Raw genomic sequence first — 72,089 nt, 5'->3', positions numbered from 1 at the left:
GCTTTGGGGAGAATACAGAAGAGGCTCACCAGGGTGCTGTCTGGACAAGAGGGTATGCGTCACAAAGAGAAGTTCAATAACTTGGGTTGTTTTCTCTGGAGTGATAAAGGCTGAGCGGAGACCTAATAGAAACTTATAAGAGTATGAGAGGCAGAGAGTAGGCAGGGGTAACCTTTTTCCCCTTGGGCGGAAGTGTTAATAGAAGATATTTCTTCATTTCAAGTGAGAGGGGCAAGTTTGCAGATGTGCATAGCAAGTTTCCTACATGTAGAATAGTGTGTATCTGGAATGCACAGGCAAGGGTGGTGATGGAGCCAGGTATGATAAAGGTGATTAACAGACACCTAGATATGCACATGAATGTGCAGAATATGGAGGGATATGGACACTGTTTAGGGAAGAAAGGATTAGTTTAGTTTGCCATATAGTTGCCAGTCTAATGAGTTCAGCACAGCATCGTCAGCTGATGGGTCTATTCCCGTTCGATGTCCTTCAAGAAGACACTGTAATTGAATTATCCAAAGATTCAACACACCCTGAGATAGGAAATTCTGCCCCACTCTTGTACAACCAGTGGGAAGTAACTCAGTAAATTCAGCCTGCTTTGTTGCACCGTTGCTGCATTCTGCATTTATATATTTGTAAATTTTTTCCATAATCTTGCCTTCTGAGATGAAATAATGGCAACTCTCTGACCAATGCTAAACCACCTAATCTAAAAATACCATGTACAGTTCCGGTTCCCATATCCCTGGGTCAAACCGCAAGGAGCACAGTCATAATCACTATAATGACTTGAGAACTCTGTGGCCTCTTCGCACAGGCTTCCCAATACTGCTGTGGAACATCTTCGATTCCCGAGGATGAGCAGCAAGGAGCTGAAACTTGTCATAACTCAATGCCAGAAACCTCCCAGATTCCACCTCCCAGCACGGATAATGGAAGGAATGCAAATGCCCACGGAATACCAGCTACAGGTACTGAGGGTCGGGCAGTGGAATTGTGGGTTAAATCTGGAAAAAGCTGGATCAGACTAACACCAGGAGTACCATGCACAGTTCCCAGCTCTAAACCTTCGGTCACACCAACACTGAGAGTGCACGGTTGCAGCCTCTTTATATCTGGTTTAGACACACCACAGGAGCACCATGCATGGTTCCCAACTTGGTATCCCTAAATCAGAACCACACTGAGAGCACCGTGCACAGATCCTGTCTCCGTGTCCCCTGGGTCAAAACCACACTGGGGCCACCATTCACACATGAGACTTCTGGAATAATTTCTTTATGTTTGGACTTTCTAACCTCTTTTTCTCCTCTCCCAGGATATGACCTGCGATCTGCTAACAACGCTCTAACAGTTGCTGTCAAACTTGGCCAGTCCTCAATATGCTACCCGGCAATGGGCTCCTCTTCAACTGTGTTTGATGTTCCATTTTGGCTGTTGTCGACTGGCCATTTTATCTCAAGAGTGCATCCAAATCCTGCTTTTGGATAGTATTGTGGTGCTGTTGGGGTCCCATGTCCTGCTGGTGAGGAAGACAGCTCTCCACACCACCTTCCATGTTCTGGTGGTGAGGACAACACTGGCCATGGTAGACTCCCAACCTCCATACGCCATTAGCTGTGTTTTGACCCTCACCGACATCCCCTACAGCTGCTCGTACCACAGGAGTTCCAGAATCCTAGGATATCAGCAGCTGTGCTTCAGGCCTTGTCAGGCTTACAATAGACCGCCTTTGACAGGGCCACTGGTCAACAGTGAGGCAGGTCCCTTCACATCTGGGCCCGGGATAGCACTTTCCATCGGCATTTCCCATCCAATGGGAGTTGATCCACTGCGGTGTGAAGGGGAGGGACTAAAGCCAGTCCTAATTGAAGAGATGACCCAGGCCAGCAACAGGATGGGGCGAGCGGTCTGGCCCACGTCCACCCCGAGGTTTCCAATTGCTGGGTCTGCCTCTGAAATGCTGCAAACAGGGCAGGTCTCTCCTCCCTTCCTGTTCCCAGACAGCCTACTGGACTGCATGACCTCAGAACCATCCAGATTACTGGGATACCTCCGCCCTCACCATAAGGAAAGAGGAATTGCGGAGGGAATACCAGCTGAAGGCCACAGCCTCCTGGCAGGCCATTAAGAGCAGCAGGCCCCATGGGGCTGGGTCATGAGGGGTCTGTTCCTCAAAAAGAATCTGGCAGCATAGGGAGTTAATGTGGAACAGGGGAGCAAAGAACTGTTGCCTCTCAGCAGCACAGGAACTCAACTGCTTCCACACACATAGCCTTTGTTTCTGCACCGATGGAATTTTCTTTTGTACAATGTAATATAATTTTTAAATTATTCTAATCTAATTTTGAAATCCATTAATGGTTGTGAAATACCCTGTCATTAATTGTGTTAAAATAATCCATAAATATAATCCATAAAAATTTGGTTAACGGCTACCACCAATACGAGCCTATATGGATGATATAACAATACTGACGGCAACTGTCCCCTGCACCAAGAGACTTCTGGAAAAGCTTCATCAGAACATCACAGGGCAATGATGAAGATCAAGCCGAGGAAGTGCAGAAGCATCTCCACTGTCAAAAGTCAAGTCATGGACCAAAGATTTCATATTGATAGAACACCTGTCCCAACTGTTTCAGAAATGCCAGTGAAGAGCTTGGGACGATGGTATGATGCTAAGCTCAAGGACACCAAGCAGCTTAAACAACTCAAAAAGGATACCATCGTGTACAAAGCTCGCATCAAACTCAAGCTGTGGTGCTTCCAGTTCGGCATACTCCCAAGTCTCATGTGGCAGGAAAGATATGCCTCCTCCCCCCAAATCCCGTCGTCTCCAGGAAATCCAACAATTTGTTAAAGAAAGAAGAGGCCTGAGGAAGTTGTGGAAAATAGCAACAGCAGAAGAAAGGGAGGGCATCAACCTCCTTCAAGAGGACCTAAAACAGAGACTCTCCAAGCTGCACAGAGCAGAGGATTTAAGGAAACGACACAAAAAGAAGGAAAAAGCAAGAACAGACTTCTACAAAGATCCCTTTAAATATGTGAAAGGCATTTTCACAAAAGAGAAAAGCGGATCCTTGAAAGTATCAAAAGAAGAGGTTGAAAGACCTCTCAGAACCATCCACACTGATGAGCTAAAAGATGAACCAATACTTGTCCCAGCTGATATTCCACCAATTGCACCCTCACAACATCAATTTAACATCAGCCCTCCCAAGCTGAGTGAGGTGAAAGAGGCAGTGAAGGCGGCAAGATCGGCCTCAGCGCCAGGCCCTAAAGATGTTCCATATTGTGTCTTCAAGAACGCCCCGGATATTCTGAAATTTCTCTGGAGAAACATGAGGGTTGCATGGGAGAAGCAAGTGATCCCCAAAGCCTGGAGAAGAGCGGGGGGAGTTCTGATCCCAAAAGAAAAGAATTCGTCCATCAAACAGCTTCGCCAAATAAAGCTTCTGAACATAGACGTGTTGGCGCAAAGACTTACAAAGTACCTGAAACAAAACCATTTCATTGATATGTCTATCCAAAAGGCTGGCATAGCAGGCTTCTCGGGATGCCTTCAACATACCAGTGTCATATGGCATCAAATTCAGATGGCTAAGAAAGAAGGAAGGGATCTGCATGTTTTGTTCCTCGACCTAGCCAACACCTATGCATCAGTTCCTCATTCCCTACTGTGCACTGCTTTTGAATTCTTTCAGGTGCCTGCAACAATAACAAATCTGGTAAAACACTACTTCCAGGATCTTCAAGTTTGTCTCACAACATCAGACTTCACCACAGTTTGGCAACCACTGGAGAAGGCATCATGGCGGGGTGCACCATCTCCCCATCGGTCTTCACTATGGCAATGGAACTCATTACCAGAGCCTCAAAATGGGTTGCGGGAGGAAAACGGCTAGTTTGGTCAACGGTCACATCTGGGCCCGGGATAGCACTCTCCATCGGCATTTCCCATCTGATGGAAGCTGATCCACTGCCGTGTGAAGGGGAAGGACTAAATCCAGTCCTAATTGAAGAGGTGACCCAGGCCAGCAACAGGATGGGGCGAGCAGTCTGAACCAAGTCCACCCTGAGGTTTCCAGTTGCTGGGTCTGCCCCTGAAACACTGCAGACAGGGCAGGTCTCTCCTCCCTTCCTGTTCCCAGACAGCCTACTGGACTGCATGACCTCAGAACCATCCAGAACACTGGGATACCTCCGCCCTCGCCAAAAGGAAAGAGGAATTGCAGAGGGAATACCAGCTGAAGGGCCACAGCCTCCTGGCAGGCCATTAAGAGCAGCAGGCCCCATGGGGCTGGATCATCAGTGGTCAGTTCCACAAAAAGAATCTGGCAGCATAGGGAGTTAATGTGGCACAGGGGAGCAAAGAACTGTTGCCTCTCAGCAGCGCAGGAACTCAACTGCTTCCATGCACATAGCCTTTGTTTCTGCACAGCTGGAATTTTCTTTTGTACAATATAATTGTTAAATTATTCTAATCTAATTTTGAAATCCATTAATGGTTGTGAAATACCCTGTCATTAATTGTGTTAAAATAATCCATAAAAATTTGGTCAACGTTACCACCGATACGAGCCTATACGGACCATATAACAATACTGACAACAACTGTCCCCTGCACCAAGAGACTTCTGGAAAAGCTTCATCAGAACATCACGTGGGCGAGGATGAAGATCAAGTCCAGCAAGTGCAGAAGCATCCCCATTGTCAAAGGTCAAATCCACAGGTGGAACACCTGTCCCAACTATTTCAGAAATGCCGGTGAAGAGCTTGGGACGATGGTATGATGCTAAGCTCAAGGACACCAAGCAGCTTAAACAACTCAAAAAGGATACCATCGTGTACAAAGCTCGCATCAAACTCAAGCTGTGGTGCTTCCAGTTCGGCATACTCCCAAGTCTCATGTGGCAGGAAAGATATGCCTCCTCCCCCCAAATCCCGTCATCTCCAGGAAATCCAACAATTTGTTAAAGAAAGAAGAGGCCTGAGGAAGTTGTGGAGAATAGCAACAGCAGAAGAAAGGGAGGGCATCAACCTCCTTCAAGAGGACCTAAAACAGAGACTCTCCAAGCTGCACAGAGCAGAGGATTTAAGGAAACGACACAAAAAGAAGGAAAAAGCAAGAACAGACTTCTACAAAGATCCCTTTAAATATGTGAAAGGCATTTTCACAAAAGAGAAAAGCGGATCCTTGAAAGTATCAAAAGAAGAGGTTGAAAGACCTCTCAGAACCATCCACACTGATGAGCTAAAAGATGAACCAATACTTGTCCCAGCTGATATTCCACCAATTGCACCCTCACAACATCAATTTAACATCAGCCCTCCCAAGCTGAGTGAGGTGAAAGAGGCAGTGAAGAAGGCAAGATCGGCCTCAGCGCCAGGCCCTAAAGATGTTCCATATTGTGTCTTCAAGAACGCCCCGGATATTCTGAAATTTCTCTGGAGAAACATGAGGGTTGCATGGGAGAAGCAAGTGATCCCCAAAGCCTGGAGAAGAGCGGGGGGAGTTCTGATCCCAAAAGAAAAGAATTCGTCCATCAAACAGCTTCGCCAAATAAAGCTTCTGAACATAGACGTGTTGGCGCAAAGACTTACAAAGTACCTGAAGCAAAACCATTTCATTGATATGTCTATCCAAAAGGCTGGCATAGCAGGCTTCTCGGGATGCCTTCAACATACCAGTGTCATATGGCATCAAATTCAGATGGCTAAGAAAGAAGGAAGGGATCTGCATGTTTTGTTCCTCGACCTAGCCAACACCTATGCATCAGTTCCTCATTCCCTACTGTGCACTGCTTTTGAATTCTTTCAGGTGCCTGCAACAATAACAAATCTGGTAAAACACTACTTCCAGGATCTTCAAGTTTGTCTCACAACATCAGACTTCACCACAGTTTGGCAACCACTGGAGAAGGCATCATGGCGGGGTGCACCATCTCCCCATCGGTCTTCACTATGGCAATGGAACTCATTACCAGAGCCTCAAAATGGGTTGCGGGAGGAAAACCGCTAGTTTGGTCAACGGTCACATCTGGGCCTGGGATAGCACTCTCCATCGGCATTTCCCATCTGATGGAAGCTGATCCACTGCCGTGTGAAGGGGAGGGACTAAATCCAGTCCTAATTGAAGAGGTGACCCAGGCCAGCAACAGGATGGGGCGAGCAGTCTGAACCAAGTCCACCCCGAGGTTTCCAGTTGCTGGGTCTGCCCCTGAAACACTGCAGACAGGGCAGGTCTCTCCTCCCTTCCTGTTCCCAGACAGCCTACTGGACTGCATGACCTCAGAACCATCCAGAACACTGGGATACCTCCGCCCTCGCCAAAAGGAAAGAGGAATTGCAGAGGGAATACCAGCTGAAGGGCCACAGCCTCCTGGCAGGCCATTAAGAGCAGCAGGCCCCATGGGGCTGGATCATCAGTGGTCAGTTCCACAAAAAGAATTTGGCAGCATAGGGAGTTAATGTGGCACAGGGGAGCAAAGAACTGTTGCCTCTCAGCAGCGCAGGAACTCAACTGCTTCCATGCACATAGCCTTTGTTTCTGCACAGCTGGAATTTTCTTTTGTACAATATAATTGTTAAATTATTCTAATCTAATTTTGAAATCCATTAATGGTTGTGAAATACCCTGTCATTAATTGTGTTAAAATAATCCATAAAAATTTGGTCAACGTTACCACCGATACGAGCCTATACGGACCATATAACAATACTGACAACAACTGTCCCCTGCACCAAGAGACTTCTGGAAAAGCTTCATCAGAACATCACGTGGGCGAGGATGAAGATCAAGTCCAGCAAGTGCAGAAGCATCCCCATTGTCAAAGGTCAAATCCACAGCTGGAACACCTGTCCCAACTATTTCAGAAATGCCGGTGAAGAGCTTGGGACGATGGTATGATGCTAAGCTCAAGGACACCAAGCAGCTTAAACAACTCAAAAAGGATACCATCGTGTACAAAGCTCGCATCAAACTCAAGCTGTGGTGCTTCCAGTTCGGCATACTCCCAAGTCTCATGTGGCAGGAAAGATATGCCTCCTCCCCCCAAATCCCGTCGTCTCCAGGAAATCCAACAATTTGTTAAAGAAAGAAGAGGCCTGAGGAAGTTGTGGAAAATAGCAACAGCAGAAGAAAGGGAGGGCATCAACCTCCTTCAAGAGGACCTAAAACAGAGACTCTCCAAGCTGCACAGAGCAGAGGATTTAAGGAAACGACACAAAAAGAAGGAAAAAGCAAGAACAGACTTCTACAAAGATCCCTTTAAATATGTGAAAGGCATTTTCACAAAAGAGAAAAGCGGATCCTTGAAAGTATCAAAAGAAGAGGTTGAAAGACCTCTCAGAACCATCCACACTGATGAGCTAAAAGATGAACCAATACTTGTCCCAGCTGATATTCCACCAATTGCACCCTCACAACATCAATTTAACATCAGCCCTCCCAAGCTGAGTGAGGTGAAAGAGGCAGTGAAGGCGGCAAGATCGGCCTCAGCGCCAGGCCCTAAAGATGTTCCATATTGTGTCTTCAAGAACGCCCCGGATATTCTGAAATTTCTCTGGAGAAACATGAGGGTTGCATGGGAGAAGCAAGTGATCCCCAAAGCCTGGAGAAGAGCGGGGGGAGTTCTGATCCCAAAAGAAAAGAATTCGTCCATCAAACAGCTTCGCCAAATAAAGCTTCTGAACATAGACGTGTTGGCGCAAAGACTTACAAAGTACCTGAAACAAAACCATTTCATTGATATGTCTATCCAAAAGGCTGGCATAGCAGGCTTCTCGGGATGCCTTCAACATACCAGTGTCATATGGCATCAAATTCAGATGGCTAAGAAAGAAGGAAGGGATCTGCATGTTTTGTTCCTCGACCTAGCCAACACCTATGCATCAGTTCCTCATTCCCTACTGTGCACTGCTTTTGAATTCTTTCAGGTGCCTGCAACAATAACAAATCTGGTAAAACACTACTTCCAGGATCTTCAAGTTTGTCTCACAACATCAGACTTCACCACAGTTTGGCAACCACTGGAGAAGGCATCATGGCGGGGTGCACCATCTCCCCATCGGTCTTCACTATGGCAATGGAACTCATTACCAGAGCCTCAAAATGGGTTGCGGGAGGAAAACGGCTAGTTTGGTCAACGGTCACATCTGGGCCTGGGATAGCACTCTCCATCGGCATTTCCCATCTGATGGAAGCTGATCCACTGCCGTGTGAAGGGGAAGGACTAAATCCAGTCCTAATTGAAGAGGTGACCCAGGCCAGCAACAGGATGGGGCGAGCAGTCTGAACCAAGTCCACCCTGAGGTTTCCAGTTGCTGGGTCTGCCCCTGAAACACTGCAGACAGGGCAGGTCTCTCCTCCCTTCCTGTTCCCAGACAGCCTACTGGACTGCATGACCTCAGAACCATCCAGAACACTGGGATACCTCCGCCCTCGCCAAAAGGAAAGAGGAATTGCAGAGGGAATACCAGCTGAAGGGCCACAGCCTCCTGGCAGGCCATTAAGAGCAGCAGCCCCCATGGGGCTGGATCATCAGTGGTCAGTTCCACAAAAAGAATCTGGCAGCATAGGGAGTTAATGTGGCACAGGGGAGCAAAGAACTGTTGCCTCTCAGCAGCGCAGGAACTCAACTGCTTCCATGCACATAGCCTTTGTTTCTGCACAGCTGGAATTTTCTTTTGTACAATATAATTGTTAAATTATTCTAATCTAATTTTGAAATCCATTAATGGTTGTGAAATACCCTGTCATTAATTGTGTTAAAATAATCCATAAAAATTTGGTCAACGTTACCACCGATACGAGCCTATACGGACCATATAACAATACTGACAACAACTGTCCCCTGCACCAAGAGACTTCTGGAAAAGCTTCATCAGAACATCACGTGGGCGAGGATGAAGATCAAGTCCAGCAAGTGCAGAAGCATCCCCATTGTCAAAGGTCAAATCCACAGCTGGAACACCTGTCCCAACTATTTCAGAAATGCCGGTGAAGAGCTTGGGACGATGGTATGATGCTAAGCTCAAGGACACCAAGCAGCTTAAACAACTCAAAAAGGATACCATCGTGTACAAAGCTCGCATCAAACTCAAGCTGTGGTGCTTCCAGTTCGGCATACTCCCAAGTCTCATGTGGCAGGAAAGATATGCCTCCTCCCCCCAAATCCCGTCATCTCCAGGAAATCCAACAATTTGTTAAAGAAAGAAGAGGCCTGAGGAAGTTGTGGAGAATAGCAACAGCAGAAGAAAGGGAGGGCATCAACCTCCTTCAAGAGGACCTAAAACAGAGACTCTCCAAGCTGCACAGAGCAGAGGATTTAAGGAAACGACACAAAAAGAAGGAAAAAGCAAGAACAGACTTCTACAAAGATCCCTTTAAATATGTGAAAGGCATTTTCACAAAAGAGAAAAGCGGATCCTTGAAAGTATCAAAAGAAGAGGTTGAAAGACCTCTCAGAACCATCCACACTGATGAGCTAAAAGATGAACCAATACTTGTCCCAGCTGATATTCCACCAATTGCACCCTCACAACATCAATTTAACATCAGCCCTCCCAAGCTGAGTGAGGTGAAAGAGGCAGTGAAGAAGGCAAGATCGGCCTCAGCGCCAGGCCCTAAAGATGTTCCATATTGTGTCTTCAAGAACGCCCCGGATATTCTGAAATTTCTCTGGAGAAACATGAGGGTTGCATGGGAGAAGCAAGTGATCCCCAAAGCCTGGAGAAGAGCGGGGGGAGTTCTGATCCCAAAAGAAAAGAATTCGTCCATCAAACAGCTTCGCCAAATAAAGCTTCTGAACATAGACGTGTTGGCGCAAAGACTTACAAAGTACCTGAAGCAAAACCATTTCATTGATATGTCTATCCAAAAGGCTGGCATAGCAGGCTTCTCGGGATGCCTTCAACATACCAGTGTCATATGGCATCAAATTCAGATGGCTAAGAAAGAAGGAAGGGATCTGCATGTTTTGTTCCTCGACCTAGCCAACACCTATGCATCAGTTCCTCATTCCCTACTGTGCACTGCTTTTGAATTCTTTCAGGTGCCTGCAACAATAACAAATCTGGTAAAACACTACTTCCAGGATCTTCAAGTTTGTCTCACAACATCAGACTTCACCACAGTTTGGCAACCACTGGAGAAGGCATCATGGCGGGGTGCACCATCTCCCCATCGGTCTTCACTATGGCAATGGAACTCATTACCAGAGCCTCAAAATGGGTTGCGGGAGGAAAACCGCTAGTTTGGTCAACGGTCACATCTGGGCCTGGGATAGCACTCTCCATCGGCATTTCCCATCTGATGGAAGCTGATCCACTGCCGTGTGAAGGGGAGGGACTAAATCCAGTCCTAATTGAAGAGGTGACCCAGGCCAGCAACAGGATGGGGCGAGCAGTCTGAACCAAGTCCACCCCGAGGTTTCCAGTTGCTGGGTCTGCCCCTGAAACACTGCAGACAGGGCAGGTCTCTCCTCCCTTCCTGTTCCCAGACAGCCTACTGGACTGCATGACCTCAGAACCATCCAGAACACTGGGATACCTCCGCCCTCGCCAAAAGGAAAGAGGAATTGCAGAGGGAATACCAGCTGAAGGGCCACAGCCTCCTGGCAGGCCATTAAGAGCAGCAGGCCCCATGGGGCTGGATCATCAGTGGTCAGTTCCACAAAAAGAATTTGGCAGCATAGGGAGTTAATGTGGCACAGGGGAGCAAAGAACTGTTGCCTCTCAGCAGCGCAGGAACTCAACTGCTTCCATGCACATAGCCTTTGTTTCTGCACAGCTGGAATTTTCTTTTGTACAATATAATTGTTAAATTATTCTAATCTAATTTTGAAATCCATTAATGGTTGTGAAATACCCTGTCATTAATTGTGTTAAAATAATCCATAAAAATTTGGTCAACGTTACCACCGATACGAGCCTATACGGACCATATAACAATACTGACAACAACTGTCCCCTGCACCAAGAGACTTCTGGAAAAGCTTCATCAGAACATCACGTGGGCGAGGATGAAGATCAAGTCCAGCAAGTGCAGAAGCATCCCCATTGTCAAAGGTCAAATCCACAGCTGGAACACCTGTCCCAACTATTTCAGAAATGCCGGTGAAGAGCTTGGGACGATGGTATGATGCTAAGCTCAAGGACACCAAGCAGCTTAAACAACTCAAAAAGGATACCATCGTGTACAAAGCTCGCATCAAACTCAAGCTGTGGTGCTTCCAGTTCGGCATACTCCCAAGTCTCATGTGGCAGGAAAGATATGCCTCCTCCCCCCAAATCCCGTCGTCTCCAGGAAATCCAACAATTTGTTAAAGAAAGAAGAGGCCTGAGGAAGTTGTGGAAAATAGCAACAGCAGAAGAAAGGGAGGGCATCAACCTCCTTCAAGAGGACCTAAAACAGAGACTCTCCAAGCTGCACAGAGCAGAGGATTTAAGGAAACGACACAAAAAGAAGGAAAAAGCAAGAACAGACTTCTACAAAGATCCCTTTAAATATGTGAAAGGCATTTTCACAAAAGAGAAAAGCGGATCCTTGAAAGTATCAAAAGAAGAGGTTGAAAGACCTCTCAGAACCATCCACACTGATGAGCTAAAAGATGAACCAATACTTGTCCCAGCTGATATTCCACCAATTGCACCCTCACAACATCAATTTAACATCAGCCCTCCCAAGCTGAGTGAGGTGAAAGAGGCAGTGAAGGCGGCAAGATCGGCCTCAGCGCCAGGCCCTAAAGATGTTCCATATTGTGTCTTCAAGAACGCCCCGGATATTCTGAAATTTCTCTGGAGAAACATGAGGGTTGCATGGGAGAAGCAAGTGATCCCCAAAGCCTGGAGAAGAGCGGGGGGAGTTCTGATCCCAAAAGAAAAGAATTCGTCCATCAAACAGCTTCGCCAAATAAAGCTTCTGAACATAGACGTGTTGGCGCAAAGACTTACAAAGTACCTGAAACAAAACCATTTCATTGATATGTCTATCCAAAAGGCTGGCATAGCAGGCTTCTCGGGATGCCTTCAACATACCAGTGTCATATGGCATCAAATTCAGATGGCTAAGAAAGAAGGAAGGGATCTGCATGTTTTGTTCCTCGACCTAGCCAACACCTATGCATCAGTTCCTCATTCCCTACTGTGCACTGCTTTTGAATTCTTTCAGGTGCCTGCAACAATAACAAATCTGGTAAAACACTACTTCCAGGATCTTCAAGTTTGTCTCACAACATCAGACTTCACCACAGTTTGGCAACCACTGGAGAAGGCATCATGGCGGGGTGCACCATCTCCCCATCGGTCTTCACTATGGCAATGGAACTCATTACCAGAGCCTCAAAATGGGTTGCGGGAGGAAAACGGCTAGTTTGGTCAACGGTCACATCTGGGCCTGGGATAGCACTCTCCATCGGCATTTCCCATCTGATGGAAGCTGATCCACTGCCGTGTGAAGGGGAAGGACTAAATCCAGTCCTAATTGAAGAGGTGACCCAGGCCAGCAACAGGATGGGGCGAGCAGTCTGAACCAAGTCCACCCTGAGGTTTCCAGTTGCTGGGTCTGCCCCTGAAACACTGCAGACAGGGCAGGTCTCTCCTCCCTTCCTGTTCCCAGACAGCCTACTGGACTGCATGACCTCAGAACCATCCAGAACACTGGGATACCTCCGCCCTCGCCAAAAGGAAAGAGGAATTGCAGAGGGAATACCAGCTGAAGGGCCACAGCCTCCTGGCAGGCCATTAAGAGCAGCAGCCCCCATGGGGCTGGATCATCAGTGGTCAGTTCCACAAAAAGAATCTGGCAGCATAGGGAGTTAATGTGGCACAGGGGAGCAAAGAACTGTTGCCTCTCAGCAGCGCAGGAACTCAACTGCTTCCATGCACATAGCCTTTGTTTCTGCACAGCTGGAATTTTCTTTTGTACAATATAATTGTTAAATTATTCTAATCTAATTTTGAAATCCATTAATGGTTGTGAAATACCCTGTCATTAATTGTGTTAAAATAATCCATAAAAATTTGGTCAACGTTACCACCGATACGAGCCTATACGGACCATATAACAATACTGACAACAACTGTCCCCTGCACCAAGAGACTTCTGGAAAAGCTTCATCAGAACATCACGTGGGCGAGGATGAAGATCAAGTCCAGCAAGTGCAGAAGCATCCCCATTGTCAAAGGTCAAATCCACAGCTGGAACACCTGTCCCAACTATTTCAGAAATGCCGGTGAAGAGCTTGGGACGATGGTATGATGCTAAGCTCAAGGACACCAAGCAGCTTAAACAACTCAAAAAGGATACCATCGTGTACAAAGCTCGCATCAAACTCAAGCTGTGGTGCTTCCAGTTCGGCATACTCCCAAGTCTCATGTGGCAGGAAAGATATGCCTTCTCCCCCCAAATCCCGTCATCTCCAGGAAATCCAACAATTTGTTAAAGAAAGAAGAGGCCTGAGGAAGTTGTGGAAAATAGCAACAGCAGAAGAAAGGGAGGGCATCAACCTCCTTCAAGAGGACCTAAAACAGAGACTCTCCAAGCTGCACAGAGCAGAGGATTTATGGAAACGACACAAAAAGAAGGAAAAAGCAAGAACAGACTTCTACAAAGATCCCTTTAAATATGTGAAAGGCATTTTCACAAAAGAGAAAAGCGGATCCTTGAAAGTATCAAAAGAAGAGGTTGAAAGACCTCTCAGAACCATCCACACTGATGAGCTAAAAGATGAACCAATACTTGTCCCAGCTGATATTCCACCAATTGCACCCTCACAACATCAATTTAACATCAGCCCTCCCAAGCTGAGTGAGGTGAAAGAGGCAGTGAAGAAGGCAAGATCGGCCTCAGCGCCAGGCCCTAAAGATGTTCCATATTGTGTCTTCAAGAACGCCCCGGATATTCTGAAATTTCTCTGGAGAAACATGAGGGTTGCATGGGAGAAGCAAGTGATCCCCAAAGCCTGGAGAAGAGCGGGGGGAGTTCTGATCCCAAAAGAAAAGAATTCGTCCATCAAACAGCTTCGCCAAATAAAGCTTCTGAACATAGACGTGTTGGCGCAAAGACTTACAAAGTACCTGAAACAAAACCATTTCATTGATATGTCTATCCAAAAGGCTGGCATAGCAGGCTTCTCGGGATGCCTTCAACATACCAGTGTCATATGGCATCAAATTCAGATGGCTAAGAAAGAAGGAAGGGATCTGCATGTTTTGTTCCTCGACCTAGCCAACACCTATGCATCAGTTCCTCATTCCCTACTGTGCACTGCTTTTGAATTCTTTCAGGTGCCTGCAACAATAACAAATCTGGTAAAACACTACTTCCAGGATCTTCAAGTTTGTCTCACAACATCAGACTTCACCACAGTTTGGCAACCACTGGAGAAGGCATCATGGCGGGGTGCACCATCTCCCCATCGGTCTTCACTATGGCAATGGAACTCATTACCAGAGCCTCAAAATGGGTTGCGGGAGGAAAACGGCTAGTTTGGTCAACGGTCACATCTGGGCCCGGGATAGCACTCTCCATCGGCATTTCCCATCTGATGGAAGCTGATCCACTGCCGTGTGAAGGGGAGGGACTAAATCCAGTCCTAATTGAAGAGGTGACCCAGGCCAGCAACAGGATGGGGCGAGCAGTCTGAACCAAGTCCACCCCGAGGTTTCCAGTTGCTGGGTCTGCCCCTGAAACACTGCAGACAGGGCAGGTCTCTCCTCCCTTCCTGTTCCCAGACAGCCTACTGGACTGCATGACCTCAGAACCATCCAGAACACTGGGATACCTCCGCCCTCGCCAAAAGGAAAGAGGAATTGCAGAGGGAATACCAGCTGAAGGGCCACAGCCTCCTGGCAGGCCATTAAGAGCAGCAGGCCCCATGGGGCTGGATCATCAGTGGTCAGTTCCACAAAAAGAATCTGGCAGCATAGGGAGTTAATGTGGCACAGGGGAGCAAAGAACTGTTGCCTCTCAGCAGCGCAGGAACTCAACTGCTTCCATGCACATAGCCTTTGTTTCTGCACAGCTGGAATTTTCTTTTGTACAATATAATTGTTAAATTATTCTAATCTAATTTTGAAATCCATTAATGGTTGTGAAATACCCTGTCATTAATTGTGTTAAAATAATCCATAAAAATTTGGTCAACGGTTACCACCGATACGAGCCTATACGGACCATATAACAATACTGACAACAACTGTCCCCTGCATCAAGAGACTTCTGGAAAAGCTTCATCAGAACATCACGTGGGCGAGGAATAAAATCAAGTCCAGCAAGTGCAGAAGCATCCCCATTGTTCAAAGGTCAAGTTCACGGGTGGAACACCTGTCCCAACTATTTCAGAAATGCCAGTGAAGAGCTTGGGACCATGGTATGGTGCTAAGCTCATGGACACCGAGCAGTTTAAACAACTTAAAAAGGATACCATCATGTACACAGCTCGCTGCAACAAGACCTGGCTGCCAGGAAAGCTCAAGCTGTGGTGCTTCCAGTTCGGCATACTCCCAACTCATGTGGCCTTTAACAGTGTATGAAATCCCCATCAACAAGGTGGAAAAGCTCGAAAGAGTGATCAGCACACATGTGAAACAATGGCTTGGACTTCCACAATGCTTAAGTCCTGTTGGACTGTACAGGAATGGCAAATTAGAATTACCAATTGCAAGTCTTGTGGATGAATTCAAATGCACCAAAGCAAGGTTGGTTATGACCCTCACTGAATCTGAAGATACTGTTATTCAAACAGCATCCCCACCCCCCCCACCCCGTGGCAACAGGGAGGAATTGGACCCCATCTGAAGCCCTTCAGAGTGATAAGTCTGCTCTTCACTTCAGGGATGTGGTTGGCCAAGTCCAACTTGGGAGAGCCGGGCTTGTCCCAAAGGACGTGAGAAGACACGCCAGGGCCGTCTCAATGGCTAAGCAGGGCCAATGGGCTAATTGGGAGAGCTTGGAAAAGAGAAAACTCAGCTGGCATGACATCTGGGAGATGGAGGGATCTCGGCTAAATTTTGCCATCAGAGCCACTTATGACCTCCTACCCACACCCCAGAACCTGAACCAGTGGTAGGGAGAAGACCCCAATTGCTCTCTTTGTCAAGCAACTGGATCACTAAGGCACATTTTAACAGAATGCACCACAAGCCTCAGGCAGGGGCGGTATAATTGGCAGCATAACCAAGTTCTCAGACAACTGGCATTAATCTTGGAACAGAGGCAAATCATCACAAATGCTCTCCCACAAACGTCAGCAAGAAATGTTCACATCACACGATTTGTACCAACAGGCCAACCTCCAGAGCACCACATAACATCAAAAGAGGTAAGCATTCTGCAGGTTGCATGGGATTGGAAAATGGACGTGGACTTGGAAAAAAAGCTTGTTTATCCCCCAGACATTGTGGCTACAACACTCCAGCCAGACGTGGTCCTGTGGTCCACAACAGCCAAGCTGGCATATGTTATGGAATTGACAGTACCATGGGAAGACGGTGTTGAAGAAGCTTATGAGAGGAAAAAGACTAAGTACTCTGAACTGGCAACTGAAGCTGCCCAAAACGTCAGGAAGACCAAGATTTTCCCTGTAGAAGTGGGATGCAGGAGATTCGTGGCTACATCTACCACCAGTCTATTGAAAAAGATGGGGGTGAGGGGTTACTCACTCCAACAATCAAGTCCTTGTCAAATGCAGCAGAAGAAAGCAGTAATTGGATTTGGATTAAAAGGAAAGACAACAACTGGGCTGCAAGACAGGAGGGTATGGAACTGAAGGGGGTGTATTTGGCATGCCAGGTAGCACCGTTGAGCCCTTTGGAGATGTCATGGGTGTATCAACAAAACTCAGGGTGAGTTGCTAATTCTAGAAGGATAAGGAGGATGTGGAGAGGATGTTTCCTATGGAGGGCATATCCAGAACTAGAGGGCACACCCTTAAAATTGAAGGGCAACTGTTCGGAAGAGGTAAGGAGGAATTTTTTGAACCTGAGAGTAATAAATCTGTGGAATGCTCCGCCACAGACTGTGGTGGAGCCAAGTTGTGCGTATATTTAAGGTGGAAGTTGATCAATTCCTGATCAGCCAGGGCATCAAAGGATATGGTGAGAAGGCAGATGTAAGGGGTTGATGGAATGGTGGAGATGATTTCATTGGCTGAATGACCTAACTCTGCTCCTATACCTTATGGTCTTAATTCTCTGCCGCTGCCACAGCAACCCCGTCCTCCTCCCAGTCTCTCCCACTGCTCCCCCACCTTTCTCCCCGACAGCCCTGCTTCTCGCCGCCTCTCCAACTCCCTCTCTCCCTCTTAGTAGCTTCTCTCTTGGAAGCAAGCATTGTGTGATCCTTCCTCTCGCCCCAGAAATAGTGAGGGATGGGTGACCGGAACAGAATACAATACTCCCAAGTGTGATCTAACCCAGAGCTTTATAGATCTGCAACATTATATCATGGCTCCTGAATTCAATCCCCCCACTAATGAAGAACAACGTACCACATGCCTTCTTATCAACCCTATCAACTTGTGTGGCTACTTTGAGGAAACTATGGATGTGGATAAGATGTCATACCAAGACTCTTTAATTAGAGGAAGAATTCTCAGATCCCATACCAACTCTTCCTGAAATGTGCCAACATATCATTTTGCTTTCCAAACTGCATGCTCATCCTGTAGCATTACTTTTAATGATTCATATATAAGTAATGTCAGTCCCTGTGAACATCAACATTTTTCAATCTGTCACCACTTCAAAACAACACTGCCTTTCTATTTTACTCTATCACCGTCAATAACCCTGCATTTCTTCACATTATATTCCATATGCCTGTCCTTACCCCTTCCCTTAGCCAGTCTATATCCCTTGAAGCCGTCCTGCGTTTCCCTCAAGCCACACTGCTGCTGACACTACACCAATTCTCCCTGCACATTGTACCTCAGTGTGTACATGTAGAAATGGGTTTTGTAAAGTACGTCAATATTCATTCTCTTGGCTCGTTTAATTGAGAACTTGTGGGTGAAAAAAACAGATACAAATTTGTTAATTCAGTCAGGTAAATTTTGATTTGTACAATACTGTAAAAAGATAACTCCCCTTAATTCACTGTCAGTAACCATTTCCATAATAAAGTGCAATGTGCTATGAAGCCCAATATATTTATTGAGCCACAGTGTGTTGGGCATCCTGGGATAGTAAGCTTTTATTGCCCCTTTAACAAGGGGCTTGCCGGGTAGTGACATGAGAACCACATTGGGAAATGTATGATAATGCATCTTGGTAAAAGAAACAATAGTACAGACTATTTTCTAAATGGGGAGAAGGCTCAAATATCAGAGGTGCAGAGGGACTGAGGAGTCCTTGTGCAAGACTCCCAGAAGGTTAACTTACAGGCTGAGTCTGTGGTAAAGAAGCAACTGTAATGTTGGCATTTATTTCAAGGAAAACAGAATATAAAAGCAAGGAGATAATGCTGAGGCTTTATAAGACACTCATCAGGCCGCACTTGGAGTATTGTCAACAGTTTTAGGCCCCATACCTCAGAAAGGATGTTTCATTGGAGAGAGTTCAGCGTAAGTACACAAAGATAATTCCAGGAATGAAGAGGTTAACATATGAGGAGCATTTGGCAGCACTGGGCCTGCACTCACTGTAACTTAGATGAATGCTGAAGGATCTCATCGAAACCTATCGAAAGTTGAAAGGATAGATGGGGTGGATGCGGAGAGGATGTTTCCTCTGGTGGGGGTATCCAGAACTAGATGGCACAGCCTCAAAATTGAGAGGCGACCTTTTAGAACAGAAGTAAGGAGGAATTTTTTAGCCAGAGAGTAGTGAATCTGTGGAATACTCTGCCACAGACTGTGGTGGAGGCCAAGTCCATGGGTATATTTATGGTGGAAATTGATAGATTCCTGATCTGTCAGGTCATCAAAGAATATGGCAAGGAAGCAGGTGTATGGGGTTAGGTAGGATCCAGGATCAGCTATGATGGAACAGCAGTGCAGACTCAATGGACTGAATGGCCTAATTCTGCTCCTATGTTTTGTCATCTTATGGTCTAACCACATTGATTTTGAACTGGGGTCACATAAAGTCCAGGATGAATCAGAAGAGAAAGTGTCTTCTCCAATAGCCATCAGTTAACCAAATGGCCACCATCAATTTTAAAATCAATTTATTTAATAGAATTTAAGTTCGCTGCTATGGCAGGATGGGAACTTGATCATTAATGTGGGCTTCTGGATTCCAAGTCTCTCCTCCCGCTCCACCCAAAACCTCCTACATCCAGCCTCCTTGCACCGTTTCTTTTCCATCCTTCACCCATTCCATCTGCCCATCACCCTACACACTCCTTCACTCCAAGTCCTCTGCACCCACACCTCCCCAGCCCATGTGTCCTCAACCCACAATATTTCCATCTGCCCTGCCCAACCTCCTTCATTTGGTTCCATGCTTCACCTTCATTTCCCATTAGACTCCATCATCAACCCATGCTCACCTGCACTTCTCACTTCCCAGCTTATGATAGTATTTTCCCTCTCCTCTTTACCTACCTGACACTCCTTCTCACCGGGATCCACCTGTTGCTTACCAGCTCATGATCCTCCCCTTACCCTCACCTCTTGACACTGGCTGTCATCCCTAGTATAATTCAGTCCAGATGAAGCATCTCGGTCTGAAATGCCAACTGTCCAGTTCCCTTTCTGCATGTTGCCTGATCCGCTGAGTTCCTCAGGCAGCATCCAGGGAGGAAACTAGACAGCTTACATCTCGGGCTGAGACCAGGCACCTGGACTGAATGATAGAGGGGATGACAGCCATCCATCACTCCATTCTCTGTATAAAAAAAACATGTCCATCATATCTCCACTGAAATTCTGGTCTCTTACCTTAAACAGATGCTCTCTGGTATTAGGCATCTTATCCTTGGGAAAAAGATATTGTCTGTCTACACTGTCAATGCCTCATAATCTTACAAACCTCTGTCAGATCTCCCCTCAGTCTCCACCTGTATAAAGAAAACTACCCAAGTTTGTCCAACCTCTCCTCATAGCAGATGCCCTTTAATCCAGGCAACATCCTGGAAAACCTCATCTGCACCTTATCCAAAACCTCAGCATCCTTCCTGTAATGGAGCAAAAATGGGTGATTAATATCACTCTGCCCTTTATAAACTGAGTACAGGAGGTGGGTGTTATGTTGAAGATGGGAGACCAATATGGCAAGACCAAATTTGGAATATTACTTGCAGTATGAGTTACCTACCTAGAGGAAGTATATTAATAAGATTGAAAGAGTATAAAGAAAAGTTGCAAAAATGTTGCCAGGACTTGAGGACCTGTTTCAAGGACTCTATGATTCTATCTAATTCCAACTATCTTCTCACCTTCATTGTAGAAGTCAAGAAAATCAGGAACTCACAGTGAGAACAATTTTAGTGGCAGTCCACGGCACTTTGCCTACACATTATACAGTTCTTCAGTGTACAGAATGCTGGTTAGTCGGGTAACTGGCCATTGTAAGTTGTCCTGTGGTTAGACTGAGGTTAAATCGGTGGGTTGCTGGGTGGCATGGCTCGATGGGCTACAAGGGCCATTCAGCATTTTAGCTCTAAAATAAATAAATAAACTCCACTTTCACAGAAAGCTATGAAGCACTGACTATGATTCTTATTACACCCTCACACTCAGCCCTACCTTCCAACCATCTTAATGAAAAAGATCTGTCTGAGTCTGTGAGTGGGTGGGTGGGTGGGTGGATGGGGTTGGTGGTTTGCTGTTGTTATTTTGTTGCTGTTGTTCTGGTGAACATTGTGGGCATATCACGATGATGCCAGAGTTCATGGTGACACTTGCAGGCTGCCCCCACTGCATCCTTAGCTTGTCTTGCTTAACACAAACAATGTACTTTTTAAGACCATAAAACATAGGAGCAGAATTATGCCATTCAACCCATCAAATTGCCTAATTCTTCTCCTGTGTCTTGTGGCTGTTGCACATTCCATCACAGCTGATTTATTCTCCTTCTCAAACCTATCCTCCTGCCTTCTCACCATAATCTTTGATGACCTTACTAATCAAGAAGCTACAATATCAACCTTCACTTTAAATACATACAATGACCTCAACTTCAAGTTGAAGTTGTCAGTTATCTGACTCTACATATATGTACAACTGAACAAAACAACGTTACTGCAGATCATGGCCTCCACAGCCATCAGTTTCAATCAATTCTACAGATTTCACCACCCTCTGGCGAAAAATTCCTCATCATTTCTGTTCTGAATAGATATCTTTCCATCCTGAGGCTGTGCCCGCTGGTCACTGTAAGAAACATCTTCTCCATATTTACTCTATCTACACCTTTCAATATTAGATAGGTTTCAATGGGATCTGCCCTAAACTTACTGCATGTTTCAATATACATGTGACAACTAAATGAATCTGAAAGATTAGCTTTAGCAGAAAACTGACCACCGATTACGAAGCAGCTAGATACTGGTTACACCTTCTCATGCAGCACATTCAGGAAGATACAAGGGTCCCAGGACCAAAACACCCTCAACCATTAGGCTCCTGAACCAGAGAGGATAACTTAACTAAACTTCAATTGCCCCAGCACTGAACTGTTTCCACAACGTATGGACTCACTTTCAATGACTCTTCATCTCATGCCTGTGATATTTATTGTTTATTAACCAATTATTATTTTACTTCACTTTTTTGTTTTTGTACTTATTACGAATGCCCACAAAAAATTACTGTCAGAATAGTATATGGTGACATATATACATTTTGATAATAAATTTACTTTGAACTACCCATCAACTTAATTAAAAAATTACAGGCATGTAATTTTACAACTTGAACCTTTTTTAAAAAAATCTAATTCATAGTTTACTCGTGTCATTCTGTGAATAGATGGAAGTTCAAAGTCATACCAATGTTTCATATTAAAACCAAAAATAAAGTAACAACATACATATCTTTGTAGATAAAGCTATTCTGACACTAATTCCTGGTCCCCATAACAAGCACCAATCCTCCTGGACAGGCAGATGTTCAGACAGGCTCTTGCAAGATGCATCTGAGTACTTGATGGAGGAGTTGCATCGCAGGCTGCCCAACAGCAGACTGGACCTGGAGCATTGCTTCCACTGAGTCCCTCTGGGACATAATACCTGTGAGCAGCATGCAAGAAGAATCTGTTAATCACCAGAAACCCATCATGATTTAGAACATAAAGCATTGAACAGAGCCAAGGCAGAATTTTTTTTTAAGCCAGAGAGTGATGAATCTGTGGAATTTGTTGACACAGACGGCTGTGAAGGCCAAGTCATTTGGGGATAATTAAATTGGAAGTTAATGGGTTATTGATTAGTCACGGTGTCAAAAGTTATGGAATGAGATTAAATGGGATAAATCAGCCATGATGGAATGGTACAGCGAACTCAATGGGCTGAATGGCCCAACTATGCCCCCATCCTATCCTCTGCAGCTGTGTCATTTTCTCCCTATAATGTTTCCTTTAAGAGGCTCTGTAAGGCTCTGTCACTTGTCTTGATGGAAAACATGGTCACCGGTTTCATAAATTTCCATGTTCAGGCTGAGATCCTTTGAAACACAGAAACATAGAAAACCTACAGCACAATACAAGCCCTTCAGCCTACCATACTGTGCCAAACATGTACTTACTTTAGAAATTACCTAGGGTTACCCATAGCCCTCTATTTTTCTAAGCTCCATGTACCCTTGATCTGGACTGAATGATAGAGAGAAGATAGCCATTACGTAAAGTGAAACAAAGGGTTATGTCAAGAGCTGTGTGAAGTGTTGTCTACTAGCACCCTTGTGATGTCAACCAGGATTTACAATGCAAGTTTGTACATGCACATGAAGGAACACAGCTCAGCCAGTTCCTATCCTGGAATCAAGAACACCACAGCATGTTAACTTGCCCTTAATCTCACTCCAATTTGTGTTCTTTCCATGAGCTACAGGATTAAAACTGATGGCTTGAAGCACTGTAGGGCACTTTCAAGCAACATTATACTTTCTCTTTCACAGTGTGCATAACGGAGAATAAAACAGCTCGATGTCCTTTTGCCGAGGACATGTGAAGCATGCAAACCACATTATAACATTTCCTCCACATTGACAGTTCTGAAAGACATATCAAAACTTCACCCCAACTGCGAATCATCTTCTTTTTCTTCTCTGACTTTTAATGGCAGTTGGCCGTCCAACTTAAAGTGCATTACTGCTACTAACTGGACTAGAGTATTGTGTAGAGCAGGGGTCCCCAACCTTTTTTGCATTGCGGACCGGCCAACCAGGGGGGTGGGGGTAGGGTTGCCAACGGACAAGAGTAGCAGTCAAATGCGTCATTTACCCAGAAAGACTACAATGGCCATGAAGCCTTGCGTGGGCACCAGTGCACATGCATGTCATGACCTACCGATTCCCCCCCCAACCACCCACCCCAAGCAAATCCTTTTTGGTGATTCTGTTCATGGAGGTGGGTGTTAATCACTACTGGAATATAGACGATAAGTGGGTAATACACTCAATTTTGTTTCTAAAAGGGTTTATCTAACGAATTTAATATTAAACGCACAGCGCATATTTTCCTCGCATGAATACAGTGATCAGTCAATTATCGGGGAGGACAGGGGAGCTTGAAGTGTTGAACGACCTTCCAGTAGAAGTGGTAGAGGCAGGTTCGATATTATTATTTAAAGAAAAATTGGATAGGTATATGGACAGGAAAGGAATGGAGGGTTATGGGCTGTGTGCAGGTCGGCAGGACTAGGTGAGAGTAGCGTTCGGCACGGACTAGAAGGGCCAAGATAGCCTGTTTCTGTGTTGTAATTGTTATAGGGTCACTTAAAAGTCAATAGCATCATAACATTTTAAGTAACATTTGGATATTAAACACACAGCACATATTTCCCCCGTATGAATATATAAGATCATTGCAACACACCAATATTGCTGAATCAGTGGGAGCCCTGGGCTTGTTTTCCTGAAACAACACGGTCCTATTGAGGGGTGATGGGAGACATCGATACTCGAAGGGAGTTCCTTATGTCCAGTCTATTCTGCAGTTTAGTTTTCGTTGCATTCATTGCAGAAAACTCCGCTTCGCAGAAAAATGTTGGAAATGAAAGCAACGTTTTCAGTGCTTTCGTGGCTATCTCAGGATAGTTAGCCTTCACTTTGATCCAAAATGCCGACAGAGATGTTATGTCAAACATACTTTTCAGCCCGTCTTCATTTGCAAGCTCGAGGAGTTGATCTCCTTGCTACGCTGACATGGATGACGCACGGGTCATGACCTCACGTGCGTGATGGCTGATCAGTGGCCGTGACAGGGAATGAGGAAAGGTGCAGCTGACTCATACCGCCAAATCATATCGCTTCCTCGCAGCCCGGTAGCGCATGCTCTGCGGCCTGATCGGTCTGCGGCCCGGTGGTTGGGGACCACTGGTGTAGAGAGTTAGAATTGGGAAATAAAACCCTAATTAGTTCTTTATCAACTGAAAACTAAATTAGCCCAAAAAGCCCTAGATTTTAAATAATGAAAGACAACATTGTGAATTAAAATCACTTCCATAACTTTGTAAAGTTTTTAAATGAAATCTGTCAACCCCCAAAGCTAGTAGTGCAGCCCGCATTTGCTTTCTTTCAACCTTGCATGGTTCCAATTGTAAAAGAATGTGTTCAACTGTTTCATAATGATGGCAACACCTACACACCCCAGATTGATGTTTTCCAACATATAAAGAATAATTAAGCACAGTGTGTCCAATTCTAAGTCGAATCAATATGAATACTTTCCATTCTTACCTTACTCCCTGCTCCCATCAATCTAACAGTTTTATTTATTCTGTCAAGGGGTCTCCCTTTATGCCCATTACCCCACAGGTCTTGCCATAATCCCCTAATTCTGAGCCCCATCAACTCCTTAGTTTCTGATTTGCTAAGTGTAAGGACTATATCCACAGATGAACTTTTAACAACTTTTAATCCATCTGCTCATTCCCTTCAACGCCTCTTACGTGCAAGAACCCATAGGAAGAGGACATGTGGACCAATACTTTGAATTTAAAGTAAAATTTGAAGAACTTCCAGCAGTAAATCAGACCTACTACTAGAACGACCTGTTATAAGACTAGTCAAAACTGAAAAAGAATCTGAACAAATAACTTTGGAAGGACAGATTTCCTCCACCCACTGTAAGCCCAAAATGGTGATAATCACTTCTGCAGCAACAGACTTAAGGCATATCAGGATCCTTAGATTTCATTAAATCATGGAACTTGAATTCAATTCAAGCCATTGGAAAAAAAACCATGGGGTTACCAAAAAAGCTACAGTGGGACAAACTGCATATTCCTGCAAACCCATATTCTTAGCATGATGGGAACCCAGCCGCCCAAAACTAAAAACTCTTCTTGTGATATTCCCAACAGTCTTCCAACACACTTTTGGGGTGATCATTTCTCTTCCCCCTCAAGTTAACCCAGTATGTTAACAACAACTTCATCCTCCACAACTTTAAGGGTAATTGCCCATTTTCAACCAGTAAAGCTGAAACCGGAGATGATCTCCATCATCATCATCAGATGCCGTGCCCAGTTTGATCTTTGACTGCCATGGCCCACACACTTCTGTTTTGGGTCAAGTGGATCAATTCATTGGTATTCATTTCCAGTTCTCTGGTTGCTGTCTCCATCATCATTTGTCTTTAGTCTTCCTCTTGCTTTCTTCCCTTCAATCTTTACCATAATTACCATGCATTCTAACTCCTCTTTTCTAATCACATGTCCAATGAAGTTACTTGCCTTTTCATGATCTCATACATTATTTCTCTTTTTGTGTTTGCTCTGTTCATGACATCCTCATTAGATATTCATTTCATCCATGATATTCTTTGCATCCTCCTCAAAACCCACATCTCTGCTGCTTCAATTTGTTTCATGTTACTAGATATTGTCCAACATTCTGAGCCATATAACGTAACTGGATAAACGTAACATTTCAGTACTCTGAGGTGGGTTGTCATGCCTAGTTTAGTATTGGTCAGTATACTCTTCATTCTCGTAAAGGTGTCTTTTGCCATCCCTTCTTTTGATGTCCATGTCACACCTGCCATCTGATCTCACCCAGCTTCCTAAGTAGCAAAAGTTCGGTACTTGTTTTATGTCTTCCCCGTTTATTCTCAGCCTGCATATAGGATTCTCCTTCTTTTTGGATATCACCATACATTGTCTTTTTGCAATTGATAGTTAGTCCCATTTTTACACTTTCTTCAACAACTATATCAATTAAGTTTTGTAGTTCTTCCTTCATACTTGTAATTAACAGTGTCATCTGCATATATGAAATTATTGATGTTTTCACCGCCAACTTTGATTCCCAAGATGTCTCTTATTTTTTGTAATATTATTTCACTGTACACATTAAATAAATCAGGGGAGAAAACACACCCTTGTCTAATGCCTCTCGATTTTTATAAACTGACTCACTTCTCCATCGATTCTTACAGCAGCAGTTTGTTTCCAGTAGATTTCTGATTAGGCAGAGGTCTTTCGAATCTAGATCTAGAGACTCCTGTAATATTTCAAATAAATTATTGTGCTTCACTTTATCAAATTCTTTTGTGTGTCAATAAAACAAACAAACCTTTTTGCACTTGTTCTGATAGTATCCTTAACATCAATATTGCGTTTCTTGTACCTTTGCCTTTCACAAAACCACATTGTTCTTTACCTATTTCAGCTTGTATCTTACTTTTAGCTTTTGTCATCAAACTTCTTAGAAGTATCTTGGTGATATGACTCATTAAACTTATGTTCCTATGTAATTCACATTCTATTGCTCCAGGTGTCTTCAGAAGAGTGATAAATACGTATTTTTTCACCTCTTCTGGTATTATTCCAGTCTCATAAATGTCATTGATTAAATCAGTAAGTTTTTCAATTCCATAATCTTCAAGGGTGATAATTTGTTCTATTACTAATTCATCAGGACCTGCTGCCTTTCCTTTCTTCATCTTATTTACTGCATTACGAACTTCAGATTTTAAAATACTTGGACCTTCAATGTTTTTCTTAATTTCTGGTTTTTCACCTCAATCGCCTTCAAACAATTCCTGAATATACTCAGTCCATCTGTTCATAATCTCATCTTTTTCCATGATAATGGTACCGGTCCTTTGCTTTCAAACATCCACCTGAACAACAGAGGAGCTTTTTACCACTGATATTCTTGATTTGTTGATGTAACCTTTTTGGATCAGAAATAGGGATTCTTTCTATTTGCTCACATTCCTGGTTTAACGATTCTTCTTTGGCTTTTTGACATAAGCTGTTAACTTTTTTATCTAAGGACTTATATTCTATAGGATTTGTTTCTTCCGTCTCCTTTCTTCCATTAGATTCTTGATTTCATCTGTCATCCATTTATTCTTTGTGCTTTTTTTCTTTTTTAGGAATCATTGACTTTGCTGATTCTACCAAGGCATCCTTTAAATTAAAATTTAATTTCTACGTGATTGCTATCATCTTCAACAGATTCTATTTCTAGACTTTGAATTTTATTCTTTACTTCAATTGTAAATTTTTGTCTTAGGTTTTCTTCTTTAATTAATTGCAAGTAGTCAAGGGATTGTTCAGGTTTTTGCTTCTTTAGTTTTTTAAGCTTTACTTTTACATGACATCCTACTGGGTTATGGTCACTATTACAGTCTGTAACTAGATATGTTTGCATTGAGTCACTGAGTTTCTAAATCTTTGGTTTATAGTAATAAAGTCAATTTGATTTCTAGAGTTATCACCTGGACTTTTCCAGGTCCACAAGCGTCTTGGATGGTTCTTAAAGCAGGTATTCATAATTACCTGATTTTGCACCATTCTACCCATTTCTCACCTCTTTTCTTTCTTTCCCCTAGTCCAAATTTTCCTTTGGTATTTCCATCAGCACCTTGTCCTACTTTAGCGTTTAGATCTCCCATGACAATAACAATATCTTGAGATTTGCATCCATTCTTTGCTCGTTCAAGCTCTTCATAGAATTTATCTATATCCTCATTTGTTCCAACAGATGGAACAAATGAGGATATAGATAAATTCTATGAAGAGCTTGATCATTTTGTTACAACAGTGAATTGAAGTAGTACAAGGGAAAAAGTTACTAAGAATGCAGAATAAAGTGTTCCAGCAACAGAAATTGTCTCCCTGCACTGCACTGTGAGGTGGAAGGTTCATCATGAGATAGATTTTGAAGGTCATGTCCATCTTATCATACAGAACACCGTTCAATAATCTTATAACAGCAGGGTAACAGCTGTCCTTGATTCCGATAGTATGTGTTTTTTCAGGATTTTGTCTGATGAGTGGAGAGCGAAGAGAATAACATGCCTTTTCCAGAACTGAATGGGGTAGACAAAATTAAGAGGGGCTGGGAGATGCTGTAGGGGAGCAAAGGGCAGTTCAAGACTATGTTTTAAGGATGGGGAGGGGTGTTGGGACAACCACTCAATACCTTCCTTCCCCCACACAAGCCAGCCCCACTCTGATGAGCTCACAAAGGGACACCTACCACCCCACGATGTCAAACAGCAGCCACATGCTGGCAGCAGTCAGTGAGGTGTTGATTGGGACAGGTATTTCAATAGACAATAGGTGCAGGAGTGGGTCATTCAGCCCTTTGAGCCAGCACCACCATTCACTGTGATCATGGCTGATCATCCACAACCAGTACCCTTTTCCTGCCTTCTCCCCATATTCCTTCACTCCGCTATCTTTAAGAGCTCTAACTCTTTTTCAAAAGAATCCAGAGAATTGACCTCCACTGCCTTCTGAGGCAGAGCATTCCACAGAAACACAACCCTTTGTGTGAAGAAGTTTTTCCTCAACTCCATTCTAAATAGCTTACCCCTTATTCTTAAACTGTGACCTCTGGTTCTGGACTCACCCAACATCGGGAACATGTTTCCTGCCTCTAGCATCCCTTAATAATCTTATATATTTCAATCAGATCCCCTCTCATCCTTCTAAATTCCAGTGCATATGACTCCAGTCGCTCCAACGTTTCAACATATGACAGTCCCGCTATCTCAGGAATTAACCTCGTGAACCTACGCTGCACTCCCTCAATAGCTAGAATGTCCTTCCTCAAATTTGGAGACCAAAACTGTACACAATATTCCAGGTGTGGTCTCACCAGGGCCCTCTACAACTGCATGCCTTTTCCAGAACTGAATGGGGTAGACAAAATTAAGAGGGGCTGGGAGATGCTGTAAGGGAGCAAAGGGCAGTTCAAGACTATGTTTTAAGGATGGGGAGGGGTGTTGGGACAACCACTCAATACCTTCCTTCCCCCACACAAGCCAGCCCCACTCTGATGAGCTCACAAAGGGACACCTACCACCCCACGATGTTCCAGGTGTGGTCTCACCAGGGCCCTCTACAACAGCCCCTTCGTTTGCTCCTATACTCAATTCCCCTTGTTATGAAGGCCAGCATGCCATTAGCCTTCTTCACTGCCTGCTGTAACTGCATGCTTACTTTCAGTGACAGATGAACAAGGACACCTAGATCTCGTTGTACTTCCCCTTTTCCTAACTTGACACCATTCAGGTAGTAATCTGCCTTCCCGTTCTTGCCACCAAAGTGGATAACCTCACATTTATCCACATTAAACTGCATCTGCCTTGCATCTGCCCACTCACCCAACCTGTCCAAGTCACCCTGCATTCTCATAATATCCTCCTCACATTTCACACTGCCACCCAGCTTTGTGTCATCTGCAAACTTGCTAATGTTACTTTTAATCCCTTCATCCAAATCATTAATGTATATTGTAAACAGCTGGTCCCAGCACGGAGTCTTGTGGTACCCCACACTGCCTGCCATTCTGAAAAGGATTCATTAATCCCCACTCTGTTTCCTGTCTGCCAACCAATTTTCTACCGATATCAGTACCCTACCTCCAATACCATTTGCTCTAACTTTTGCACACTAACCTCCTATGTGGGACCTTATCAAAGGCTTTCTGAAAGTCCAGGTACACTACATCCACTGGCTCTCCCTTGTCCATTTTCATAGTCACGTTCTCAAAAAATTCCAGAAGATTAGTCAAGCACGATTTCCCCTTCGTAAATCCATGCTGACTCGGACCTATCCTGCCACTGCTATCCAAATATGCCGCTATTACATCTTTTATAATTGATTCCAGCACCTTTCCCACCACTGATATCAGACTAACTGGTCTATAATTGCCTGTTTTCTCTCCCCCTCCTTTCTTAAAAAGTGGGATAACATTAGCTACCCTCCAATCCGCAGGAACTGATCCTGAATCTATAGAATATTGGAAAATGATTACCAATGCGTCCATGATTTCTAGAGCCACCTCCTTAAGTACCCTGGGATGCAGACTATCAGGCCCTGAGGATTTATCAACCTTTAGTCCCATCAGTTTACCCAACACCATTTTGTGCTTGATGCGAATTTCCTTCAGTTCCTCTGTTACTCTAGGTTCTCTGGCCACTATTACATCTGGGAAATTGTTTGTGTCTTCCTTATTGAAGACAGATCCAAAGTACCTGTTCAGCTTGTCTGCCTTGTTCCCCATAATAATTTCACCCATTTCTGTCTTCAAGGGCCCAACTTTGGTCTTAACTAATTTTTTCCTCTTCACATACCTAAAGAAGCTTTTACTATCCTCCTTTATATTTTTGGCTAGCTTACCTTCGTACCTCATCTTTCCCCCTCGTATTGCCTTTTTAGTTATCTTCTGTTGCTCCTTAAAAGTCTCCCAATTCTCTGGCTTCCCACTCATCCTTGTTATGTTATACTTCCTCTCTTTTATTTTTATACTGTCCTTGACTTCCCTTGTCATCCACGGTCGCCCCTTACTCCCCTTAGAACCTTTCTTCCTCTTTGGAATGAACTGATCCTGCACCTTCTGTATTATTCCCAGAAATACCTGCCATTGTTGCTCCACTATCATCCCTGCCAGGGTATCTTTCCAGTCAACTTTTGCCAGCTCCTTCCTCATGTGTCCAGAGTCCCCTTTGTTCAACTGTAATACTGACACTTCCGATCTCCCCTTCTCCCTCTCAAATTGTAGATTAAAACTGATCATATTATGGTCACTACCTCCTAATGGCTCCTTTACCTCGAGTTCCCTTATCAAATCTGGCTCACTACACAACACTAAATCCAGAATTGTCTTCTCCTTGGTAGGCTCTAATACAAGCTGCTCTAAGAATCCATCTCTGAGGCATTCCACAAACTCCCTTTCTTGGGGTCCAGTACCAACCTGTTTTTCCCAGTCTACCTGCATGTTAAAATCCCCCATAACAACCATAGAATTACCTTTGCAGCATGCCAATTTTAACTCTTGATTTAATTTGCACCCTATATCCAGGCTACTGTTTGGGGGCCTGTAGATAACTCCCATCAGGGTCTTTTTGCCCTTACAGTTTCTCAGTTCTATCCATACTGACTCTACATCTCCTGATTTTATGTCCCCCCTCGCAAGTGACTGAGTTTCATTCCTCACCAACAGAGCCACCCACACCCTCTGCCAACCTGTCTGTCCTTTCGGTAAGATGTATATCCCTGAATATTCATTTCCCAGCCCTGGTCCTCTTGCAGCCATGTCTCTGTTATTCCCACAACATCATACTTGCCAATTTCCAACTGAGTCGCAAGCTCATCCACTTTATTTCTTATACTCTGTGCATTCATATATAATACTTTAACTCCCCTCACCTTTCACATCGATTCCTATTGCACTTGCCCATACTCTCCGATCCCTTCCTGATCTTTCTGCCCCTTTAATTCTGTTGTCTTTCTTAACTTTTCTTATTCTCTCATTCCCTTTAACTCCATTCTTATATTTCCAGTTCATCCCCTCCCCCCCACTACTTAGTTTAAACACACCCGTGTAGCAGTGGCAAACTGCCTGTCAGAACGCTGGTCCCGTCTGTTAAGATGCAACCCGTCCCTTCTGTACAATTCATCCTTACCCCAAAACAGATCCCAGTGGTCCAAGAATCTAAATCCCTGTTCCCTGCACCAGCTCCTCAGCCACGCATTCAGATCCCCTATCTCCCTGTTCATGTCCTCTCCAGCACAAGGAACTGGAAGCAAACCCAAGATAACCATCCTGGAGGTCCTGCTTTTCAGCCTTCTTCCGAGTTCTCTGAAGTCACGCTGCAAAATGTCTCTCATCTTCTTCCTGATGACATTTGTGCCAACATGCACCACCAACTCCAGCTGATCACCTTCTCCCTTGAGGATGCCCTGCAATTGGTCCGTGATGTCCTGGATCCTGGCACCAGGGAGGCAACACACCATCTTTAAATCTCACCAGTTGCCGCAGAAACCCTTGTCTGTACCTCTCACTCTGGAGTCCCCTACTACCACGGCTCTGCCTGACGTCTGTCTCCTCGGCTTTATTTCAGCGCCAATTTTTGACTCGCAGACCCGTCCGCCTCTCAGACTGGCACAGTCTTCTGTCCCAACAGCTTCCAAGAGGGTGAACCTGTTTTCAAGAGGTATATCCCCCAGGGTCTCTGTACTCCAAGCATCCATTCCTTCCTCATCGTCGCCCCCTTCTCTCTTCCCAGGTGACCCCACAGAGTGAGGAGCATCTCAGAGCCTCTCTCTGTCCAGCACACAGACTATTCGGGTTAGAACTTGCCACATTCAATGGCAAACGCCTCAGTTTAGACAAACTTGCATTCCAGGCCATACAGGTAAGGTGCGGGAGCTGGAGAGAGGACAGGGTGGGGGACTACTGTGGTGACAGGGGGAGAGGAGTATCGTTCTCAGTGATGGGGAGAGGGAATTCAGAGTAATTTCCCCCTGGAGGCGGAGCAAGTGCTGTTGTAGACAAATGCGAATGGGGAGTCGCAGTGTAACTCTTCCGTTAGGCCAGCAGTGAGGGGCAAAAGGTTGGGCGGAATTCAAAGTTCAAAGTATTTTTATTATTAAAGTACATATACGTCACCATATACGACACAAATTCATTTGAGGGCATTCACAGTAAATCCAAGAAACACAATAGAATCAATGAAAGCTCACATCCAACAGGGCGGACAAACAACCAATATGTAAAAGAAAACAAACTGCAAATTCAGAATGAAAGAAAAATAAATAATAATAATAACGAAAACTGGGAAAGGATATGCAGTTAATTGAAGTTCTGAATATATGAACTACACCCAATACTTGTCAAGTTCCTACAACATCTGATAGAGAATTAGCCATTATAATCACCCCATCTATTAAGACCAAGAAAGAACAATCACTGTTATCAAAATAAATGGAGGCATTTTTCTGGGCAACTCTCCAAGCCCACTTTCAATTTGTCCAGCTTAAAACCTGCTCTCTAATCTACTGATTCAGATGGAAGTAGGACATCAGATCAGAAACAACCAGAGAAATTGCAAACTGACATACATTCTATCCATGGATGATTTGAAATTATATGCTCCTTCATCAGTAAAGCTAAAGCAATTCATTTAAATAGCAGCACTATCTTCTAAAGACATAAACATGAATCTTGGACTAGATAAGTGCAGAACATTAAACATAAGGAAAAGTGCAGTGGAACAAGGGGAATATAAAACAGAGCAGCCGGATACAATATAACTGAGGGAGGCATATTAAACATATAAGCATCTGGGATATGAACCAGCAAAGAAAATAGATCATAGTGCGATAAAGGGAAAACCTTTGGCAGAATTTACTTTGTGACTTCTGAAAATCTGCCAAACAAAACAATTGAAAAAGTATGACAAAAATAATAGATTATTACACTATACCCTTATTCACGTATTCTTTTGGCTTAACATCTGGGTCCAAAAATGATTTGGAAAACCTACAAAGAAAAGTAAGAACAGAAATAACAAATTTTAGAAAACACTACGTACACTCAAATGTAGATTAACACTACCTGGGACAGAAGAAGGAAGAAGAGTAAGAGACATAAAAATTTACACAAGTCAGATAAAACTTCTAAGGATATATTTTCATCAGTGAAAACAGAATGCAGCACTCCACATGAGCAGATGCAATTCTGATAGGTACACATCACTAAACTTAAATGAAAGCACAACCCAGAAAAATGAAGAAATTATCACCAGAGAAGAAGATGACAAAGAAGAGTTGAATGCTTGACTCAGAGATAACTGAAACAGAGGGGTTTCTGTGGCAATACAGGACCAGGTGGACAACACAAAAATGATCAAAAATACACCATAAAAGACAAATTTAAGATGATAAATACAGAAAGTGCCAAGAAAAACCAGAAACAATTCACATTATAAGATTCTGCAGCAGTTTAACTCAATCTGATTACATACACAGGCACAATTAACTAGCAGGCCTCATTCACCAAGATCTTGCTTTAAAATATAAACTCAATAAAGATACCATAGCTTACTATAAGTACAAGTCTGATCTAGCTTTAGAGTCAAGGTACCACAAATTATACCACGAGCAATCATTAACACAGATAGGACAATCCAAAATAACTGCCTGGATATAATATTACAGGATAAACTCACAAGAACAACTTAATTCACAGATAGAGCTATTCCAAACACACATAATGTACAAATATCAGTAGTGAAAAACATGTTGACTAAGAGAGGAAATTGAAAAACCATGGAACATGAACAGGGTATTCATTGTCCCAATAGTAATATCTAAAACTGGTATCATCCCAAAATCACTACACAGTACTGTTAAGCAACTAGTCCTACACAGAAATATTTATGTAATTCTTCAAAAAGCCATAATAATAAAGATCACTACAATAGTCCGCAAGTTCCGAGCAGTTGTGAAATGATGAACCACCAAGAGGTTCATGGATCCCAGACAGGGAAGCCCTGTGTTCTACATCATCTTATCACGTCCTTTTGGTGTCAGATACAGATTGTAGCCCCTTCCATCCTATCACACCCTACCAGGATCAAACACAGAGTGGAGCTCTTTCTATTCCTTTCCCACTGTAGAAAACATGACACCGCGTCGGTCTCAACAATCAAGACGACGACGGATCTCTTCTGCTATCGCTTCAGTGTTTGACGCACTGAAAAATCTTCTTTGTTGCTGTTCATGTTTGTCGGTGAGTTCTTCACCAAGCCTAAACACTGTGGGAAAGAAGAGTGGGAAAAAGTACATCATCCCCCTGACCATGCACATTCCCTCTCATGCACTCTCTGCGATTTTGATCATCCACCACACCCACCACTGGCTGTAACCACATGTCCAAAAAATGAACTATACCCCGCACAGGAACCATCAACACATCTTGACTGATTGGCACCCACGATAAGCAAGGCTTAGTACAGGCTCACTACATTTACTACAGGCTTACCCGACTTTTGCTCTCATAAAGGGGCAAAAAGTATCTTGAGGACCAAGTGCATTTCACCATGAAGATGGGTACACAGATTGTGGGCTGTCGACAAACAATATGCTTGCCTTTATTAGCTGTATCTTTGAGTTCACGAGTCAAGACGTTACAGGGCAGCTGTATAAAGTTCTCTTTGGGATACATCTGGAGCAGTCACAGTCGCCCCATTATAGGAAGAATGTGGAGGCTTTGGAGAGAATACAGAAGAGGTTCAGCAAGGTGCTGTCTGCACAAGAGGATACTAGTCACAAAGAGAAGTTCAATAACTTGAGTTGTTTTCTCTGGAGTGATAAAGGCTGAGGGCAGACCTCATAGAAATTTATAAGATTATGAGAGGCAGAGAGTAGGCAGCTGTAACCTATTAGCTGGAAGTGTTAATAGAAGGTATTTCTGCATTTCAAGTGAGAGGGGCAAGTTTGCAGGAGATGTGCAAAGCATGTTTCCTACACGTAGAAAAGTGTGTGTCTGGAATGCACAGCCAGGGATGGAGATGGAGGCAGATGCGATAGAAGTGGTTAAGAGGCACCTAGATATGCACATGAATGTGCAGAATATGGAGTGATATGGACACTGGTTTATGCAACAAGGGATTAGTTTAGTTTGCCATATAGCTACAAGTCTAATTAGTTCTGCACATCATCATTAGCTGAAGGGTTTATTCCTGTTCAATATCCTTCAAGAAGACACTAATTGAATTATCTAAGACACCCCGAGGTAGGAAATTCTGCCCCACCCACATATGACCAGTGGGAAGTAACTCAAAAAATTCACCCTGCTTTGCTGCACCGTTGCCACATTCTGCATTTATATACTTGTTACTTTTTTTCCCATAATATTCCCTTGTGAGATGAGATAATGGCAGCTCTCTTACCAGTGCTTAACCTCTGCTTCTAAAAAGGAAATGCACAGTTTCAGTTCCCATATCTCTGGGTCAAACTGCAAGGAGCACAGTCATAGTCAGAATAATCATTCAAGAACTCTGTGACCTCTTCCCACAGGCTTCCCAATACTGTTGTGGAACACCTCCAGTTACCGAGAACGAGCAGCAGGGAGCTCAAATTTGTCTTAATTCAATGCCTGAAACCTCCCAGCACGGATAATGGAAGCAATGCAAATGCCCACGGAATACCAGCTGCAGGTACTGAGGGTGGGGCAGTGGAATTGTGGGTTAAGTCTGGAAAAAGCTGGATCAGACTAACACCAGGTGCGCCATACACAGTTCCCACCTCTAAACCTTCGGTCACACCAACACTGAGAGTGCAGGGTTGCAGCCTCTTTATATCTGGTTTAGACACACCACGGGAGCAGCATCAATACTTCCCAACTTGGTATCACCAAATCAGAACCACACTGGAAGCATAGTGCACAGATCCTGTCTCCGTATCCCGAGTCAAAACCGCACCCAGGCTCCATTCATATATGGCAATTCTGGAATAATTTATTTTTGTTTGGACTTCCTAACCTCTCTCTCCTCTCCCAGGACCTGTGAACAATGCTCGACCAGTTGCTGTCAACCTTAGCCAGTCCTCAACATGCTACCTGACAATGGGTTCTTCCCCAAGTGTGCCTGATGTTCCATTTCGGCAAATGCCAGGTGGCCATTTTATCTCAGAGCGCATTCAAGTCCTGATTTTGGATAGGATTGTGGTGCTGTTGGGGTCCCATTACCTGCTGGTGAGGAGGATAGCTCTCCACACTGCCTCTCATGTCCTTCAGCTGTGCTTCAGGCCTTGTCAGGCTTACAATAGACCACCTTTGACAAGGCCACTGGTTAACAGTGAGGCAGGCCCCTCGGCAGCTAAGTCCAAGATGGCGCTCTCCATCAGCATCTCCTGTCCGATGGAAGTGGATCCACTGTGGTGCCAAGGGGAGGGGCTAAACACAGTCCCATTTGAAGAGCTGACCCAAGTCAGTAATGGGATGGGAGGAGCAATCTGGGCCAGGTCTGCACCAAGGATTCCAGCTGCAGCGGCTGCCTCTCAGATGGCTGCAAACAGGGCAGGATTTGCCTCCCTTCCCACTCCCAGACAGCCTACTGGACTGCGTGCCCTGGAACAGTCCAGATCACCGCAGTACCTCCGCCATCACTGTAAGAAAAGAGGCAAGGGGAGGGGGGAGGGTAGATTTTATCCTTTCATGTATTCTTTTTGAAAACTCAATAAAAATTATATTACAAAAAAAAAAGGAAAAGAGGCATTGCAGAAGCAGCACCATCTGAAGGCCACAGCATCCTGGCAGGCCGTCAAGAACAGCAGGCCCCATGGAGCTGGGTCATCAGGGGTCTGTTCCTCAAGAATCAGAGGACAGCGTAGGGAGTTAATGCGGAACAGGGTGTAAAGAACTGCTCATTCGCATGTAGCCTTTGTTTCTGCACAGCTGGAATTTTCTTTTGTACAATATTAACATAATTTTTTCTATTCTAATCAAATTATGAAATCCATTAATGACTATGAAATACCCTGCTATTAATTGTGTTAATATTCTAAATAATAAACATATAACTTTTAATTTGAAATAGTGCTTCGTATTTACATTGTGTTTTAAGTTACAAACAGTTACAAACTGTAATCATGAATGCAGAAATGAAGTCAGTAGCTCATTGATAATAAACCACTGGCCTGCTGAATGCTGACACTGTCTGACAATATGAAAGATTTTTCTTGTACTGTATTTCATTATACCATTCAAGTAATAAAGAAAATCAGAAGTATGTGACTTGTCAATTTTAATTCTAAATGACCATGTTATGCAACTTTTAAAAAACAGCATTTGAAGTGCCACGCAGCTTTTAGGCTCTGAGCAATGGTTGGTCAACCATGCTGTAAAAAAAAAGTTCCGCTGGAATGAAGCATCAGCATCAGGCCCCAGCCGAGTCCACAGTCGGCTAAGTCATGAGCACAGTCTAGTGCAAGGCTCCTTTCAGTTCTTGGTGATGCAGGGTGGGTTTTCAGGGGTAGGTAGGTAGATGGAAGTGGGGATGGACAGGGGAACAAGTGCGGTCGTGGTGATGGAGGGGAGATATTACAGGATGCGGGAAGGAGAGAAGAGAGTGAGTGGTAGTGGGGATGGAGAGCAGAGAGGGAGTGAGAAGGTAGGGAGAGGAGAGGAGGCAGAGAGAGGACAGGAAGCAGAAGGGGGAAGGAAAGGGGTGAGGTAGTGGGAAGGTGGGATTGAAATTGGAGAGGGAGTACTGAACAATAAAAGAAATGGCCTTGACTTGTGTCTCAAGGTTGAGTGGGCTTATAATTCTGTCCCTTCCACAGCACCGCTACCCTCCTCCCAGACACTCCCACTGCTCCCCCAGCATTCTCTCCGACACTCCTGTGGCACCACCTCCCACTTGCCAACTTTCCAACTACCTCTCTCAATCTTGGCTGCCTCTCTCTCGGGAGCAAGCTTTGGGCGATTGTCCCTCTGCCCCCATTATTAATGAGAGATGAGAGATGGAAGTGGACAATTCTTTCTCTTCCCCCACCCCCCAAATCCTTCCCACACCCAAGGGGACCAAAACATGTTGGGCTGAAACCAAGGCGGTGGGGATGACCTATGATAAGCAAAATTACCATTGAAACAAAATCTCAATCTGCAAAAAATCCGATCCCCGACTGATGCCACGAGGGAGAGCTGTCAGTGTACAGAAGTGACAGCACTGCATGGTATTCCTGATGGACGGAGAAGGTACAGTGGTGAAATGCACAAATAACGAAGATCCAGAAACTAGGCCCCAAAATGGGATATCCAGAGATGGGAGAGCAAGAAGGAATTATGGGTGGAATGGGGGGGAGGGGGGAGGGGGGGAAGAGGGAATGGGATAGTTGTAGGACAGAAAGCGAGAGGAGGAGAGAACATACAAGGTACAGCACAGCTATAGTCTCACTGATAAACTAATTAAATTGGTCATCAAATGCTAATGAAACTAATTGCTTCTGCATTCATAATGTTCACATTCCTACATTCCCTGCACATTTAAGTGTCGAAGTGTCCATAAGTCAATCACCACAAAGATATCAACACACTCACACCCTCTGGTCCCAATCAGAGACCAAAGGAACAAGACAGAAGCAGGATTCAGCCATTAAGCCCATCGAGTCCGGTCTACCATTTCATCAGGTCAGATTTATTATCTCTCTCAACCCCGTTCACCTGCCTTCTCCCTGTAATCTTTGATGCCCTAATTAATCAAGTACCACTGAATTCCATATTCACATCTTCCTGGATAAAGAGATTTTTCATCTCTGTTTTGAGGCTGTGCCCTTTGGTCCTCGACTCTCCCGCAATAGGAAACATTCTCTCCACATCCACTGTCTTGGCCCTGAATAAAAATAGAATAAACAGTAATATATCAATCTCAGTAAAGGCTGGAGCAGGAATTGAAGGCGTGTGCCATATTAAAGTAACAGGTTCTAGTGAGGCTGAACCTCCAGTAAAGTGAATCTCCACAAATTTTCCCACTGCTCACAAGCTGACACCCTAATATAGAATATCAGACAGCACAGCTCAGTATGGGCCCTTCAGTCACAAACCTTTTAACCTCATGCAAGTTCAATCTCAGTACTCCCTCTCATATACCCCTCCATGTTTCTTTCATCCATGTGTGTAATTAAGAAATATTTAAACATCCCTAACATATCTGACTCTTGCGCCACACCTGGCAGTGCGATCATGTACTTACCACGCATTGTGTGAAAAAAGCCTACCTGTGACACCTCCTCTGTACCTTCCTCCAATCAATTTAAATTATGCTCCCTCACACTGGCCACTTGCATCAGAGGAATAAGGCACTCGTTGTCCATTCTATCTATGCATCTTATCATCTTGCCCACCTTTATCAAGTCACCCCTCATCCCCCTTCATGCCAAGCAAAATATAAAAGCCCTCAATCACTTTTCCTTTCCTTATAAGACATGCCCTCTACTTCAGGAAGCATATTGATAAATCTCCTCAGCACCCAATCTTAAGCCTCCACATCCTTCCTGTAATTAGGTGACCAGAACCGAACACAATACTCCAAATGTGGTCTAACTTAGGGCTTTATAGATCTGCAACATTATATCATGACTCCTGAATTCAATCCCCTCACTAATGAAGAACAATGCACCATACGCCTTCTGATCAACCCTATCAACTTGTGTGGCTACTTTGAAGGATCTATGGACGTCGATAAGATGTCACACCAAGACTCTTTAATTCAAGGAAGAATTCTCAGCTTCTATACTCAACTCCTCCTGAAATATGTGCCAACGTATCATTTTGTTTTCCAAACTGCATGCTCACCCTGTATTGTTACTTTTAATAATTCGTATACAAGCATTGTCAGGTCTCTCCGAACATCAGCACCTTTCAATCTGCCTCCACTTCAAAATGATATTGCCTATTTTATTCTATCACTGTCAATAACCCTGCACCTTTTCACAGTATATTCTATCTGCCTGTCCTTACCCCTTCCCTTAGCCAGTCTATATCTCTTGAAGTCTCTCTGTGCCTCCTCAAACACACTGCTGCTAACACTACACCAACTCTCACTGCAAATTGTACCTCAGTGTGTACATGTGGTTTACTGTAGTTATTTTGTTGCTGTTGTTCTCAAAAGCCATCCTTCTATTCTGAGGCTGTGCCCTCTGGTCCTAGATTACAGCATTGTAGGAAACATCCTCTCCATATCCACTCTGTCTAAGCCTTTCTATATTTGATAGGTTTCAATGGGAAATACCCTTAATTCACTGCATGTCTCAGTGTACATGTAGTAACTACTGTACATGAATTTGAAAGATAAGCTGTAGCGGAAAACTGGGACCACTAATTATGAGGCGGTTAGATACCGGTTACACCCTCTCCTGCAGTACAATCTGGAAGATACAGGAGCCTCAGGACCCACAACACCTGGTTAAGGACAGTTATTACCCCTCAACCATTCTGCTCCTGAACCAGAGAGGATAACTTAACTCAACTTCACTTGCCCCAGCACTGCACTATTCCCACAACCTACGGGCTCACTTTAAGGACTTTTTCTCTCATGCTGGTAATATTTATTGTTTATTAATTTATTATTATAATCCTACTTGTCCTTTTTTGTTTTTTGTACTTATTATGAATGCCTGCAAAAATATCTCAGGATAGTATATGGTGACATATATGTTCTTTGAAAATAAATTTGATGAACCATCCACCAGCTTAATAAAAAGATTAGACATATTTTATAACTTCAAACTTTCTTAAAATCTAATTCACAGCATACTCATGTCTTTCTTTGAATAGCTGGAAGTTCAAGGTCGTACCGATAATTAATATTAAAACAAAAAAAGTAGGTAATAACGTACAGTGCGTAGGGATCTCTGTAGATAAAATTGCTTTGACATTAATTCCTGCTTCTTTCGTTCCTGGTCCCCATAACAACACCAATCCTCCTGCACAGGCAGATGTTCAGACAGGCTCTTGCAAGACGCATCTGAGCACTTGATGGATGAGCTGCATCGCAGGCTGCCCAACAGCAGACTGGACCTGGAGCATTGCTTCCACTGTGTCCCTCTAGGACATAATACCTATGAGCAGCATGCAAGAAGAATCTATTAATCACCAGAACCCCAGCATTAGTTAGGACAGAGAGTTTTGAACAGAGATGTGGCTTTCAGAGAGTTGTAAATCTGGAATTTGTTGCTGCAGATGGGTGTGAAAGCCAAGTCATTGGGTATATTTAAATTGGAGGTTTATGGGTTCTTGATTTGTCATGGTATCAAAAGTTATGGGGAGATTGCTGGGGAATGAGATTGAACAGGATAATAAATCAGCCATGATGGAATTGCAGAGTGGACTAATGGGCTGAATGGCCCAACTATGCCCCCATCATATCCTCTGCAGCTGTGTCATTTCCTCCTTATAATACTTTCTTTAAACGCTCCATAAATGCCACTTGCCTTGATGGAAAGCATGTTCACCTGTTTCATTAATTTCCATGTTGAGGGTGAGACCCTTCATCTGGACTGAATGATAGAGAGGAGATAGTCATTACAAAAAGTGTAACGAAGGGTTACGATAAGAGCTGTGTGAAGTATTGTCTTCTAGCACCATTGTGATATCAACTGGAATTTACAATGCAAGTTTGTACATGCACATGAAGGAACTCAGCTCAGCCAGTTCCTAACCTGGAGCCTAAAACACCACAGCATGTTAACTTGCTCTTAATCTCACTCCGATTTGTCTTCTTTCCATGCGGCTACTGGATCGAAACTGATGGCTTCCAGCGCTGTCGAGCACCTTCAAGCAATGTTTTATTTTCTCTTTGACAGTGTGCGTAACAGAGAATAAAACATTGCTCAATGTCCTCTGCTCAGGACATGTGAAGCATGCAAACCGCATTATAACATTTCCTCCACATTGACAATTCTGAAAGCCACATCAAAATTTCAAACCCAACTGCAAATCTTTTTCTCTGACTTTTAATGGCAGTTGGCAGTCCAACTTCACTGGAGTATGGTGCAGAGAATTGGGAAATAAAACCCTAATTAGTTCTTTATCAACTGAAATCTAAATTACCCCAAAAAGCCCGATATATTTTAAATAGTGGAAGACAATATTATGAATGAAAATCACTTCCATAACTTTGTAAAGTTTTAAAATGAAAACTGTCAACCCCCAAAGCTAATAGTGCAGCCTGCATTTGCTTCCTTTCAACCTCGCATGCTTCCTATTGTAAAAGAATATGCTCAACTGTATCATAATGATGGCAATACCTACTCACCCCAGACTGATGCTTTCAAACAAAATATTAGAAATAATCAAGTATAGTGTGCCCAACTCTAAGTCAAGTCAATATAATTCCTTGTCTAGTAGTCTGTCCCTTTCTCCCATCAACCCAACAGTTTTATTTATTCTGTCAAGGGGTCTCCCCTTATGCCCACAGGTCTTGCCATAATCCCCCAATTCTGAGCCCCATCAACTCCTTAGTTTCTAAGTGGAAGGTCTATATCCACAGATGAACTTTTAACAGCTTTTCTGGTCAAACAATCAATCTGCTCATTTCCCTCAACACCTCTATTTGCAGGAACCCATAGGAAGAGAACATGTACACCAATACTTTGAATTTAAAATAAAATTTGGACAGCTTCCAGCAGTAAATCAAACCTACTATTAGAACGACCTGTTTGAAGACTAGTCAAAACCGTAAAATAATCTGAACAAATTGTAACTTTGGAAGGACAGATTTCCTCCACCCACTGTAAGCCTAAAGTGATGGCAACCAGTTCTGCAGTACACACATAAAAAGTTAGTAAGATGTTTCTTTATTGTTACCTGTAATTCAGGCACAAAAACAGCAACACTGACATTTCCAGTTAAATTATCTTTTGATCCATCATTTTAAATGGTTGACATATTACAATAATTCTCAACATACTGATGAACCAACATTCTCTCAGACATATCAGGATCCTTGGATTTCATTTCATCATAGAACCTAAAATCAACTAAAGCCATTGGGAAAAAAACTATGGTGGGGTTACCAAAATAGCTATAGTGGGACAAACTACATATTCCAGCAAACTCTAACGTGATGAGCACCCAACCACCCAAAACTAAAAACACCCTTCTTGTGATGTTCCCAACAGTCTTCCAACACACTTTTAACAGGGTGATCATTGCTCTGCCCCCTCAAATTAACCCAGTATGTTAACAACAACTTCATCCTCTGCAACTGTAAGGGTAATTGTCCCATTTCAACCAGTAAAACTGAACCAGATGACCTTACTGCACCACAACACAGTCTTAAAAAGTCTGAGTTTGCATCATATACAAACATTTTAAATTTGAAGATGAAGCTGATCCATGAAACACAGTCATAATCAAGTACCGATCTAATTAAACAGATCTATAAAGCCAGATTTTCATGTAGCTCCCCAAGAATACCCACATAGATACCCAAGGATATTTAATGTCCTTTTACATTTGTCAATTATCTTATTGATATGGTGCTTCCATATCAGCTTATTATCCAGCCACATGCCAAGAATTCATACCACTGAAACTTCTTCAAGAGTGCAGGTCTATTGATTCTCTTTGTAGAACATGTAACTTATGGTTTAGCTACTGAAAGCTTCAACCCCATCTATTTGCCCACTGTTCAACCTTATTAATTGCATCCTACATTCAGTTAAATTGAATTTTTTTCCTCCGATTTATAAAGCTCCATTATCTGCAAAAAGTAATTTACCCACTCCAGTACCTATCACAGAAAAAATATCACTAATCATAATATTAAACCATAAAGGGCTGAAAATACTGCCTACTGGAGTCCCATTCTCTATCTCATAGAAGTTCGAATATATCTAGAACCATAGAACACTACAGCACAGAAAACAGGCCATTTGGCCCTTCTAGTCTGTGCCTAAACTTTATTCCTCTAGTCCCATTGACCTGCACCCAGTCCATAACTCTCCAGACCTCTCCCATCCATATACTTATCCAATTTATTCTTCAAACTTAAGAGTGAGCCTGCATTTACCACATCAGATGGCAGCTCATTCCACACTCTCCCCACTCTCTGAGTGAAGAAGTTCTCCCTAATGTTCCCCGCTAAACTTTTCCCAATAATTTGCCAATTATAAAGAGATAGGTGGAGCAGCAGGTGTTGACAAAACAGAGAGCCTGCAGAGAGACTTAGACAGTTTAGGGGAATGGGCAAAGAAGTGGCAAATGAAATACAATGTTGGAAAGTGTACAGTCATGCTCTTTGGTGGAAGAAATAAACAGGCAGACTATTATTTCGATGGAGAAAGAATTCAAAACACAGAGATGCAAAGGGACTTGGGAGTCCTTGTGCAGGATACCCTAAAGGTTAACCTCCAGTGGTGGGTGTGTGTGTGTGTGTGTATGTATGTATATATATGACTCCACCTCTTCTATCGAAATCTCCACCAAAACACCTGTTATAACACCACTAATATCTCTATTTTCATTAGACAAAATAGGTACTATCTTTTTGCCAAGTCTTCAATCGCAATGCCTTCTCACACTGCTTTTTTTATCCTTACACACAATTAACATTTTCACTCCTCTTAAAGTACAACAATTTATATTTATGTTCCCGATGGCCCCTTTAGCTCGGCAGTTAATTTAATTGGATTGATGGAGGGCGGCTGTTTCGGTCAAATTTAAACAATACCTTGAAGTCTTCTTTCGTTTTTTTTAAAAAAAATCCATCCCTTCCTCTCCATCACTTGAAATCCGTTTTCCAGATCTGAATTTAACTTCATTCTAACCTCCTCCCACCAACCCTCCACTTGCGGTTCCTTTTCCAGATCCTTCCCCGCTACCTGAACCGACGCCATTTCCCAACATCGCCACAGCGTTCACCGCCACTGCCAGACAAACCCTTCCAACGCCCCCGAGCCCCCCAACAGCAAATGGAAGAAATAAAACCCTTTATTCACAATGACACTCGACGGCGAGGGAGGGACGGTGAAACGGCCACCCGACCGCACGGAGCTGCGCCTCATGTGGAGACGGAGTGCGCACGCGTCAGAGAGAGCCCGCTCTCCAGCGCCCGGCGCGTGTCGGGAGCGATCCTTCTAGAAGCGGGCGCGGACGCTCACATGCCGCCCGAAAAGAGGGAGCGAGGCCCGTCATCTGACTCAAATATTTCCAGTGTCACTCTTCAAAATTCAAAAGGCTAAAACCACACAAATCTGCTGCCCTCCACACCTCAGTCGTGCCTGAGGATGTTTTAATTAGTCTGAAATGTCCTGCCTTGAAACCACAGACTCGGTGACTTGACTCCTGTTCGAGCTATTGTCGTCTTCGTCTCCACATCTGCTCTGTCTGTCCCTGTCATTATTTTGAAAACATCAGTGAGATCACCTTTCATTTAAAGTAAATTTATTATCAGAGTACATAAATGTCACCATACACAACCCTACGATTTGATTTCTTGCAAGCATAAACAGTAAACGCGAGAAACACAATAGAATGAATGAAAGACCGCGCCCAACCGGACAGATAGACAACCACAGTGCAAACAACAACAAATCGCAAATACAAAAACAAAACAATAGTAATACATAAGCAAAAAATTGAGAACTGCCTCTCTTCATAATTGCACTTAGGTGCCAGTACAGATCCTCTGAAATGCTAACTGAGGAATTCAAAGTTGCTGACCCTTTCCAACTCTGATCCCCTGATGAGGATTGGCTCATGGACCTCTAGTTTTATCCTCCTGAAATAAATAATCAGCTGTTTTTCTTGCTGCCACTGAGTGAGATGGCACCATTCAGCCAGATTTTCAATCATCCACCTATATGCCGACTCGTCACCACCTTTGATTCGGCCAACAACAGTGGGGCTGTTGTCAAAGTAAAATATCGTCACCACCTTTGATTCGGCCAACAACAGTGGGGCTGTTGTCAAAGTGAAATATAGCACTGGAAGTGTGCTTAGCCTCACAGTCACAAGTATAAAGTGAGTTGAGCAGGGGACTAAAACAGCCTTGTGGTGACCTATGCTGATGGAGATTGGGGATGAATCAACCACTCTGAACTGACTGCAGTGTGAAAGTGAGGAAATAGAGGATCCAGTTGGATCAGGTAGTTTTGAGGTTAAAGACTTGAAGCTAATATGGTTAGTTCTGAGGGGATGATAGTATTGATTGCAGAGCTCCAGTCAATGAGGTATACATCTTTGCTGTCCAGATACTGCAGGGTTGAGTGAATAGCCAATGATATGCTGTGGACCTGTTGTGCCATTATGCAGGTTGGAGCGGATCCAAGTCATTTCTCGAGCAGGAGTTCATAGGTTTCATCATCAACCTCTCAAAGCACTTCATCGCAGTGAATGTAAATGCTCCTGGACAATAGTCATTGAGACAGGTTACCACGATCTCCTTGGGGAGTGGTATAATTAAAGCCTACTTGAAGCAGGTGGGTACCTCCTTAGACTGTCAAAGCAAGAGGTTAAAGATATTTTTCTCAATTCAATTGAATTTAAACCTAATCTCAGACAACAAACCCTCTTATACCAGAAATTAATTTAACCTTGGCAATCTCACTTTTCCTTGGGTTTGGGCATCAAACTGTGCAGAGTATTCTGTGCTATCACACAGATCTCCAAGGTCTGGTCAGGTTTATCCAACATCACTGCAGGAGGCTGGAGAATAAATCATGAGGGTCCTGGCTGAGACATCATTATCCATTGATAAGATGATGGTAGAATGGAGGGTAGTGAAAAAAGTGTCATTTAATAATGAAGGGTGGCAAAGAAAACCTGGGGACTATTAGGCCTCTAAATTTAATGTATGTGGTAGGTAAGTTACTGGGGAAGATTCTGAAGGATAAGCTCTATGCCTTTCTAGGAATATGAGTTGGCTAGGAGTTGTCAGTATGGCTTTATGCATGGGAGCTTGTGTCTTGAGAACTTGATTTTGGTGACCAGGAAAGTTGATAAAGGCAAGGTGGTAGATGTGGTTCAAATGCAGTTGAGTAAGGCCTTTGATATTAAAGCACATATGTTATGCTGCTAGCCAGTTTACAAAATTGCAAGAACACACAATGTCAATAAGACCAAGGAATTGATTGTTGGCTTCAGGAAGGGCAAGTCAAGGGAACAGACACTATTCCTCATCGCAGGATCAGTAGAAAGTGTGAGCAGCTTCAAGTTCCTGCATGCATGTCAACATCTCATAGCATTCATCATTAAAGACCCTCACCATCTGGGACAGGCCCTCTTTGCATCTTTACCATTAGAGAGGAGTGACGGGAGCCTGAAGCCCAACCTGCAGTGTTTTAAGAAAAGCTCCTTCAACCTCTGCCATCAGATTTCTGAACAGTCCTTGAGACCTACCTCATTATACGCCTTTGTACTATTTATTCATTTAGTTTGTGATATATTGTAATTTTTATGTTTTGCATTGTAATGCTGATTCTAAAGAACAAAATTTCATTACATATAAGATCATGAGACATAGGAGCAGAACCAAGATATTTGTCCTATTGAGTCGGCTCCACCATTCCATCATGGCTGTTTTTTATCCCTCTCAACCTCTTTCCCTTGCCTTCTCCTCATAACCTTTCACGCACTTAATAATCAAGAAACTATTAACCTTCACTTTAAATATCCCCAATGGCTCAACAGATGTCTGTTACAATGAATTCCACAGTTCAACACCCTCTGGAGAAAGAAATTATTCCTCTCATCTGTTCTAAAACTAACCCCTCTATTCAGAGGCTGTGCCCTCTGGTCCTTGTCTCCATTATCGGAAACATCCTTTCCACATTCACTCTGTCAAAAACCTTTGGGGACTTCCGATGAGGGACGAGGCAAGATGGCAGCACGGCACTGAGTGCTGACATACAACCCTCCTTTTTCAAGTTCTTCAGGGCTCATAGACAGTCTTAATATAAGGTTGAGTTGGAGGAAGATCTAACTAAAGACACGGCTTCAAAAAAAGATACGAATTCAACCAGGAAACAAGATACCAGCAGACGACACCAAGCTAGCGATTCATCTGAAGAAATAGCTATGCTAATTAAACAAACAATGGCAACGGAGATGGAATCACTGCAAGAAATGGTAGCACACATGCTAAAGGAGTCACTGGAAAAGGCTCTCGACCCCATACGGAAGCATATGGCAGAGAATGGCAATATTCTCCGGTCGAAAAAGGAGCATGCGGACATTCACACTAAAAAATTTAACACGGTCTTCAACAAAATAGAGAACATTCAGGTTTGCTTACGCAAAAATGAGGAAGTTACTAACTGCTGTCTCACAAAGGTGCCTAAGATATGGAAGAAGTTAAACGACTTGGAGGACAGATCCAGGAGAAACAACGTGCAGCTGGTCAACTTACCGTCAGGCGCTGAGGGCGACGATCCAAGAGGTTACCTCCAGAAGATGCTGCCTAATTGGATTCCAGCGCTCAAGAATTCCCACAGCACTCCTTTGGAGATCGATAGAGCTCATAGGATCTTTTCCAAGAACTCCTCAAGACGGCGGACCGTAATTTTTAAGCTTCTACGGCACTCCGACCAGCAGGCTATCCTGGAGGGTGCGAGGAAAGCCAAACCTACTCTCCCTGATGGCAACCAGCTGCAGTTCTTCGCCGACTACAGCCCCGGCACGATGCAGGAACAGCAGAGATACAAGGAGGTCCGTGCTAAACTTCGACAGAAGGGGATTGACTTGTTCCTCATATACCCAGCGAACTTGAAAGTGAATATCAAGGGCATGAAGATGTTGTTTAACTCGGCAGAGGAAGCGAAAGAAGTTCTGAAATTATCAGTGCTGGGCGATATGGAAGAAGACCCTGGGCAAAGTCCACACGCCGCGCGGGAGGAGATGGAACCGCATTAAGAGCTCGGACTTGCCTGTATGCGCAATCCATCAGGCACGGGCAAGTTGACATTCTAAGTGTGAAGTTTTCTGGTTATTCTTTTATCGGAAAGTCATTCGTTGCACCCTTGTATTTAGTTAATTAAGGGGGCAATTTGTTTCTGACTATTGCAGGTCAGAGTTTTAAGGTAATATTCAATATATCCAAATGCAATACTTCATCAGGAATGAAGCTGAGAAACAGCTGTTTGTTCTGACTAACTTTAGAATATTATATCTCCAGTAGACTTGTTTATATTTCTGGGCACCAGATAAGATGTCATTAGCACCATCGCTAAGTGACGATCTATTGAAGTGACAGTTTCTTGCAAGATAGCTGTTGGGATCTTGATCATGTGCTATAATATATGTGAGATGGAAACGGTTTTACTTATATAGGTTAACGGGTTTCCCCAGGTTTCCTTTTCTTGTCTCTTTGATGTGATTGTCGATGAGAACTGCTTTGCCTTTCTAATTTGTTGGTGCTGGAAGGGGGGCGGTTGATGTCAGTGTTCAGTGTCTGACATTGCTAAGTGACGCTCACAGATGTTACAAAGTAAAGGGTTGAATGGGAGGGGGAGTCGGAAGGGTGTAACTCAGGGCTCCACCACCAACTTACAACAACAGATTCAGGGGAAGATGAGCAACACAGATAAATTAGAAAATCTTACTATTGTATCATTTAATGTTAGAGGATTAAACTCTCCCTACAAGCGTTCAAAGGTTTTAGATTTCTTACGTAGAAAGAAAATAGATATTGCGCTGTTACAGGAAACACATCTTAAACCTAATGACATTCCCAGGGTTCAAAACCGTTTTTATAAACCCGTTGTGGCATCAGCTGATGGTACTCGTACGAAAGGAATTATGATAGTAATGAGACGTAATATTAATGTATCAATTGAAAGGACGGACATCAACAATAAAGGACGTCTAGCTTTTTGCTGCACATCCATTCAGGGTAAAAAAGTTGCATTCATTAGCCTATATACCCCAACTATATTCGAGGTTGAATTTTTTCCCTCAATTACCTCACAATTACTGAAGTTAAGTGACTACCAACTATATGTTGGTTCGGACATGAATGCTTTGGTAAATATTAACCTCGATAAATCTTCAACTATAGCAAGCTCTCAAGAATCTGCTCCCAAAGCACTTAACCTTTTTCTAACGGGTTTAAATTTAACTGATGTGTGGAGGGTGCATAATCCATCTGCTAAAGACTATACCTTCTTCTCCACAAGACATAAAACTTTCTCTCGGATAGATTACATTCTTATATCCTCCGGTCTGCTGCCTTTAGTACACTCAATAGAATTTTTGCCCAGACATCTATCTGATCACAACCCAGTCATATCTACTTTTAATTATGGCAAAATTAAAAATAAGGCTACTAGGTGGTTTAACTCCATCGTTCTAAAAAACGACGAATTTCTATCACAACTGAGAACAAAACTGACAGAATTTATAAATGTAAGTAAAAATAGTGTCTCAGATGTGACAGTGATTTGGGCCTCCATCAAGGGTTTCTTACGAAATAACGCTATATGGTTCAGTTCTTACCTACATAAAAGCCGGCTTCAAAAGATTTCCACCTTAGAAGACAAATGTAAGATTTTAGAAAATGATCTCAAAGGGATATACACCATAACAAAAGAAAACGAGCTCAAAACAAAACAAGCAGAATTAAATGATTTATTAAGAGGCAGGGCAGAATATATGATCCATATAACCAATCATCAGTGTTATGCAGAAGACAGCAGACTGAGCCATCTTTTAGCTCTAACACTCAAACAACAGGAAACTAAAAGGTCTATACCAGCGATTAGATGTGCTAAACGTGGAGTAGTATCTTCAACAGAGGAAATAAACGAGACATTCAAGAATTACTTTAAAGAATTGTATACAAGTGGCTCAGTTCCTTCTGAGAATGACTTCACGGATTTTTTTAGTGGATTAGACCTCCCTACGTTGTCGTTAGAGGACACCAAAACTCTAGACTTTCCTATTACACTGGATGAGCTGCTTAAAGCAGTTAAAGCTACAAATAAGGGCCGTACGCCAGGCATAGGTGGCATTCCTGTGGAACTTTACCTAGCACTTTGGGATATTCTTGGACCAGTATGGTTAGAAACATTAAATTATGCTTTTGGAAATGGCACTTTCCATAGAGATCTAAACACAGCCCTGATCACAGTTATACCTAAGCCCGGTAAGGACCCCGTGGAGAGTGCCAATTATCGTCCAATCTTCTTGATAAATGCCGACCTCAAGATATTTTCCAAAGTCTTAGCCAGTAGACTTGAGACAGTAGTTGGGAAAAGAATTAGCCCAGATCAAACGGGCTTTATCAAGGGGCATCTCGCATCTGATAATATTCGCCGGCTCTTACACGTACTGAGTGCAACACATAAAATCCCACCTGCCTGTGGCCTGCTATTTCTAGATGCTGAAAAAGCGTTTGATCGCCTTGAATGGCCATATCTTTGGAGAGTTCTAGAAGAATTTAAGTTCGGCGATAAATTTATCAATATGATTCAAACACTGTATGCTAATCCTTCAGCCCGGGTATATGTGGGAGGAGGTTTCTCAGAGTTATTTGACATAAGACGGGGCACACGTCAAGGGGATCCTTTGTCTCCTTTAATTTTTAATAAATCTGTTGAACCGCTTGCACATTTAATTAGAAACTCTCCTCAGATCTCCCCTATTACAATAGGTACATCGCATTCAATATCACTTTACGCGGACAACACGCTAGTTTATGTGGCGAACAACAAACTCTCCCCTATGTTTTAAAAACACTGGAGCAATTTGGATTTCTTTCAGTATACAAAGTTAATATAATTTGATTCAAAAACAGACAATTAAACAAGGAATCCACAAGTCAAAACAAAAATGGGAAACGGATCTGAATATTAATATTGATGAAACAAATTGGTCAAGACTGTGTCTTGACAGTATGACAAATACAATAAACATTCAACTTAGATTAGTACAATATAATTTTTTACACCAATTATATATTATTGCACAAAAAATAAATAGATTAAATTCAAATTTATCTGATCAATGCTTTTGGTGTAATCAAGAAATTGGTACTTTCTTACATTCTACTTGGTCTTGTTCTAAAATTCAACCTTTTTGGATAAATTTAAGAGTCTTATTGGAACAAATTACTGGAACTCAACTTCCACATAACCCTGTATTATTTCTATTAGGTGATATTGAAGGGATAAAACCGAAACTTAATTTGAATAAATATCAGAAAGAATTCATAAAAATTGCATTGGCAGTAGCTAGGAAGGCTATAGCAGTTACTTGGAAATCCGATTCGTATTTAAGTATGAATCGTTGGAACAATGAAGTGGCTAGTTCTATTCCACTTGAAAAAATTACTTATCATTTAAGAGATAAATATGAAACATTTTTGAATATTTGGCGCCCTTATTTACAAAAGATAGGATGGCATATTTAGTTGCTCCGATGATAAAGATCTTGGTCCCTTGGGGAAAGTGATAAATAAATATACTAAATTTATTTTGAATCCCATGGAGCATGTGGAAACCTTCCAATATCCAGGCAGTTCTTCTTTTTTTTCTTCTTTCTTTTTTTTTCAGGTAGGAGTATATATCGGGGGGGGGGGGAGGATAGACATTATCTTTTCATGTATTCACTTTGAAAACTCAATAAAAATTATATTTAAAAAAAGGATACAAAGTTAATTTGTTAAAATCAGCACTGATGCTGATTAATACGGATAAAAGTAAGGTGTCTCTTCCTTCCCAGATTAAAGTTACAAATGAAGTCCTCTACTTGGGTATTAAAGTTAATACTTCCCTATCATCTGTGGCTAAAACAAATTACTCATTAATTCTGAAAAAAAATAGAGGAAGATATTAATAGATGGAGACACCTGCCAGCATCAGTCCCGGCCCGTATTTCAGACATTAAAATGAACATCTTACCCCGCATTAATTTTATCAGCTCAATGATCCCACTTGCACCTCCAGCAGGATATTGGCAAAAACTGGACTCTTTACTACGATGCTATGTTTGGAATGGTAAACGACCCAATATAAAATGGTCAGCTCTACAATTCAAAAAGTCGAAAGGGGGATTGGCATGTCCAAATTTTAAATTGTATCACTGGGCATTTGTATTAAAAAGTCTTAGCTATTGGATGGAGGAGGATAAAGTTTTGTCCTGGAAAAATATAGAACAGGAGCTAATAGCACCAATAAGGTTGAAGGACTTTCTCCTTATAGGTATGTCTACCAAAAAATGTGATTTGTTTTACGGTCCAATTTTAACCCATACACTACAAGTGTTTAGAGCAGCAGAAAAATTCCTAAAATTTAAAAGTGTATGGTGTAAATCATCTCCATTATGGAACAATAATCGTTTTCTATCTGGGGGGGAAACCATTCACTAACAGAACTTGGGAGGATGAAGGTATTACTACTCTTCAAGATATTAATGGGGCAAGTACTATCCTTAGCTTTCAAGAACTGATATCTCGATATAATATTGATAAACACTCTCTTTTCTTCTACTTTCGAGTAAGATCAGCTTGTAAGATCAGTGACAGAGATGGTAAGAATTGGAGGAGATGGCAGTTGAATGCGTGGCTGAGGAGTTGGTGCAGGGAGCAGGGTTTTAGATTTTTAGATCATTGGGATCTCTTCTGGGGAAGGTGGGACCTGTACAGATTGGATGGGTTGCACCTGAACTCGAGGGGGAGCAATATCCTTGCAGGTAGGTTAGCTAGCATGGTTCGGGAGGGTTTAAACTAATTTGCAAGGGGGATGGGACCCAGAGCGATAGAGCAGTGAAAGAAGTGCATGGAGTAAAGCCAGATCTAACATACAGAGAGGCTTTGAGGAAAGAGAAGCAGAATAAACGGTGTAAAGACAGTAAGGTAGAAGGGCTGAAATGTGTGTACCTCAATGCAAGAAGCATCAGGAACAAAGGTGATGAACTGAGTGCTTGGATACATACATGGAATTATGATGTAGTGGCCATTACAGAGACTTGGCTGGCACCAGGGCTGGAATGGATTCTCCATATTCCTGGATTTCAGTGCTTTAAAAGGGATAGAGAGGGCAGAAAAAGGGGAGGAGGGGTGGCATTACTGGTCAGGGATACTATTACAGCTACAGAAAGGGTGGGTAATGTAGCAGGATCCTCTTTTGAGTCAATACGGGTGGAAGTCAGGAACAGGAAGGGAGCAGTTACTCTACTGGGGATATTCTATAGGCCCCCTGGTAGCAGCAGAGATACAGAGGAGCAGATTGGGAGGCAGATTTTGGAAAGGTGCAAAAATAACAGGGTTGTTATCATGGGTGACTTTAACTTCCCTAATATTGATTGGCACCTGATTAGTTCCAAGGGTTTAGATGGGGCAGAATTTGTTAAGTGTGTCCAGGATGGATTCCTGTCACAGTATGTGGACAGGCCGACCAGGGGGAATGCCATACTAGATCTAGTACTAGGTAATGAACCGGGTCAGGTCACAGATCTCTCAGTGGGTGAGCATCTGGAGGACAGTGACCACTGCTCTCTGGCCTTTATAATTATCATGGAAAAGGATAGAATCAAAGAGGACAGGAAAATTTTTAATTGAGGAGAGGCAAATTATGAGGCTATAAGGCTAGAACTTGCGAGTGTGAATTGGGATGATGTTTTTGCAGGGAAATGTACTATGGACATGTGGTCGATGTTTAGAGATCTCTTGCGGGATGTAAGGGATAAATTTGTCCCGGTGAGGAAGATAAAGAATGGTAGGGTGAAGGAACCATAGGTGACAAGTGAGGTGGAAAATCTAGTCAGGAGGAAGAAGGCAGCATACATGAGGTTAAGGAAGCAAGGATCAGATGGGTCTATTGAGGAATACAGGGAAGCAAGAAAGGAGCTTAAGAAGGGGCTGGGAAGAGCAAGAAGGGGGCATGAGAAGGCCTTGGTGAGTAGGGTAAAGGAAAACCCCAAGGTATTCTTCAATTATGTGAAGAAAAAAAGGATGACAGGAGTGAAGGTAGGACCGATTAGAGATAAAGGTGGGAAGATGTGCCTGGAGGCTGTGGAAATGAGCGAGGTCCTCAATGAATCCTTCTCTTCGGTATTCACCAATGAGAGGGAACTTGATGATGGTGAGGACAATATGAGTGAGGTTGACGTTCTGGAGCATGCTGATATTAAGGGAGAGGAGGTGTTGGAGTTGTTAAAATACATTAGGACGGGTTAGTCCCCGGGGCCTGACGGAATATTCCCCAGGCTGCTCCACGAGGTGAGAGAGGAGATTGCTGAGCCTCTGGCTAGGATCTTTATGTCCTCGTTGTCCACAGGAATGGTACCGGAGGATTGGAGGGAGGCCAATGATGTTCCCTTGTTCAAAAAAGGCAGTAGGGATAGTCCGGGTAATTATAGACCAGTGAGCCTTACGTCTGTGGTGGGAAAGCTGTTGGAAAAGATTCTTAGAGATAGGATCTATAGGCATTTAGAGAATCATGGTCTGATCAGGGACAGTCAGCATGGCTTTGTGAAGGGCAGATCGTGTCTAACAAGCCTGATAGAGTTCTTTGAGGAGGTGACCAGGCATATAGATGAGGGTAGTGCAGTGGATGTGATCTATATGGATTTTAGTAAGGCATTTGACAAGGTTCCACACGGTAGGCTTATTCAGAAAGTTAGAAGGCATGGGATCCAGGGAAGTTTGGCCAGGTGGATTCAGAACTGGCTTGCCTGCAGAAGGCAGAGGGTGGTGGTGGAGGGAGTACATTCAGTTTGGAGGATTGTGACTATTGGTGTCCTACAAGGATCTGTTCTGGAACCTCTACTTTTCGTGATTTTTATTAACGACCTGGATGTGGGGGTAGAAAGGTGGGTTGGCAAGTTTGCAGATGACACAAAGGTTGGTGGTGTTGTAGATAGTGTAGAGGATTGTCAAAGATTGCAGAGAGACATTGATAGGATGCAGAAGTGGGCTGAGAAGTGGCAGATGGAGTTCAACCCAGAGAAGTGTGAGGTGGTATACTTTGGAAGGACAAACTCCAAGGCAGAGTACAAAATAAATGGCAGGATACTTGGTAGTGTGGAGGAGCAGAGGGATCTCGGGGTACATGTCCACAGATCCCTGAAAGTTGCCTCACAGGTGGATAAGGTAGTTAAGAAAGCTTATGGGGTGTTAGCTTTCATAAGTCGAGGGATAGAGTTTAAGAGTCGCGATGTAATGATGCAGCTCTATAAAACTCTGGTTAGGCCACACTTGGAGTATTGTGTCCAGTTCTGGTCACCTCACTATAGGAAGGATGTGGAAGCATTGGAAAGGGTACAGATGAGATTTACCAGGATGCTGCCTGGTTTAGAAAGTATGCATTATGATCAGAGATTAAGGGAGCTAGGGCTTTACTCTTTGGAGAGAAGGAGGATGAGAGGAGACATGATAGAGGTGTACAAGATAATAAGAGGAATAGATAGAGTGGATAGCCAGCGCCTCTTCCCCAGGGCACCACTGCTCAATACAAGAGGACATGGCTTTAAAGTAAGGGGTGGGAAGTTCAAGGGGGATATTAGAGGAAGGTTTTTTACTCAGAGAGTGGTTGGTGTGTGGAATGCACTGCCTGAGTCAGTGGTGGAGGCAGATACACTACTGAAGTTTAAGAGACTACTAGACAGGTATATGGAGGAATCTAAGGTGGGGACTTATATGGGAGGCAGGGTTTGAGGGTCGGCACAACATTGTGGGCCAAAGGGCCTGTACTGTGCTGTACTATTCTATGTGAATCTCTCTATGTAAAGCCTACGGTGTTCCCTGGTGGTCAGATTTAAAGGACCATCCCATTTTAAGTTGGATACAGAGTGCTCCAGGACAGATAGTGTCATATATCTATGATAAATTAAATTCCCAAAATTATATGCCCACATCGGGAATGTAAGCTTGGGATAGGGATATATCTGAATTGGGACAAGACTTAGACTGGGATGCGATTTGGGATAATGCTACCGGTGCTTTGAAAAACCCAAATCATCAGTATATACACTTGAAATTTTGTCATAGAGCATATTTAACACCTAGAATTAGACATCAAATGGGACTGGTTCCTGACCCTTATTGTTCATTTTGCCCCAATGGAGCCATTGGCTCTTTTATGCATGTTGTATGGGAATATCCAGGGGTTTTTGATTTGTGGGGGAAGGTTATCAGCACTCTTACAGAACTAACAGGGGTACAATTACCAATCGTCCCCACTGTACATCTTCTAAATGATGACTCCCACCTTTCCCTTACAAAAAAAACACGCAAAATCTGGCTGGGAGGCCTGACTGCAGCTGAGAAGATTGTAGTCCAGCGTTGGAAACCTCCCCATGATATTTCAAATACTCACTGGCTTCGGAGCTTTTTGGACATTTCTTATCTGGAACTTTCATGAGCAACAGTAAATGATGCACAACCAAACACATCATAATGTGCACAAATTTAATATCTAACTTAAAAGATCTTTTGTTAAAATAGGAATGCTTTGTCTGTGTATGTACTACTATTCAGTTGATTGGTGGAGGGGAGAGGGATGGGGGAGAGAGGGGTGGAGGGGATGGTGATGAAGGTTGGGGGTTCGCTGGGTTAAACAGTCAAATGTAATTGGCAACTGGTTGTATTGAATGTAATTTGTTTGTGCTGCAATAAATAATTAATAATAATAAAAAAATCCTTCAATATCAAACAGGTTTGAATGAAATTCCTTCCACCATTCTTCTAAACTCTCGCACCATAAAATGCTCCCATACAGTAATTGTGTCATTTCCAGGATCATTCTCCTGAACATCCTCTGGACCCTCTCCAAAGCCAGCGCATACTTTCATAGCATAGGTCCCTAAAACTGCTCACAATACTCAAAGTGGGGTCTGACCAATAGCTTATAGAGACTCAGCATTACATCTTTGCTTTTATATTCTAATTTTCTCAAAATGAATGTGAACATACCATTTGCATCCAACCAGCTTTCCCCCGCACCAGGTCTCCCCATCAGCTGTCAGCTTGTACTCTGCTCACACATCCCTCCTCTTCCCAGTCCCTCCACCTTCCATCTTAGTATCATGCCTTCTTCCCCCTTCCTCTCCAGTCTTGAGGAGGCGTCTTGCTCCAAAATGTTGGGTGTTTATTCCCTTCTGCAGCTGCTGCCTGAACTGCTAAGTAATTCCAACACTTTATAAGTGTTGCTCAAGATATCCAGTGTCCACAGAATCTCTTGAGATGATGATCTGCCAGTCACGTGCTGTTGTCATCTCCTTGTCCATCATTCTCACCTCCCTGTCCATCCCAACTCCCCACCCTTCAGACCCAGAACCATCAGTCTCCCAGAAACACAAGTGATGGCAGAGCAGGGAACCTGGAGTGACAAACATCTTGTTTAATTGGCTTATTATTGTTATCCGACTGTCCCAAAGGACAGGGACAAAATTCAATTCATGTGCCATCCAGATAGAACATTCCAATCAGGAGCAGGGTAACCTGGGGCAAGATCTACTCAGGAATTTCATGGGATGCCTGCAGTGATTCCTTCTTCTGGGACACTGGAGAGACTGCGCCCTCTAGTGTGTTTCCTGATGCAAGGGGTGCACTGGGGATGGCGTGCACGAGTTAAGATATCCTGTTTCAGCTGCCCAGGCTATTGGCAATCCTAAAGTTGAGTTTATTGTCTATGCCAGGTCTATGCATGCACAGGTGCAAAGAAAACATTACCTGCAGAAACATTGCAGGCACACAACATCATACAAATAGTATTTATATGTAAAACAGAAATATAAAATAAATTAGAGAATATAGAACAGTACAGGCCCTTCGGCCCACATTGTTGTGCCAACCTTCAAACCCTGCCTCCGATATAAGCCCCCACCTTAAATTCCTCCATATACCTGTCTGTAGTCTCTTAAACTTCATCAGTGTATCTGCCTCCACCACTGACTCAGGCAGTGCATTCCACACACCAACCACTCTCTGAGTAAAAAACCTTCCTCTAATATCCCCCTTGAACTTCCCACCCCTTACCTTAAAGCCATGTCCTCTTGTATTGAGCAGTGGTGCCCTGGGGAAGAGGCACTGGCTATCCACTCTTATCTATTCCTCTTATTATCTTGTACACCTCTATCATGTCTCCTGTCATCCTCCTTCTTTCCAAGGAGTAAAGCCCTAGCTCCCTTAATCTCTGATCATAATGCATACTCTCTAAACCAGGCAGCATCCTGGTAAATCTCATCTGTATCCTTACCAATGCTTCCGCATCCTTCCTATAGTGAGGTGACCAGAACTGGACACAGTAGTCCAAGTGTGGCCTAACCAGTGTTTTATAGAGCTGCATCATTACATCGTGACTCTTAAACTCTATCCCTCGACTTATGAAAGCTAACATCCCATAAGCTTTCTTAACTACCCTGTCTACCTGTGAGGCAACTTTCAGGGATCTGTGAATATGTATCCCCAGATCCCTCTTCTCCTCCACACTACTAAGTATCCTGACATTTGCTTTGTACTCTGCCTTGGAGTTTGTCCTTCCAAAGTGTACCACCTCACACTTCTCCGGGTTGAACTCCATCTGCCACTTCTCAGCCCACTTCTGCATCCTATCAATGTCTCTCTGCAATCTTTGACAATCCTCTACACTATCTACAACACCACCAACCCTTGTGTCGTCTGCAAACTTGCCAACCCACCTTTCTACCCCCACATCCAGGTCGTTAATAAAAATCACGAAAAGTAGAGGTCCCAGAACAGATCCTTGTAGGACACCACTAGTCACAATCTTCCAATCTGAATGTACTCCCTCCACCACCACCCTCTGCCTTCTGCAGGCAAGCCAATTCTGAATCCACCTGGCCAAACTTTCCTGGATCCCATGCCTTCTGACTTTCTGAATAAGTCTACCATGTGGAACCTTGTCAAATGCCTTACCAAAATTCATATAGATCACATCCACTGCACTACCCTCATCTATATGCCTGGTCACCTACTCAAAGAACTCTATCAGGCTTGTTAGGCACGATCTGCCCTTCACAAAGCCATGCTGATTGCCCCTGATCAGACCATGATTCTCTAAATGCCCAGAGATCCTATCTCCAAGAATCTTTTCCAACAGCTTTCCCACCACAGACATAAGGCTCACTGGTCTATAATTACTCAGACTATCCCTACTACCTTTTTTGAACAAGGGGACAACATTCACCTCCCTCCAATCCTCCGGTACCATTCCCGTGGACAACGAGGACATAAAGATTCTAGCCAGAGGCTCAGCAATCTCTTCCCTTGCCTCATGAGCAGCCTGGGGAATATTCCGTCAGGCCCCGGGGACTTATCCGTCCTAACGTATTTTAACAACTCCAACACCTCCTCTCCCTTAATATCAACATGCTCTAGAACATCAACCTCATATTGTCCTCACCATCATCAAGTTCCCTCTCATTGGTGAATACCGAAGAGAAGTATTCATTGAGGACCTCGCTCACTTCCACAGCCTCCAGGCACATCTTCCCACCTTTATCTCTAATCGGTCCTACCTTCACTCTTGTCATCCCCTTTTCTTCACATAATTGAAGAACGCCTTGGGGTTTTCCTTTACCCTATTCGCCAAGGCCTTCTCATGCCCCCTTCTTGCTCTTCTCAGCCCCTTCTTAAGCTGCCTTCTTCCACCTGACTAGATTTTCCACCTCACTTGTCACCTATGGTTCTTTCACCTTACCATTCTTTATCTTCCTCACTGGGACAAATTTATCCCTAACATGCTGCAAGAGATCTCTAAACATCGGCCACATGTCCATAGTACATTTCCCTGCAAAAACATCATCCCAATTCACACCCGCAAGTTCTATTCTTAGAGCCTCATAATTTGCCCTTCCCCAACTAAAAATCTTCCTGTCCTCTCTGATTCTATCCTTTTCCATGATAATGCTAAAGGCCAGGAAGCGGTGGTCACTGTCCCCCAGATGCTCATCCACTGAGAGAAGAGTATCATACAGGAACAGGCCCTTCGGCCCACAATGCTGTGCTGAACTACTCAGATATCTCACTAAGCTAGTTCCTATTGTCCACACAATAACCGTATAAAATGCTTTATTATTGTTCCATGTACTGAGGTTGAGTAAAACTCTTTGTTTGGCATACCATCCATACAGATCATTTTATTACAACAGTGAATTGAGGTAGTACAAAGGAAAATAATAACAGAATGCAGAATAAAATGTTCCAGTTACCGAGAAAACACAGTACAGACAATGACATGGACAGTCGATCATAAGATAGATCGCAACGCCAAGTTCATCTTCTCATACAGGGGACAGTTCAATAATCTTATAACTGATAGTGTGATTCTGATAGTGTGTGTTTTTTTTCAGGATTTTGCATGGAGGGTGAAGAGAGAATGATGTGCCTTTTCCAGAACTGAATGGGGTAGACAACATCAAGGGGGACTGGGGGATGCTGTAGGGGAGCAAAGGGCAGATCTAGACTATGTTTTAACGATGAGGAAGCATGGGTGAGACGGACCATCATGCACAAGTCCCTGGACAACGGGGGCAAGAACGTCCCCAATGTCGCCCTCACCCTGATGGCCAGCTTCGTGTGTGGCTGCATCAGGCTGTGCGTGGATCCCAGATACCTGGGCACAAAGTACTACTATGTGCCCAGGTCCTACCTGTCGCCCTGGCTACGAAGGATGGGTCTGGCCCCTTTCCCACGCAACACCCGTCAGCTGGCCGTTGCCTCCTTACCTGTCCTTCATAGAAAAATTCTTCAAGGCCAACGCATTTGACCACAAGGCCATTAGACAGTGGTCAGCACGTACTGTCCTGCAGGAGAAGGACGAGATGGACTCAGTGGGGTGGTTCCCTGAGCAAACTGTCCAATTCATCTGGCAAAATGCCTCATTGCCAGATCTCACCAAAAGGCACAAAGACCTCGCCTGGCTGGCGGTGAGAGGGGCCCTCCCAGTCAGATCCCTCCTCTACGCCCGGGAATGTTGTCTCCGCACCCCACTGCCCAAGGGAGGAATGTAATGGGGTGGAGTCGGTGGCTCACCTCCTTGCACACTGTGGGTTCGCAAAGAAGGTGTGGAGGAGAATGGAAGGGACAGTACTAAGATTCATGCCCAGCAGCTTCGTTACCGAGGACTCCATGATCTACGGGCTGTTCCCGGGGACGCACACGGAGACAAACATCCGGTGCTGCTGGCAGATCATCAATTCGGTGAAAGACGCACTTTGGTCTGCCCGAAACTTGATGGTCTGCCAGCACATGGAGATGTCTGTGACTGAATGCTGCCAACTGGCTCACCCTCACCTGCAGGAGTACGTGCTGAGGGATGCACTCAAGCTTGGTGCGGCCACCGCGAAGGCCCGGTGGGGAAGGATCACAGTTTAAGGCTCATCACCCGTGGGAGTGGGAGGGGTTGGGTGGGGAGGAGACTAACCCTCATCAGTGGTGGGGACAGATAATCAACATAGTGCCCAAGGAGTGGGTGGAATTGTTAATTTGGGAAAAGCATTAGAGCCAACGCCTGCCTTTATTGTTGATAATTTTATTGTTAATAAGTCTTAACTCTTGACCAAGGGTTGAGAGTAAATGAACGGTTTATTGTAAACATCTTTCATTTGTAAATGAACAGAGAGTCAACACATAATTTTATTGTAAATAACTTTATTGAATAAGGACTCAGAGTCAACGAATGTTTTTTTCTTATATGTAAATAACTTTATTTTGTAATACCTTTGAATAAAGTATTTTTGGAAAAAAAAACTACTCAATACCCTCCTTCCCCCACACAAGCCAGCCCCACTCTGGTGAGCTCACAATGGGACACCTACCTCTCCATGATGTCACACAGCAGCAACATGCTGGCAGCAGTGAGGTGTCGACTGGGCCAGGTATATCCCAGGTGAGCCCACAGAGTGAGGAGCATCTCAGAGCCTCACTCTGTCCAGCACACAGACTATTCGGGTTGGAACTTGCCACCTTCTACAGCAAACAAACGCCTCAGTTTAGACGAACCTGCATTCCAGGCCATAGAGGGATCTACAGAGAGAAGGGGGTGAGGAATTACTGGGGGGGGGGGGAGGAGTGTTGAAGGGCTAGGAGGGTGATTCTTACTGACGGGGAGAGGGAATTCAGGGTAATTTCCCCCTGGAGGTGGAATGTGTGCTGTTCTAGACAGATGCAAATGGGGAGTCAGGCCACCAGTGAGGGACAAAGGGTCAGAGGCAGAATTCAAAGTTCAAAGTAAATTTATTATCAAAGTATATGTATGTCACCGTATACAACACAAATTCATTTTCTCGAGGGCATTAACAGTAAATCTAAGAAACACATAGAATCAATGAAAGATCACACCCAAACCAATGTACAAAAGAAAACAAACTGTAAATACAGAAAACGAAATACTAAAAATACTGAAAACTGTGAAAGTAGAGGCAGTTAATAGAAGTTCTGAATGTGTATATATGGACTACACCCAAAAGTTGTGAAATTCCTGCAACATCTGATGGAGCATTAGCTATTATAATCACCATCTATTATCAGCTCAAAAAGAACACACAATCACTGTTATCAAAATAAACAGAGCACACTCTGGGCAACTCTATTAGCCCACTATCAATTTGTCCAGCTTAAAACCTGCTCTCTAAACTACTGAATCAGAAGAAAATAGGACATCAGATCAGGAAGAACCAAAGAAATTGTAGATTGACATACATTCTATCCATGGATGATTTGAAATTATACGCTCCATCAGTGAAGCTAAAGCAATTAATTCAAATAGTAGAACTATCTTCTAAAGATATAAACATGAATCTTGGACTAGAATAGTGCAGAACATTAAACATAAGGAAAAATGGAATGGAGCAAGTAGAATATAAAACAGCAGCAGGACACAATACAACTAGGGATGAAATTTAAACACAAGTATCTGGGATATGAACAAGCAAAGAAAATGGATCATAGTGCGATAAAGGGAAAACCTTTGGCAGAATTTACCTTGAGGCTCAGTAAAATCTGCCAAGCAAACTCAATTGTAGAAGTATGACAAAAATAATAAACACTTTCACTATACCCCTATTAACATATTCTTTTGGCTTAACATCTGGGTTCGAAATGGATTTGAAAATTTACAAAGAAAAATAAGAACGGAAATGACAAATTTTAGAAAGCACTACATACACTCAAACACACTTAGTTTAACATTACTTTGGACAGAAGGAGGAAGAGGAATAAGAGACATAAAAACTTACACAAGTCAGGTTAAAACTTCTAAGGATATATTTTCATCAGTGAAAATAGGAATCAGCACTCCACATGAGCATATGCAATTCTGAACCTAAACCTAACTAAACCACTAAACTAACTGGAAGTACAACACAGAAAAATGAAGAAATTGTGAACAAATGACAAAAGTAACCAATGGAAAATCATGATCCTCCATGGAAGACATCTCTGTGATTTGATAGACTATGCATTGACAAATAATTGTTGAATGCCTGGCTCAGTGATGACAGAAAAAGAGGGGTTTGTTGTGGCATTACAGGACCAGGTGTCAACACAAAAAATTATCAAAATACATAATAAAAGACCAACACATTTAAAACAATAAATACAGAAAATGCCAAGAGAAATCAGAAACAATCCAACACATTACAGGAGTCTGCAGCAGTTTAACTGGCAGAACTCATTCGCCAAAATCTTGCTTTAAAATATAAACTCAACAAAGACACCATAGCTTAATATAAGCGCAAGACTGATCCAGCTTTAGAGTCACAGTCCCACAAATTATACCATGACTGATTATTAACACAGATAGGACAATCTACAATAACCATCTGGATATAATATTACAGGTTAAACTAGCAAGAACAACTTAATTGATATAGCCATTCCAAACGCACGTAACATACAGAAATCAGTAAGTGAAAAACATCAGACATACTGACTTAAGAGGAAATTGTAAAACAATGGAACATGAACAGGGTAAACATTGTCCCAATATTAATATCTACAACTAGTATCATCCCATAGTAACTATACAATAGCATCAAACTTGTCCTACACAGCAATATTTATGTAAATCTTCAAAAAGTTATAATAGACCACTAGAATAGTTCGAAAGTTTCTACCAATTGAGAAATGAGTGCGCTTAGCTGTGCCTGTCCCTCAGTTTGAGCTGAGAAAAAAATAAAAATAATAACAAATAAATAAGGGTTAAATATTATGAACATTAGATGAAGAATCCTTGACTTTGAATCCACAGTTTGTGTGAACAATTAGGTAATGGGGTGACTGAAGTTATCCCTTCTGGTTCATTGGCCTTGATGGCTGAGGGGTAATAACTGTTCCTGAACCTGAATGGACTCTGAAGACTTAGTTTTCTCCCCCATCTCTAGGAACAGTCATACCAGGACTATGGGGCACACATTCATTGCACATAAGAATGCTTTTTTTGTTTGTACGGCGAGTAGATGTGATGAAAACTGACACATACATGCTCCCTGGGTGAGACAAAGAGTGCAGCTTCCTCCACATCAGGGATTCCCAACCGTTTTTATGCCATGGACCCCTACTATTGACCAAGAGGTTTGTGGATCCCCGTTTGGGAACCCCTGTAGTCTACACCATCTCATCACATCCTTTTGGTGTCAGATACAGATTGAAGCTCCCTCCATCCTATCACACTCTACCAGGGTCAAACACAGAGCGAAGCTCTTTCTATTCCTGTCCCATTGTAGAGAACGTGGCACTGCGTCGATCCCAACAATCAAGATGACAACGGATCTCTTCTGCTGTCGCTTCAGTGCTTGACGCTTTGAAAAACCTTCTTTGTTACTATTCATGTTTGTTGGTGAGTTCCCCAAGACTAAACACTGAGAAATAAGAGTGGGAGGAAGTAATTCAACCCTCTGACTATGCCCGTTCCCTCTCATGCTACAATTCTGATCATCCACCACTATGTAACCACTACGTGTCCAATAAATTAACTACACCCCACACAGGAACCATCAACACATCTTGACTGATTTGCACCCTCTCTAAACAATCTTGCAATTACAACAGGCTTACCTGAGTTCTGCTCTCATAAAGGGGCAAAAAGTATCGAGGACCAAATGCATTTCGCTGTGAAGGTAGGTACACAGATTGTGGGCTGTAAAGAACATGAACAACATGCTTGCCTTTATAAGTTGTGTCTTTGAGTTCACGAGTCAAAACTTCACAGTGCAGCTGTATAAAGTTCTCCTTAGGATACATCTGGAGCTTTCAGTCATAGTTAACCCATTATAGGGAGGATGTGGAGGCTTTATAGAGGGTAGAGCAGAGGCTCACCGAGGTACTGTCTGGACAAGAGGGAATATTTCACAAAGAGAAGTTCAATAGCTTGGGTTTTTTTTCCCTCTGGAGTGAAGAAGGCTGAGGGCAGACCTAATAGAAATTCATCAGATTATGAGAGGCAGAGAGTAGGCAGCTGTAACCCATTTCCCCTTGGGTGAAAAAGTTAGTAAAAGATATTTCTGCATTTCAAGTGAGAGGGGCAAGTTTGTAGGAGTATGTGCAGAGCATGTTTCCTACACTTAGAATAGTCGGTGTCTGGAATGCACAGCCAGGGGTGGAGATGGAGGCAGGTGCGATAGAGGCAGTTACGAGCCACTTAGATATGCACATGAATGTGCAGAATATGGAGTGATATGGACACAGTAAAGGCAGAAAGGATTAATTTAGTTTGCCATATAGCTACAAGACTAATTAGTTGAACACAGCATCATTGGCTGAAGAGCCTATTCCCATTCAATGCCCTTCAAGAAGACACTGGAATTGGCTTATCCAAAAATTCACCACACCTTGAGGTAGGAAATTCTGCCCCACGCTCGTCCAACCAATTGAAAGTAACTCAGTAAATTCACCCTGCTTTGCTGCACCATTGCCGCATTCTGCATTTATATATTTGTAAATTTATTTCCATAATCTTCCCTTCTGAGATGAGATAATGGCAGCTCTCTGACCAATGCTAAACCTCTGCATCTAAAAATACCGAGTACAATTCCGGTTCCTGTAACCCTGGGTCAAACCGCAAAGAACACAGTCATGGTCAGTATAATGATTCAAGAACTCTGTGACCTCTTCCCACAGGCTTCTCAATGCTGCTGTGGAACATCTTCAGTTCCCAAGGATGAGCATCAGGAAGCTGAAACTTGTGACTATTCCATGCCAGAAGACTCTCATAGCCCATCTATCAGCATGGATAATGGAAGCATTGCAAATGCCCACGGAACACCAGCTACAGGTACTGAGGTGGGGCAGTGGGATTGTGGAATGTGGGTTAAACCTGGAAAAAGCTGGATCAGACTAACACCAGGAGTACCATGCACAGTTCTAGCCTCTTTGTATAGGTTTAGGCACACCATGCACAGTTCCCAACTCAGCATCCCTAAATCAGAACCACATTGGGAGCACTATGCACAGATCCTGTCTCCGTGTCCCCTGGGTCAAAACTACACCAGGGCCACCATTCACATATGGGAATTCTGGAATAATATTTTTTGCTTGGACATTGTAACCTCTCTCTTCTCTCCCAGGATATGACCTACACCCTGCTCCACCAGTTGCTGTCAACCTTGGCCAGACCTCAAGATGGTACCCGGCAATGGGTTATTCTCCAACTGTGCTTGGCGTTCCCTTTTGGCTGTTGTCGGGTCACCATTTTATCTCAGAACACATCCAAGTCCTGGTTTTGGATAGGGTCCCATTACCTGCTGGTGAGGAGGATAGCTCTCCATACTGCCTCCCGTGTCTTGGTGGTGAGGACAACACTGGCGATGGTCGAGTCCCAACCTCCATACGCCATGAGCTGTTCCTTAATCCTCACCAACATTCACTACAGCTGCTCATCCCGCAGGAGTTCCATAATCCTAGGATATCAGCAGCCGTGCTTCAGGCCTTGTCAGGCTTACACTAGACCGCCTTTGACAGGGCCACTGGTCAAGAGCAAGGCAGGCCCCTCTGCATTTGAGCCCGGGATAGCACTCTCCATTGGCATCTCCCGTCCAATGGAAGTGGATGCACTGCGGTGCAAAGTGGGTGGCCCAACCCCAGTCCCAAATGAAGAGGTGACCCAGGCCAGCAACAGGATAGGAGAAGCGATCTGGGCCAGGTCTGCCCCAAGGATTGCAGTTGCTGGGTCTACCTCTGAGACGGCTGCAGACAGGGCAGACCTCACCTCCCTCCCAAATGAAGAGGTGACCCAGGCCAGCAACAGCATAGGAGAAGCGAGCTGGGCCATGTCTGCCCTAAGAATTGTAGTTACTGGGCCTACCTCAGAGACGGCTGCAGACAGGGCAGCCCTCACCTCCCTCCCCGCTTCCAGGCAGTCTATGGGACCACATGCCCCGGAACAGTCCAGATTACCGGGTTACCTCCGCCCTCACTGCAAGGAAAGAGGCATAACAGAGGCAGCATCAGCTGAAGGCCACAGCCTCCTGGCAGGCCGTCAAGAGCAGCCGGCCCCACGGGGCCATGTCATCGTCCCTGTGCCGAACACAACGCACTCCAGCGGCCTCAATGACTACAAACCGGTGGCATTGACCTTCCACATCATGAAGACCCTGGAGAGACTTGTTCTGTAGCTGCTCCGGCCTATGGTCAGGCCACACTTACATCCCCTCTAGTTCGCCTACCAGCCCCGACTAGGAGTTGAGGATGCCATCGTCTACCTGCTGAACCGTGTCTACGCCCACCTGGACAAGCCAGCGAGCACTGTGAGGGTCATGTTTTTTGACTTCTCCAGTGCGTTCAACGCCATCCGCCCTGCTCTGCTGGGGGAGAAGCTGACAACGATGCAGGTGGATGCTTCCCTGGTGTCATGGATTCTTGATTACCTGACTGGCAGACCACAGTATGTGTGCTTACAACACTGTGTGTCTGACAGAGTGATCAGCAGCACTGGGGCTCCACAGGGGACTGTCTTGTCTCCCTTTCCCTTCACCATTTACACCTCGGACTTCAACTACTGCACAGAGTCTTGTCATCTTCAGAAGTATTCAGATGACTCTGCCATAGTTGGATGCATCAGCAAGGGACATGAGGCTGAGTACAGGGCTACGGTAGGAAACCTTGTCACATGGTGTGAGCAGAATTATCTGCAGCTTAATGTGGAAAAAACTAAGGAGCTGGTGGTAGACCTGAGGAGAGCTAAGATACCGGTGACCCCTGTTTCCATCCAGGGGGTCAGTGTGGACATGGTGGAGGATTACAAATACCTGGGGATACGAATTGACAATAAACTGGACTGGTCAAAGAACACTGAGGCTGTCTACAAGAGTCAGAGCTGTCTCTATTTTCTGAGGAGACTGAGGTCCTTTAACATCTGCCGGATGATGCTGAGGATGTTCTACGAGTCTGTGGTGGCTAGTGCTATCATGTTTGCTGTTGTGTGCTGGGGCAGCAGGCTGAGGGTAGCAGACACCAACAGAATCAACAAACTCATTCGTAAGGCCAGTGATGTTGTGGGGATGGAACTGGACTCTCTCATGGTGGTGTCTGAAAAGAGGATGCTGTCTAAGTTGCATGCCATCCTGGTCAATGTCTCCCATCCACTACATAATGTACTGAGTGGGCACGGGAGTACATTCAGCCAGAGACTCATTCCACCGAGATGCAACACAGAGCGTCACAGGAAGTCATTCCTGCCTGTGGCCATCAAACTTCACAACTCCTCCCTTGGAGGGTCAGACACCCTGAGCCAATAGGCTGGTCCTGGATTTATTTCATAATTTACTGGCATAATTTACATATTACTATTTAATTATTTACGGTTCTATTACTATTATTTATGGTGCAACTGTAACGAAAACCAATTTCCCCTGGGATCAATAAAGTATGACTGTGACTATTTAAGGCAGAAGTTGGTCATTTCCTGATCGGTCAGGGCATCAAAGAATATGGCGAGAAGGCAGGTATATGGGGTTGAGTGGGATCTGGGATCAGCCATGCTGGAATAGCTGAACAGACTTGATGGGCTGAATGGCCTAATTCTGCTCCTATGTCTTGTGGTCTTATGGTCTAACCACCTCCACTTTGACCTAGAGTCACATAAAGTCTAGGATGAATCAGGAGAGAAAATGTCTTTTTCCAATAGCCATGGGTTAACCAAATGGCCACCATCAATTTCAAAATTGATTTATTTCATAGAATTTGAGCTCACTGCTTTGGCAAGATTGGAACTTCCTCATCATTCACAGTGAGAACAATTGCAGTGGTAGTCCACAGCACTTTACCTGCCAGTTACACAGTTCTTCAGTGTACAGAATGCTGCTTAGTCGGGTAACTGGCCATTATAAGTTGTCCTGTGGTTAGACTGGGGTTAAATTGGTGGGTTGCTGGGTGGCATGACTCAGTGGGCTGGAAGGGCCATTCAGTATTTAATCTCTAAAATAAATAAATAAACTCCACTTTCACAGAAAGATATGAAGCACTGACTATGAGGCAGGTAGATTCTTGTTACACCCTCACACTCAGCCCCATCTTCCAACCATCGAAATGAAAAAGATCTGTCTGAGTCTGTGAGTGTGTGGGTGGGTGGATGGGGCTAGTGCTTTGCTGTTGTTATTTTGTTGCTGTTGTTCTCAACAGACATCCTTCTATTCTGAGGCTGTGCCCTCTGGTCCTAGATTACAGCACTGTAGGAAATATCCTCTCCATATCCACTCTGTCTAACCCTTCTATATTTGATAGGTTTCAATGGGATCTGCCCTTAATTTACTGCATGTCTCGATGTACTTGTGGTAACTACTATACATGAATTTGAAAGATAAGCTGTAGCCGAAAACTGGGACCACTGATTATGAGGTGGTTAGATATTGGTTACACCCTCTCCTGCAGTACAATCTGGAAGATACAGGGGCCTCAGAACCCACAACACCTGGTTAAGGACAGTTATTGCCCCTCAACCATTACGCTCCTGAACTAGAGAGGATAACTTAATTTCACTTTCCCCAGTACTGCACTGTTCCCACAACCTACAGACTCACTTTAAGGACTTTTCCTCTCATGCTGGTAATATTTATTGTTTATTAATTTATTATTATAATCCTACTGGAGGGGAGGAGAAGATGGCGACGCGACGCAGCGTGCACAGCCGCTCCAAAATGATATGGTATTTGTAAGTAGGGGCCGTGCACAATCCTGATTTGATGGAGACAGACGTGAGAAGCACAGAGGAACATCTGGAGGAACTTCTGAAATGCCTGCTTCGCTGCTGCTGCTACTGCACGATC

The 72,089-nt window shown here is 43.7% G+C and overlaps 1 long non-coding RNA gene across 1 annotated transcript; it reads right to left on the bottom strand.

Annotated features, from left to right (window-relative positions):
* Positions 1-21,911: 21,911 nt before the first annotated feature.
* Positions 21,912-45,926, bottom strand: LOC140186301 (uncharacterized). The gene is made up of 4 exons (XR_011882835.1): positions 45,869-45,926; positions 41,765-41,986; positions 39,635-39,759; positions 21,912-22,186 (listed from the first exon to the last, which is right to left on the bottom strand). It is a non-coding gene; the product is annotated as an uncharacterized lncRNA (long non-coding RNA).
* Positions 45,927-72,089: the final 26,163 nt, after the last annotated feature.

The sequence above is a fragment of the Mobula birostris genome, chromosome 22 (genome assembly GCF_030028105.1).
Source record: "Mobula birostris isolate sMobBir1 chromosome 22, sMobBir1.hap1, whole genome shotgun sequence".
NCBI classification, from domain to species: Eukaryota; Metazoa; Chordata; class Chondrichthyes; order Myliobatiformes; family Myliobatidae; genus Mobula; species Mobula birostris.
The sequence above is the reverse complement of the archived record's forward strand: the minus strand, read 5'-3'. Positions and strand labels throughout refer to the sequence as shown.